This window comes from Capra hircus, chromosome 10 (genome assembly GCF_001704415.2).
Source record: "Capra hircus breed San Clemente chromosome 10, ASM170441v1, whole genome shotgun sequence".
Classification (NCBI taxonomy): Eukaryota; Metazoa; Chordata; class Mammalia; order Artiodactyla; family Bovidae; genus Capra; species Capra hircus.
The window spans coordinates 3365754-3418315 of record NC_030817.1 but is presented as its reverse complement, the minus strand read 5'-3'; the positions used below and the strand labels follow the sequence as shown (position 1 = coordinate 3418315).

Here is a 52562-nt window from a genome sequence, read left to right as displayed (position 1 = left end):
TGTTGAGCCGTAAATGTTGCAATGTGACTATGTATGTGTGTTAGTCATTCATCTGTGTCTGACTCCTTGTGACCCCATGGACTGTAGCCCACCAGGCTCTTCTGTCCATGGGATTCTCCAGACAAGAATACTGGAGTGGGCTGCCATGCCCTCTTCCAGGGGATCTTCCCAACCCAGGGATTGAACCTGGGACGCCTGCGTTGCACGCAGATTCTTTACCATCTGAGCCACCAGGGAAGTTCAGATGTTGCAATGCAACTATTAAATATGTTTAGAGTCTATATACAGAAAATTTGTATTAAGTATCAATCCCATAAGGACAAGTCTCTGTGCCCCCAGTGGATGATGTCTACTGTAAAGAGCCTGCTACCAAGTCCGGCTGATCTCGGTCTCTGCTGGCAGCAGTTCGGGCATTCCAAGCGGCATTAGCAGATGAGTGAGGACCTGTCACGCCTCTGCCGCAGGCCACTCTGTTCTTGGCCCCTTTGTCCAGCACAGTCATCCTTCCCCGCTGGTTGTGGGGAGACCCCCTGCAGCGGACGTTCCCTGATGGTCTGCGGACCTTTGTGCCATTCCTTTGGGCCAGTCTACATACCTCTTCCTCAGACTTTCTTGTCCTTAGTTTTCCAGTCCTGTACCTTCCAGACTCAAGACTAGCCGTCCATACAAAATGGATAGTCAAGTTTGAAGGTGGTGGTTTAGTCACTAAGTCATGTCCAACTCTTTGGACCCCCAGGACTGTAGCCCTCTGTCCATGGGATTCCCCGGGTGAGAATACCGGAGTGGGTTGCCATTTCCTTCTCCAGGGGATCTTCCTGACCCAGGGTTGGATCCCACATCTTCTGCAGATGCTTTACCACTGAGCCACCAGGGAAGCCCAACCAAGTTTACTGCTCATCAATTTATTACTGAATAATTTCCTCTCTCTCCCTTGACTAACGAACAGGTCTACGAAGCAGTTTGTGTGTCTTCTTGGGGGATGGACGCACAGAACAGAGCAATCAGTCACCCCTAGTCACAGCCTGGTTACTAACAGATCCTCATACCAGCTGTGCTTACATCTACCTTCCTCCCTTCCTGATCTCTGGGATTATTTTCAAGCCTTTAAGCTGTGCTTTCAAGGGACCTCCAGCTAAATGACTGGCATCAGAAGTGACCCTAGAAATCAAACCATAAAAGAGCCATATAAATGGAATTTGCAAATCATATTATCAGTTGTAGTTACTACTGCCCTGCGCTGGGTGCATCAGAGCTGGATGAAAATTCAACGCAGGGTGTAAAGTTTTGGCTGTAGCATCACACCAGTGACAACTATAAAGAAATTGCCTTAAGTGTTCTAGATGTATTTCCCCATTCTCACAAGCCAGGAGGGCAAGTGGCAGGAGCAGGGATAAATTCCTGCGCTGACACACTTTTCGGAGCATCTGGAAGGAAAGTCGTATGTGAAGAGCTGTGGGTGATCAGGCGGACCGCTGAAGAAGGGCTGTGGGTGGCCAGGTGGATTAGCTCCTGTAAAATATTTCAGCTGCTCTTCTTTCTGATGATTTGGTTGCTGATGGCGTTTTTCACCTTCATTGATTCCTCGTTTTAAACCAGTGAAACTTGACCCTGATGTGTGCTATTGAACTACCTTGGTGCTTTAAAAACTGATGCAGACATGGACTCCCCCATTTAAGTCAGAATCGCTAAAAGTGGGGCCCAGAGGCCTGTGTCTTACAAGTTCTTCAGATACAGTTTTCCTTCTGTTATAAAGCAACTACCCTCCAATAAAAATTAATCTGAAAAAAAAGAAGCTCCTCACATGGTCAGGACGTGCAGCCAGGGCTGATCACGGCACTCGCGGACCCGCAGAGCAGGGAAAGGGGAAGAGGACTTTGGTTCCCTGAGCCAGCTCTACCATTGGCTTCTTCCCTTTCTACACCTATGTTTCCTCACTCTGGGAAAGTGAACAGAACTCTTCTTGGAGGAACCTTGCATCAGTATGGCAGAAATGCTTGTAAATATTTGATGCTTCAGGTGAGTCCTTCCAAGGGCATGTTCCAAACAAAGCAGTTTCCAAAAATTGCAGGCATGGGACAAGGAGATGAACTGGATGGCCTTTGCAGGACTGGGGAAGCGAATGTGAGGGAGATGGGTGGGGAAGAAGAACGTTCTAAGCAGCCTGCCGTGAGCCTTGAGATCTGCACCCCCAGGGCTCGGGGTCAGGGCAGCCGACTGACACGGCGAGGGCTCAGCTTCCAGCCCAGGGAACACGGTCAGCGTGGTAACAGGAGCTGGATGATCATGAATGCTTCTTCCAAGGTCCAAGTCTCAAGGTAGTAACAGTTATTATTCACCGAGAGTCATTCAGACATTCAAGAGTTGCAGAAAGAAGTGGAAAGATGCTGTCTGTCCTGTTGCGACAGGGGAGAACCTGCCAATGTCAGATCGCCCTGGTGCTGGGCTCACAGCTGGCCCTACATCTGCGAGGCTCCACAGAGAGACGGGGGGCCCAAAAAGGCCCTCTGGGTGGGAAGCTCCCAAGAGTTATCATGAACCAACACCTCCCAAAGGGTGTCCTGGGGAACTCTAGGGATGTTAAAAGAAAAAAAAAAATTACAAGGGTTTCATGGTCAAAGAAATTTGGCAAAAGGGCTACATGAAAAACTTCCAAAGTCTTTCATTTTCTAAAGGAACCTGCTGAGGGTCCAAGAGGGGAAGCAAGACTGCAGCTCTCCTACACATTCTCATGATATATCTCAAAGACCCCAATCGCCCTAGAGTCTTTTGGGCAAACGTTCCTACAGGCCTATGTATAAATGCCTGATGACACATAGATGTTCTTGCAGGAAATGGCCAGAGACACAAATATAAAAGGACACACAAACATTTTAAATTTGCCTTCTTTTTCAATCAAAAACAAAAGTAAGTTGTTTTGCTGTTTTCTAGAAATAAACCTTTTCAAAACAAGCCATTAGCCTGCCCAAGGTATCGTGCACTCCCTGGATGTTTATCCCCTAGTGGTTGCATTTGAGATAATGGCGCTACATGGTTATGTCACGGACTCCTTGAAACTGAAATGCCCTGTTGAGAGTTGGAATCATAGATGTGAGAACAGTAGGGAGCCCGAAGGAAAGTGCACCCTGGTGAATTTCTCCTATTGCACGTCCATATCATGGAGTTCATACTATCAACTCCGTAAGTTGGTCACAAACCAAGCGGCAGTCACATCTCGTTGGGGGAGGTTGGAAGTAGATTGTGCTTCCGGGCCAAGTTCCCTTTCCTGAAGTGGAAAGCGTGTGATGATGTGGCTCTGGACGAGGAGGCAGGACATCTGAGTCATCGTCCCGGTGATACAGACTCCTGCTCTATGACCTGAACCAAGGGCCTGGCTGTCTCCTCTGTAAAATGGGGCTTAGACACTCTTGCAGGTCTCTTCCAGATTGAATCTAGGGGTATCTGGATTGCTGTTGCTGTTTAGTCACTCCGTGTCCAACTCTTTGCAAACCCACCAGGCTTCTCTGACCATGAGATTTTCCAGGCAAGAATCTTGGAGTGGGTTGCCACTTCCTTTTCAAGGGGATCTTCCCCACCCAGGAATTGAACTCGAGTCTCCGGCATTGGCAGGTGGATTCTTTACCACTGAATGGAGAAAACCCTTGAGAACTCAGTGTGCAAAAAGGGCTGTCCTTAGGAAAGACTCCTTAAGAGAGAGCTCTAGAATTTTCACTGCCACAATTATTGGTGGGCCTGGGTGCCGAGGTCTAGCCTCAGAAGAGTCCAGGGATATCTTCAGGATGGACGACGTCAGCGAATGAAGAAAGATAGATAAAGAGATAAAGAAAGAGACACGGGGTGACCAAGCTTCTTCGAGCGAGGCCCATTTACTTTATTCTTCTCGGGGCTTTTATACTCTGAGTTATACATACAGCAAGGTGAAAAATGCAGAGTCAACTCAACATTCCATCAGTAATAACTTTTATCGATATCAGGTTTCTTCCTGCAAAAGTCTTATTTTCTGTACATCATCTTCTATTCCGGAGGCCTGTTGATATTCCATGACCTCCTTTTGATAAAGGTTGGTCAGCCAGAACACCAGAACAATGATTTTTCCTTAAAGTGTTTCTTCTTAAATTCTTAGCCTGTGTCACCCTTAAAGTACAGAGTTACATTCTTATGGAGCAAAGATTCAGCAGGTTACTGCAAAGAAATAACATTAACTCAAAGTCTAACGTTGCTAATGTTAAGGCTATTACTTGCTTCTTCTACATTCTGACTATATGCACTCCCAGGAACACAATGGATAAGGGATGTGAGAACTTGGCAGCAAGCATTGCATAGGCTCAACAATGTTGCAGGAGTCTGGATAAAGCTGCCATGTAAGCTAGAATGCCTACAGGGGGTTTGAAACACTCCTTTCATGCCCAGGAGATTTATCAGCTAGAGCCCTAAGTTAACTCTTTTGGTCAGAGACAGCCCCTTGCTAATGTGAGAAGAGCTGGTGAAAGACATAAAATAGTAAGACAGACAGATTCTGGTTTGGGGGTAGATGCTCAGGCAGGTCCAGGGGGTCCGTTGAGTCCTGAGGCCTTGCTCATCAGGACTCTTCCGCATGACCTTGTCATGGGTCGGATGGCCCAGGGATTCCCTCGAGTCCTGCATGACCTTGTCATGGGTGGGATCTCCCGTGTTGGCTCCCGGCACCTGGGGGTAGAGATAGCAAGATGCTTAGTTTGAGAAAGCTTTAGTGATTTCTCGGGCTCCTTTTCTTACACTGTCGAAGGTTACATGATGCTGGGAAATTGCTGAGGGGTCTAGGCCCTGAGCCCCTATGTGACAATGCTGTCCAGCTCTGGCCCTTTACATGAACTTCCAGTCACGATGCTCCTGCACTCAGCCATGGTAGCCAGGACTGTGGTCGTCCACACCTGCTCAGTCCTCCTCTGCTCCCATGAAACTGCCCCTGACTTGAGGTTTATACCTTCTTTCCTCCTGCCCTTTACTTCCTCGTGGACTACTGGAGATCTGATGATAGAGTAACCATTTTTTCTGAGGCTCGTAAAGAGCTCAGTCTGTGTAAAAGCAGCAAGCTTTGTCCTATCACCAAGAGTGGTCAGCCGAGCTTCTCTTCGAAGTAGTAAGACAACAATAAGACTGAATTTTCACATGCGTGCGTGTGTGCTCAGTTGCTGAGTCATGCCCAGCTCTTCGAGACCCCGTGGAATGCAGCCTGCCAGCCTTCTCTGACCAGGGAGTTTTCCAGCAAGAATGCTGGTGTGGGGAGCCGTTTCCTTCGAAGGGATCTTCCCGACCCAGGGATCGAAGCCACGCCTCCTGCATCCCTCCACTGGCAGGAGGATTCTTTACCACTGTGCAATCTGGGAAGCCCGCGTTTTCATATGCTGTCCTGTTAAATTCCCAGTAAGTCACCTAATTTTGGCCCCTGTTAGAAGCTCCCACATCTCAATTGGAAGGTTGGAGTGGCCAGGATGGATGTAACTTGAACAAAGCTCTCCAAGTGAGTCTAGAGTTCTCTTCATCCCTCCACGCCTCCACCCAAGCGTGAGGCCTCTCTGCTCCCTTGGTCTGTTAGCTCTAAACATAAAGAAATGAGACATTATTGGTGGCTTTAGCAACTTTTAGGGCTTTAGACTTCCTGTGTGAAATTACGGGAAGAACTGTAACAAAACACAATTTTGTTCCTGTGATCATTTCCCATTTTAGGTACATCCTTCTAAACTGTCTCTCTCATAATACCGCAGTCCTCTCCATCACTCAAGACCCTGGACACCCAATAGAGCCTCCAGTGTGGTCTTTCCTCATCTTCCCATCCGTTCTTCACACAGCCGCTTAGAGGGATCTTAGGAAGGTCTGATTAGGACACGTCCCACTGAGAGCCCTCTTGGCTGCTACTGCTCTTAGAATGGATTCTAAAACTCCTAACAAGGCGCACACGAGCTCTGGGGTCTGATACGGTCCTCACGATATTTCAACTCTCAGCTCTGGCCACCTCCTCCTATTCCTTAAGCTTCCATCACACAGGGCTGTGATCCTTTCTGACTCAGGGCAAATACTGGTCCTTCAGCCTGGAACCATCTTTGCCCCACTTCTTCATGTTACCAATTATAAATCATCATGTAGGTGGATAAGTATGCTACTTTCTTAGGTTAGGGAGTCTATGGTTCATACTCAGAACCCTCTCTGAAATTTATTTTAATGAGTGGTGTGTATGTAAAAGTTAAAACATCTTTTTTTTTTTCCCATAGGGGAAGCACATTTTTGACACCATTAATTGAATGACCATCCTTCCTGCACTGTGAAATCCCATTTTTCCATATTTCTTAATTCTGGTATGCAGCTAAGTCTGTATCTACACCCTCTCCTCTTTTCTTGAGGATTTGTGCCTTTTTCTATACCATTACACTTCATCAAGCTTTTTGGACCAATTTAGCAAGTCTCTGAGGACACTCTATTGAATTGTTCATTATAATTGCATTGAATTTTACAGATACATTTTGGGAAATTTTACATATTTATGACTTCCCATCCAGGAAATTAGCATATGTTGCTACTTTTGTTAAATGTTTTTTATGGCCTTCAATAAAGTTTTATAATATCCTCCGTAAAGATCTTAAACAGCTATGTTAGATTTATTGTTAGGTCACTTTGACGCTGCAAATAGCATTTTTAAAAATTCATCCTTTCGTTGATTATGGTTGATGCACAAGAATGAGTTCATTTTTCATAAGATAATCTAGTATCTAGCAACGTTGATGAAGCCTCTTAATAGCTCTAGTTTTGGCCTTTAAATTCCTTTAGTTTTCTATGTAGAAATTAATATTTTGCTTATGAGTAGTGACAATTTGATTTTTCTTTACCTATCCTTTTAAATTTTACTTACTTTCATACATTACTTTGCTAACTAGCTCTTGCAGAATAATGTTGAATAAAATTGTCATAACAGACTTGTCAGATTTCACTATTACGTGTAATATTTGCTTTATGCTTTCTTATGATTTCCTTTTTCAAGTCAAAAAAATGTATTATAAGTTTCTATTGCAGATTAGTATTAGCATTAATAATCTGTATTAGTATTACGAAAGCTTTCTCTGTACTGGAGATGCTGTTCAGTCTCCCAGTCACATCCGGCTGTTCGCAAGCCCATGGACTGCAGCGCGCCAGGCCTCCCCGTCCCTCTCCACCTCCCAGAGTTTACCCAAGTTCATGTTCATTGCTCAGTGCTGCCGTCCAGCCATCTCATCCTCTGACACCCTCTTCTCCTTCTGCCCCCAATCTTTCCCACATCAGAGACTTTCCCAGTGAGTCATTTGTTCGCTTCAGATGACCAAAATACTGGAGCTTCCGCTTCAGCAGCAGTCTTTCCAGCGAGAATTCAGGGCTGGTCTCCCTTGAGGTTGACTGGTTTGATCTCCTTGCTGTCCAAGGAACTTTCAGGAGTCTTCTCCAGCACCACAGTTCGGAGGCATCAGTTCTTTGCTGTTCTGCCTTCTTTACGGTCCAGCTCTTGCAACAGTATGTGACCACTGGGAAGACCTAGTCTTGACTATGTGGACCTCTGTCGGAGGAATAACGTTTCTGTTTTTGAACACGCTGTCCAGGGTTCTCACTGCTTTCCTTCCAAGAAGCGACATCTTCTGAGTTCATGGCTGCAGTCAGCATCTGCAGCGACTGCGGAGCCGAGGAACAGGGAGTCTGTCGCTGCCTCCAGCTTTCCTCCTTCGATATTTGGCAGCAATGGGGCCAAATGCCACGATCTTAGTTTCTTTTAATATTTAGGCCTAAGCCAACTCTCACTCTCCTCCTTCACCCCCATCCAGAGGCTCTTACTTCCTCTTCACTTTCTGCCATTGGAGTGGTCTCCACATAGCTGAGGTTGTTGATGCTTCTCCCATCTGTCTTGATTCTGGCTTGTAGCTCATCCAGCCCGGCATTTCTCATGATGTGCTCAGTGTACAGATTAAACAAACAGGGTGACAGCAGACGGCGCTGTCGAACTCCTTTCTCGACCTTGAACCCATCAGTCGTTGCATACAGGCTTCTACCTGTTGCTTCCTGACCCACACACAGGTTCTCAGGAGACAGGTAAGGTGGTCTGGTATTCCCGTCTCTCGAAGAGCTTTCCGCAGTTTGTCATGATCCACACAGTCAAAGGCTTTAGCGTAGTTGATGAAACAAAGATTACCATATGGCATAAAATGAGATGGAACAATTTCCCTCTTTTTCTATATTCTAGACCGGTTTGTATAAGCTGAGACCGGTTTGTATTTTTTGAAGAATTGTTAGAACTTTGCCTGTAATATCGTCTGGACCTATGGTTGTTTTTTCATTCCTTATTTATTTCTTACTTCTGCAAATTTTCTTTCTATTATGTAATATCTGGAAGCACACTTTAATTTTTTCTGTATATTATATATAGTATTCTGAATTTCTACATGCTATGCAAGTTTTTGTATTAATGTGATCCACTAGCTGCCTAAAATCAGAGGTCTTGGATTATTCCTTTAAAAAAGTTTTTTTGCTTACTATTGTAAAATAAGGTCTCTGTTTTATTAGCTGTCCTTGCCGGAAGCTCCAGTACTTTGGCCACCTAATGTGAAGAGCTGACTCCCTGGAAAAGATCCTGATGCTGGGAGAGACTGAAGGCAAACGGAGAAGGGGGTGACAGAGAATGAGATGGTTAGAGAGCCTCACCGACTCAATGGACATGAATTTGAGCAAACTCCAGGAGATAGTGGAGGACAAAAGAGGCTGGCGTGCTGCAACCCATGGGGTCACAGAGTCAGACGCAACTTAGCCACTAAGCAACAAATAATTCTTGATAAGCAAAGCATTGTTGTTTAATCCGAAATATAATTGAAGGGTATTGTGCACTGTATCCTCCTTTCAGACGCGCCTCCTTGCTGTCATTTTTATTCTTAGTGCCTTTTCAAAGTGAAGGATATCTCAGCTTCTAGAAACGGAAAAGTCAATAATCTTCAAAAGATAGTTTTCTCAACTATTTCTGTTGCTGCAAACCAGATCAAATCAGATGAAGATTTTTCTTTATCAGGCACTGGTTTTAATGAATTCTGTCCATTGATTTTCTTTAATCCCTTAATTTAGCCCTTGGTTCCTTCTATAAACGTTATATATAACCTCCTCTAATTCTTCCCATGATGTCATGACACTTCAAACGCATTCAGATGTTCTGTAGGAAGCACTGGGCTTCCCAGGTGGCACTGGTGGTAAAGAACCCACACGCCAGTGCAGGAGATGCAAGGGACTCAGGTTCAATCCCTGGGTCGGGAAGACCCCCTGGAGGAGGGCACGGCGGCCCACTCCAGTATTCTTGCCTGCAGAAGCCCATGGACAGAGGAGCCCGGCGGGCTGCAGTCTACAAGGCTGCAAAGAGTCAGAGGCAACTGAAGCGGCTGAGCGCACACACGTGGGAAGAACTGGTCCCATTTATTTGTCCTCACTCTTTATTACTGTGTGAGACAGAGACCACCAGCTGACCACCTAAATCCATTCCTCCCTCCTTCCTGGACTGGAGTACATTTCCTGATTTTCCTTTACAGTTGTCCTCTGTGACTAGGTTCTCGCCAGTGGAAGGTGAGCAGAAATCGTGTGCACCCTGCCAGGGCAGGCGCCTTAACCCCCGTCATGCTCCTCCACGTGCTTTCCTTTCCAGTTGCCTGGGGAGGGAACCATAACGAAACCACGTGGGAGACAGCAGACTCACCATCACACTCGGGTCCTTGAGATCCTATGCCCCTGCCACCGCCCTGAGCTCCCTCAGTGAGAGAAGAACACATTTTTCATCTAAGCCACTGGATTTCAGGGGCTTATGTTACCATTCCCAAATCAATTATCTGAAATCATTACCTGAATGTAAATACCATAGCAAACACCTAAAACGTATGGAATTAGTTTAGTGTTCAGAACAAAGGAAGGAAGCAAGCACGTATCAGACTGAAAACCAGAGCTCATGTTATCCGTGGGGGAAAATAACTTAATAAAATTATCACCTCTGATCACTCAGAAGGCAGACCAAGAGCCTATTAAAGTCTGTAGCTCTAGCAGAAGCAATTAGAACAAGCAAGAGTATTAGTGTACATCGGCTGCTGTTTATTGCTTTTAGCAAAGTATTACAAGAAAGAGATGGTCTCAGGCAAAAATGGTCTAGTTTGCCAGCTGAAGTGAAACTAAATAAAAGGACTCTTAGAATTCAGAGTTTCTTAGGGCTGGGAAACCTGGTATTTTCTGTACGTCAGATGCTAGAAGATAAGATTTGTAGGTCATAAGAAAGGACGGAGAGCCAGCCCAGTGGCAAAGATAATATCAAGCACGTGGCCTTGCCACCTAAGACGATCATTTCAGACGTCAGTGCGGATTCCGTGAGGGCCAAGCGGACGGGCTGAGAAAAAAAAAAAAGACTGTAGAACCAACCTAGAAAAGAATTTGGAGCTTATTTACTTCCACACAAAACCGACTGTAACCAAGTAAGTCAGAAACCTCTCATGTTTTTAGGCAAACTGTGCTGCCTGGAAACCACAAGCTTATGTCTATAAAATTGCTCTCATACAGGAGCAGAAAGTGGAATTTGAAAAGTGTGTAACTCCTTATAACATGCTCCCCAATATCCACCCCATACATAACCATGGGAATAACGGATAAGAATTGTGTTGTCCTTCAGCCACCAAGAACAATGGACAAGAAAGCCCCCTGAAAGGACAGACCCAGAATCTGCCAAGACATTTTCTTCAAAGGGTTGAGGTTCCCTAGAATATCCCCCCAAATAGGATTCCATCATTGCTGTGGACTAGGGGCTTCTCTGAGAGTTTTTACCATGAGCATCCTGTCTGCTTTGTATATTAGCTGACCAGAGAGAAGGCAGGTAGCTTGTCTTTTGGTTCAGAGCATGCTGGACCTTGACAAATCAGATCTGGATCCGACGCAGTGGTCTGAGCCTCGCCTGGAGATCCCAGACTTTGAAATAGATACAATCATCAGATGAAACGTGGGGTTTTCTCCCCTAAAGATTATGCATGTTTTGTGTAGGGGAGGTGGTGACCAAAGGGGCTAACTGTGATACAGATTGCTAGATGCCTACCAAAATCTCTTCTCCCCTTTCTTCTGGGCTTGCAGCTGGACTTCACTTCTCAGCACCCCCAGCAGAGACATGGCAAAGTTCTCTTCAGTCAAATATGATTAAAGGGATCCAGGCCACTCCCAAGCATGGCCCATAGAAGCCTCTGCCACTGGTCCCTCCATGCCTGTTCTCCCTGTCGACCGACTGATGCGGGGAGGTTTCGGATGACTCCCAGATGCCATGTGTTGAAGCTGGCAGGGTTCTTCAGTAGCTGTGTGGCACAGAGAGGCCATCAACTCAAATCTTATCATAGTGACTCTTTGCTTTTCAAGCCACTGAAATTTGGATTTTGACTGCAGCTTAGCATTCTCTAACATGTCATGCTAAACAGTAGTAATGTTCGTTTGTGCACAGGTGCTCAACTTTTCTAAGAAAGGCTATAGGTGGTCCGTTGGATCCAAGACCTTCGCACTGCCCCTCATCGCCATCCCTTTCCTTTAGGATGAGGTGAGGGTGCATGGTCTCTTTATGCTTCTCGTGATTCCTTTGGATGAGACTCGTCACCCCTTCTCCCTGTCCCCGCCACTTCTCTCTCTCTCCCCTCCTTTCTTCTTACCCCCTCTCTGCTTCCATCCAACTGCCTGCCCACTCCCACAGTCACAATCTTTAAACCCATGACAGTTGACATAAAATCAGTCCTAGTTCAGTTCAGTTCAGTCGCTCAGTTGTGTCTGACTCTTTGCAACCCCGAGAATCGCAGCAGGCCAGGCCTCCCTGTCCATCACCAACTCCCGGAGTTCACTCAGACTCACGTCCATCGAGTCCGTGATGCCATCCAGCCATCTCATCCTCAGTCGTCCCCTTCTCCTCCTGCCCCCAATCCCTCCCAGCATCAGGGTCTTTTCTAATGAGTCAGCTCTTCGCATGAGGTGGCCAAGGTGCTGGAGCTTCAGCTCCAGCATCTGTCCTAGTGGCGCCCAGCAGTTCATTCCCCCCTTCCCACAGCTCCCTCACTCATCCAGTCTCCTGCAGAACGACTCCATATTTTCTTCTCTCCTCACAGCTCTCTAGCTCCTCTACCCTCCTCCTCACTCTGAGCTGAGGAGCTGGAATTCTATTTCAGTAAGAAAGCAGAAGCAGTCAGGGGAGAACTTCCAGGAGCTCCCACCAGGCCTCTACTGCCTACCTTCATCTGTTCTCATGTAATTTGTCTTCCCTCCTGGGTGAATTGCCTGTGCTCCTTTCTGAAGCCAAAACCTCCATATGTGCACTGGGCATCCTTTCCTCTTCTCTACTCACAGATCTTACTCCAAACAACTCTCTCCTTTCTCTCCTGCACCCTCAAATTTCCCCTACACGCGATCTTTCCCATCAACACACAAAATCTGCTGTAATAGATCTCATTCTAAAAGACAAGAACCTGAACTCCATATCCTCTTTCAACTCCTATCTCATTTCTCTGCTAGTTTTTATATATCCCTGAAAAAAAATTTGTCTATATTCACTCTTTCTCTAATTTCATTCTCTCTTGAACACACTCCAAACAGACTTTCTCCCTCACCATTTCACTGAAGCAGCTGATATCATGATCACTGGTGACCTTCATGCTGCCAAACCCAATGGTCAACTAATAATCTCCGTGTTATTCAACCTGCCGCAGCATTTAATACAGTCTATCACTCCTTTGTGAAATACTTGAGTCTCTTGATATCCAGGGACCTGCCCTCTCAGTTCTTCGCCCTCCTGACTGGATGCTTCTCCATTTCCCCAGCCTCTGATGTTGGGGTGCCTTGGGCCCCATGTCTTATGTTCATTCTTTGCTCACTCAGACAGAGGATGAGATGGCTGGATGGCGTCACCGACTCCATGGACATGAGCTTGAGCAAGCTCTGGGAGATGTGAAGGACAGGGAAGCCTGGTGTGCTGCAGTCCATGGGGTCGCAAAGAGCCAGATATGACTGAGTGACTGAGCTGAACTGATGTATACTCATTCTCTAGACGATCTTGTCAAGTTTTGTAGTTTTTGACACCGTGTCTATGCAGATGGGTTTCTTGTTCTAAGCCAGATGTCTCCCTTTAACCCCAGGGCATATCCAACTGCCTTCCTGACATCCCCACTTGGGTGCCGAAATTAACTCTCCCCAAAATCAAACTCGATTATTCTTGCATGCGTGCTTGATCAATTCAGTCATGTCCAACTCTTTGTGACCTTACGGACTGTAGCCTTCCAGGATCTTCTGTCCATTGAGTTTTCCAGGCAAGAATACTGGAGTGGATTGCCCTGCCTTCCTCCAGGGGATCCTCCTGACCCAGGGATCGACCCCACACCTCCTACATCTCCCACATTGCAGGCAGTCTCTTTACCACTGAACCACCGAGGAAGCCCAAGTAAGTAAGTGAATGTTAGTCACCCAGTCATGCTCAACTCTTTGCGACCCCATGGACTGTAACCTGTCAGGCTCCTCTGTCCATAATTTTCCAGGCAAGAATACTGGAGTGGGTTGCCATTTCTTTCTCCAGGGTGTCTTCCCGACCCAGGGATCAAACCAGGTTTCCTGCACTGCAGGCAGATTCTTTACCGACTGAGCTACAAGGGAAGCCCCCCAAGATTATCCTTAATCCTGTTCAATGTAGTAGCTCCATTTTTGAGTTGCTTAAGCCAAAGCCTCCATCCTCTTTCCATAACCCTCCACAACCAATGTATCAGAATGTCCTCTTTCCTCTACTTCAGACTATATCCAAAATCTGACCACTTTGTACCACCTCCATCACCATCATCTCTCACTGGATTACTATGATTGTGTCCTGGGCTCAAGACTGTTTATTTCTGGGGCTTCCTTGGTGAGCCAACAGCTAAGACTCTGCACTCCCAGTACAGGGGGCCCAGGTTCGACTCCTGGTCAGGAAACTAGATCTCACGTGGCACAACTGAGAGTCTGCGTGCCACAACTGAAGACCCTGCACGCCGTCATGAAAGGCCTGGCACAACCTAAACAAATTTAAAAATAAATTTTAAAAACCTGCTTATTTCCTCCCAATATCTAGATTCCCTCCTTCTACACTGATAGAATTTTTAACAGAATTTAGATTTTTCTAACACTTTTTGCAGCTTGGTGTAGCCAAGGGGATATAAGCGGAAACGTCTGTGTAGCCAAGAGGATATAAGCAGAAATATCTATGGAACTTCTAGGAAGCTTTCTTAAGAGATGGCTGTAAGGTACCTTTTATGGCTTTCTCTTTATCTTTTTCTCATCCTGCTTCCTGCTAAACAGTTGACTCTTTAACCCACAGATAGGCAGCCTTAACTTTGTTCTTTTCTATCTGCATTCGGGCCCTAGATAAGTCCTCAGAGCAAGGACTTGAAAGGTTTTTGATTCCCTGAGGACTTGGCAAACAAAGCTCCCATCAACCTCTAGATTCAGACCTCTGAACTTATGAATGAGAGAGAAACCACCTTTTACTTAGTGTGAGTTGTGACTCTTTGCGACCCCACGGACGTTAACCTGCTAGGCTCCTCTGTCCATGGAGCTCCCCAGGCAAGGATACTGGAGTGGGTAGCCATTCCCTTCTCCAGGGGATCTTCCCAACCGAGGGACTGAATCTGGGTCTCCTGCATTGAAGGCAGATTCTTTACCATCTGAGCCACCAGGGGGTCCCCACCCTTTACTTAAAGCCCCTCTCATTTGGGGGCTTCCCTCATAGCTCAGTTGGTAAAGAATCTGCCTTCAATGCAGGAGACCCCAGTTCAATTCCTGGGTCAGGAAGATCCCCTGGAGAAGAGATAGGCTATCCACTCCAGTATTCTTGGGCTTCCCTTGTGGCTCAGCTGGTAGAGAATCTGCCTGCAATGCACGAGACCTGGGTTTGATCCCTGGATTGGGAAGATCCCCTGGAGAAGGGCCAAAGCTACCCACTCCAGTATTCTGGCCTGGAGAATCCCTTGGACTATACAGTCCATGGGGTCTCAAAGAGGCAGACACGACTGAGTGACTTTCACTTTCACTATCTCTTATTTGGAGAACACTGTCACTGCTGAACTTCTTTCAAGACAATATGCCTTCTCATTTTTCTCCTGATCCTGCTCTCATTCCTTTTTAAAAAATAAACTATTCTCCCCATGACATCAGCCAGAAATGATTCCAGCTTGGCTCAAGTTACTCCTGCGGTCAAAGCCTCCCAGGGGCTGCCTGGTTGGCTCCCATCACAGGCTCATCAAGGCCCTCCCCAGACCTGTCTGGGCTCCCATGTTCCGCCCTCCCTGCTCCTCCTCTGCCGTCCTATCCACCCTCTCTTCTCCCCACTGGTCCTCTTCAGACACAAGGGCGATTCTCTGGCTCACAGGCACACTGTGGCCAAAGGGCTGTGCACTCTTAGCCTCATCCTTTGTTATCTCTCGTGATTCACTCTTTCGCAATTTCCTCAAGACGGTACTCAGATGTCACCTTATTTATCAAGCAGGCCTTTCCTGATACCTAATCTAAACCACCATCGCCACCACCACCAGGACATTTCTCATAAAAATCAAGGTCAAGGCTGCGCCCAATTTTCACAGGGCCGCAATGGATCTGAGCCAGGAATAGCATCCCGGTGGGTCTTCAGAGACCTTTAGTAATTCTTTCCATACAATTTCTGTTTGTGCTCTGTCCCCACGCCTTGACATGAACAAAGGATGTTATGTTTATTTTATGTAAATGACTATGCACACTTAGCTTCAAGCCCCACCACCAGCCGCCCCATCCCATCCCCAGCCCAAGTTGGGTGGTCATCCTTCTAAGTAAAACTCTGAAGTTGCTACTGGGTAGAAATTAGAAGGCCTAAAGCTCAACATTCAGAAAACGAAGATCATGGCATCTGGTCCCATCACTTCATGGGAAATAGATGGGGAAACAGTAGAAACAGTGTCAGACTTTATTTTTTTGGGCTCCAAAATCACTGTAGATGGTGACTGCAGCCATGAAATTAAAAGACGCTTACTCCTTGGAAGAAAAGTTATGACCAACCTAGATAGCATATTCAAAAGCAGAGACATTACTTTGCCGACTAAGGTCCGTCTAGTCAAGGCTACGGTTTTTCCAGTGGTCATGCCTGGATGTGAGAGTTGGACTGTGAAGAAGGCTGAGTGCTGAAGAATTGATGCTTTTGAACTGTGGTGTTGGAGAAGACTCTTGAGAGTCCCTTGGACTGCAAGGAGATCCAACCAGTCCATTCTGAAGGAGATCAACCCTGGGATTTCTTTGGAAGGAATGATGCTAAAGCTGAAACTCCAGTACTTTGGCCACCTCATGAGAAGAGTGACTCATTGGAAAAAACTCTGATGCTGGGAGGGATTGGGGGCAGGAGGAGAAGGGGACAACAGAGGATGAGATGGCTGGATGGCATCACGGACTCAATGGACGTGAGTCTGAGTGAACTCTGGGAGATGGTGATGAACAGGGAGGCCTGGCGTGCTGCGATTCATGGGGTTGCAAAGAGTCGGACACGACTGAGCGAGTGAACTGAACTGAAGCATCTATGCCCCCCGCACCGATTCCCTGTTGTCTTGTATCCTCCTAATTCATGATTTTGACTGGCTGTCCAAGACATGATGGCTTAGAGTATTTAGTTCTCCCAAATTTATAAGGGAAAACTTAAAGATTAAGAAGCTTTTTGACACTCAACGGATTGACTCTTCAGTACAGCAACTCAAGAGACAGTCATTGCATGTGACTTTCAATACCTGATGCTCTTAAGGCTTAGTTCTGTCACCAGATCATTTTATGAGGCCATATGGCTCATTCCTGCAGAGTTGTTTGATTTGGTTCAGAGCCCAATTCTGTTTTCCTTTTAAATGTCAAGACAGACCAACCAGGTTTTAAACATGTGCAGAGCTTGTTGCAAACAGATTAATCTTTCCTAGTAGGAGATTTAGCCTTGTGTGAAATAACTATTTCAAATGACTAAAAGGTGAGTTGTATTATTGAACTGGTGAAAGCTATACTTAGAAGTTACTAAAGACAATTGCTAGTTAAAGTGAAGTTCAAATTCCTTAAAGTGAGTAACATAAGAAGTTTAGGTAGAGCTTGGGAGTGCTCTGTTACATACTTATATCAAGTTTGTATTAAAGAAAAGTGTTGATGTTTCCATGTTAATTTTACCATGTCTTTATAAAAATTTCCAAAATCAAATTCTTGGAAAATGGTAATCAAAACTGAATGAATGAAGCTCTTTTAACAGTTTGTTCAGGATTAGGAATGATAAAATAATTTCATTCATTCATCCAAAGTCAGGCAACAAACGTTTATCCAGCCATGCCAGTAGCTGTTCTGGGCACTAAATGCAGACCAGTGGACAAAAGAGCCAAGCCCAAAGACTCATGGAGATTATAATCTCACAGAGCAGAGAGTCAGTAAGCCAGTGGCGGCGCCAGACGTCAGGTTACAAAGCCGAGTGTGCCCATGAAGCAGGCCGGGCGGGGCTTCCTCCACACTTACATCACCAGCATCTGAAGGGGCTGAAGAGGATGAACGGATTAATGACTTAATTTGATACACTCCTATGAGACAAAGCATTTGCCATGCAGCCATGGAACTCGGGCTCTGAACCAGGCATTGGTTCACCCTCCCACAGACGGAGGCCTTGCGTGCGGCTGCAGGTGGTTCCCACGTGGAAAAGCCTGAAGAAACCAAGCCCTTTATATGGACTCTGAATGCAATCCCTTCCCCTACCCCCTGCCCTGGCCTCCCATACCAAGGTCTAGAAAGACTCATCTCCTCTAAAAAGTGCAGATTCTTGTAAAGTTGAGAACTTCCCAGTTTCTCTAAAGCAAATCAGACCTTCCCTTAGAACAAAGACAGTCTGAATGGGAAAGGTGTCCCCAGTTCAGGTGTTTCCTAAGAAGCTTTGCTTTGTCCTCTCAGTGTCCCTCTTGGGGAGGCAATCCTTACCCAGGCTCCCTGTTCGTCCCCGGGGTGTCTTCACCCATCTGGTCATGAACAGCAGTTGCTAATTGCTTCACCAACAAAGTCAGCACTTCCTATTTCCAGATCCTGCCTGTGCTGTGTTGGCCGTTTGGATGGTCTTTCTCTCTTCAGTTCCAGGAAGATGGTATTTTTGCTTGTAGACTTTGCTTACCCTGAGGGGAAACAGAAATCCGCAAACATGCCCACATGCTGAACCCAATATCTGAGTTAAAAATCATAAAATACAGTTTTGCCCTTGGCCTTGTCAGGAACCTCTAAGACCTTTCCAAACCACAGTCTCTGAGATATCAGAGGATAAGGTTGCCTCCTCATCACATCAACCTAGGAAGCACGCGAGAGCTGAAGCTAGTAGGGGGCCAAAGGCCAAGAGAAAGAAGAAAGGAGGTGACCTGATTCATGACAAGTTAATCTCAGAGGCAAAACTAGACTTCCTGAGGTCAGCAAAGTTGCCAGGGTGCATTGCAATTGCTGTGGGCTGGGGGCCCTTTTCCTATGGGATCTCCTTCCTCTGTTAAATAAAGTCACTGATTATATTTCTTGACTGTGTTGGTATAAAGAAGACTATCATCCAAGCATCATGAGTGTAGATTCATGAGGATTCTAGGCAGATTTGATTCTTCTTCTTAAAAACGAAAGTAAAACAATCTTGTGGGCCCCTACAGTACTGGGGGGTTCTAGACACTGCTTCTGGTGCCTAGTGGAGAATTCAGCCTAAGCTGGCTTATATCCTTTCCTGTTTCTTCCAGGCCAGTATCCTGGGCGTCTAGTACCTTCCTCTGTCCACTTCCTGTCCTGCCCACGGCCCTCACAGGGCATCTTGGCCAGTCGCGGAGTGGGGGAAGATGCCCTAAACCAAGCCACTTCCTGTGTCCACTTTCTGCTACCCCATGAGACCTGAGAGCACTTCCTGCGTCCACTTTCTGCTACCCCATGAGACCTGGCCTCAGCTGTCACTTCTCCACCGAAACTGCCCCTATTGAGGTCATTAGGGGCCTCTAGGTTGTCAGAACCCATGCATGATGGTCAATTCTTACATTAATACTTTAGATCTTTCTAAAACATTTGACACCATTCTCCATTTAATTAGCTTTTATTGAGTGCTCAAATGTTTCAGGTTGTGTTGCAGATTTTGGAGGCATACTTCTCAACTAAACAGAAAAGACTCCAGCTCTCATAGGGCCTTCTGTGTAGCAGGGAATCCAGATAAATAAATAGCAAGTAAAATTCATCTGGGGATGCTCTAGAATACAAAGGCCCCTAACTAGAACTTGAGAAGTCAGGAACTGCTTCCCGAAGCAGAGAAAACTTTACCTAAGACCAGGAAGGTGAATAAAATGTCACGGGAGAAGCGCGTTAAGAAAGTGATTTGGGAGAACTGCGTTCTAGGTGAAAAGAGTAAATTCACACACAGCTGGTGATAAGAGGACCAACTGCACACCCGAGGAACAGAAAGTGATCCCACAGAGCAGGAGTCTAGGTGGCGTCAGTGGTAAGGAATCTGCTTGCCCATACAGGAGACACGGGTTCGATCTCTGGATAGGGAAGATCCCCTGGAGGAGGGCATGGCAACCCACTCCAGGAGTCTTGCCTGGAAAATCCCATGGACAGAAGAGCCTGGTGGGCTACAGTCCATGGGGTTGCAAAGGGTCAGACATGACTGAGCAACTGAGCACTCGGGATTCTGCTCTGGGAGGTGTCATGAGTGTGTTGGCATCGCAGGGAGACGACTCTGGAGTCAGTGAGGAGAATGAATTAGAGCGCGGTGGTCTGGGGGTCAGAGAGCCAACAGGAGGCTGTGGATGGGATCTGGACAAAACATGTAGTTTCCGAACCACGGAAGAAGCAGAGGGAAAGAGAAGTGGACAGATAGATGACTCCATCAACAGGACTGGGTGATAGACTGGATTCGGATGCAGGTGGGGAAGGGTGGTATCCGCCTGGGTTCTTAGTGGCAGAAACTGAATCCTCTTTTCTGGTTAAGCAGAGTGAGTTTTGTTAACATGATATTAGGCTGTAACACAATCTTTTGAGGGCCAGAAAACCCAGGTTAGAAGGCTCACTGCCAGGAGCAGAGCCGTCCAGTCACAGCACAGGGCTGCAGGGACAGGATCACAGCTGCTTCTGGCTTCGTCCTGTAAGACTGGGCATGCGTGCTAAGTCACCTCGGTCATGTCTGACCCTTTGCGACCCCATGGACTGTAGCCCACCAGGCTTCTCTGTCCATGGGATTCCTTAGGCGAAAACACTGGGATGGGTTGCCTTGGCCTCCTCCAAGGGATCTTTTCAACCCAGGGATCGAACCCACATCCCTTCTGTCTTCTGCACTGAGCCAGGCTCTTTACGACCAGCACCACCTGGAACCAGACTCCAGAAACTTTACCCCAGAAGAGTCAGATGTCTCCACACTTAGGATTGCCACAAGAGGCTACTCCCCTCTCCCAGTGGCAAAACCCAGACCTGAACCCAAGTCATAGTCCGTCAACAGAGGAATGGGCCAAGGAGATGTGGTGAATGGGCATACAATGGACACGACTCAGCCTGTAAGAGGGAATGAAATTCTGCCATGTGCAGCCATGTGGATGGACCTAGCGAGCACTGTGCTCAGTGAAATGAGCAAGATCGAGACAAAGACTGTAACACATCACTTATCTGTGGAATCTAAACAAACAAGTAGTGAGCATGGCAAAGCAGAAACAGACCCACAGACGCAAGGAAACAAACTCGTGGTCACCAGTAAGGAGGGGAGGGGGGAGGGGCAAGATCGTGATAAGGGATCAAAGACACAAACTACTTTGCATAATATGGCAACAAGGATATGTTGTGTGGCACAGGGAATTAAAGTCAGTATCTTATCATGACTTTTAGTGGGGTATAATCTGAATCACATTGGAAGGACTGATGCTGAAGCTGAAGCTCCAATGCTTTGGCCACCTGATGGGAAGAGTCAGCTCATTGGAAAAGACTCTGATGCTGGGAAAGATTGAAGGCAAAAGAACAAGGGGTCAGCAGATGAGATGTTTAAATAGCATCACCGACTCACTGGACATGAATTTGAGCAAGCTCTGGGAGATAGCGAAGGACAGGGGAGCCCGACATGCTGCAATCCATTGGGTCACAAAGAATCAGACACAACTTTAGCAACTGGACAACAACACAGTTGAAACTAATATTCTATTGTAAATCAACTGAACTTTCAATTTAAAAAAAATAGAACTCAGGCCTGGCTGACTCTAGAGAGCTTTCTTGTTTCATAGACCACAATCTTCTCATCACTGAGACTGCTCTAGCTGGGACTGTATGTCTGGGAGATTAACATTTCTCAGAATAATTAAACATCATCCTTCACAGGAACTGAAAAGAAGAATGCACTCAACCCAAACAAGCGAAGTTAGCAGGAAATCCAACCTCGAGACAGTAATTTTAGGGAACGAGAAGGCATGAGTCATGATCCAAAATAGAAAGACCAAAGCGTGGGATTCTGCTTATGCCAAAACAGATGCAGGGACTCAGTTTCAACTGTAGCATGTGGCAGGCAGAAGTTCTGCTGGAAGTTAGGCTGTCTGGAGAGAAATGGACATCCTAGACACATTGAAATCATTGTTTTCTAATGCTTCCTCCTTAGAATAAAAGCTATGACAAACCTAGACAATGTATTAAAAAGCAGAGACATCACTTTGCCAACAAAGTTCCATCTAGTCAGATCTATGGTTTTTCCAAGAGTCGTGTATGGATGTGAGAGCTGGACCATGAGCAAGGCTGATCGTCAAAGAACTGATGCTTTCAAACTGTGGTGATGGAGAAGGCTCTTGAGAGTCCCTTGGACTGCAAGATCAAACCAGTCCATCCTAAAGGAAATCAGTCCTGAATATTCATTGGAAGGACTGATGCTAAAGCTGAAACTCCAGTACTTTGGCCACCTGATGGGAAGATCTGACACAGTGGAAAAGACCTTGATGCTGGAAAAGATTGAAGGCGGGAAGAGAAGGGGATGACAGAGGATGAGATGGTTGGATGCCATTGCTGACTCAATGCACATGAGTTTAAGCAAACTTCAAGAGATAGTGAAGGACAGGGAAGCCCAGTGTGCTACAGTCCAGGGGGTTGCAAAAAGTTGGACACGATTTAGCAACTGAACAGCAAAACATTTTCTAATTAATGCCTGAAAGAGATGTATATGTCTATTTAATAAATTCTTGTTATATTCTACCCTTAAAAAGTTGTACTTAGTAATTTATGCCAATATTGGACTCGTTCAGAAAATTAAAATTTGACCTTATTTGGCTTCCTTGGCAGCTCCGTGATAAAGAATCTGCTTGCCAATACAGGAGTCACGGGTTTGATCCCTGGTCCAGGAAGATCTCACATGCCTCAGAGCAATGAAGTCCGTGCACCACAACTATCGAGCCTGTGCCCTGGAGCCCAGGAACTGCAGCGACCGAGCCCACGCACCGCAGCCGCTGACCCAGATGCCCTGAAGCCCGAGCTCCACAACGAGCGGCCACCCCAGTGAGAAGCCACACTCCGCAACTGGAGAGTAGACCCCACTCCCCACAATTAGAGGAAAGCCTGCTCGGCAACAGAGACCCAGCACAGTTCAGCTCAGGCCAGTCACGCAGTCGTGTCCAACTCTTTGCGACCCCATAGACTACAGCACGCCAGGCCTCCCTGCCCATCACCAACTCCTGGAGTTCACTCAGACTCACGTCCATGGAGTCAGCGATGCCATCCAGCCATCTCATCCTTTGTCCTTCTCCTCTCCTCCTGAAACAGAGCAAAACTATGGCTCTTGCCCACCCCTCACCATGTTCTCTGCCTGCCTTCTGCCTGTAGACAACTTTAGTCAAAGAATAAGTTTAATCAGAGAAGAGAAAAATGCTGAAACAAAGGAAAACAGTCTCAGGAGACTAAATAATGATGTGGTCATTAAACACAGTTAAGGACCTCTCGTTCTCAAGGGCTGCAGATACTATTCTGAGCCACACCCTGTGAGCTGCCTTATGGACACCGAAACACCAGGTGGAGAAGGCAACTGCATGATCATCAGACTCTACCCAGGAGCGGCCACAATTCCCAGAACTGACTGCGAAGAAACGGGAACAAGTGCACCCCGGAACTGAAGGTTAACTGTGCCTGAAACCACCAAGATGATGCTAGTCGGACCACTGGTGACCAACTGAAGATGACGGTTAGAGCTGACGGTGCAGTTTCTGCATGTGACCTCCCCCCAGCCCAGCACTCTGGCCATGAATGCGCTCATTCCCTGCTTGTCAGCGGGAGGGTGGGGAGCGGGAATCAGCCTTTGAACAGATGTCTGCCACCCTCCCCACCCCAGTTGCCAGCACCTGAAATAAAGCAAACTTTCCTTTCCACCAACCTGGCCGGTTTATTAGCATTTAAGTGGCGAGCAGCCGGACCTCCCACGCATACCTTTCGATAACACTCCTGCCTTCAGTCTTTCCCAGCATCAGGGTCTTTCCCAACGAGTCCGCTCTTCGCCACATGTGCCCAAGTCCTGGAGGTTCAGCTTCAGCATCAGTCCTTCCAATGAATATTCAGGACTGATCTCCTTTAGAATGGACTGGTTGGATCTCCTTGCAGTCCAAGGGATTTTCAAGAGTCTTCTCCAACACCACAGTTCAAAAGCATCAATTCTTTGGGGCTCGGCTTTCTTGTCAGTCCCCAAATATCTGCAGTCATTATTTGGGCTAACATTTTCCACAGGCAGCTTGTGCATCAGGAACTGAGCTTTGAACTTTACATTATTTCATTTAATTTATATAACAATCCAAAGAGGAAAGTACGATTATTATCCTAATTTTACCAAAAAAAAGGGAATTATAGATTTAGAGAGGTTAAAATCTTGTACAATATAACTCAGCTACTATGTGGGAAATTGAGATTTAAATCTACGAATAATTAATATATTGTAACTGGAAAGGATTAGTCACCAGACCAGTGCCCTTTTCACGTGAACCCAAGCCTCTAAGTTTCAAAGTGGCTGAAATCAAGCTGCACAAAATTGATTCAGTGTATTACTGAGTTCTGGACATGAAGATGAAAGGTCCTTCTAAAAGTGACATCTTAATAAACCGCTCTAAGAATCAGTGTCTCTAGGGGGCACAAGAAGATCTCATTCTTAATCACTGTGATTTACAGATAACTTGCCTCACTGTCAGACTGTGAAAGCCATCACAAGGAACCAAACCAACAGACTCAAAAGAGCATATCTTTCCAAGAACAAAGTCAGAATTCACTCTCACGGTATGGACTTGCAGTTAGCCTGCACCACCTTGTCACCCTGGGCTGGAAAGTAAAGTGGTGAGAGTGCTATAGTCGCTCAGCTGGGTCTGACTCTTTGTGACCCCATGGACTACGGACCACCCGACTCTCCCGTCCATGGGGTTCTCCAGGCAAGACTACTGGAGTGGGTTGCCATTCCCTTCTCCAGGGGATCTTCCTGACCCAGGGGTCGAGCCCGGGCCTCCTGCGTTGCCTGCAGATTCTTTACCATCTGAGCCACCGGAGAAGCCCTGACTTTGCACTGAGCTGCAGGTCAAAGGTGACTGCATTTGTTTGGAACCAAGAAATGGACTTTATCCACCACCATGATTTCCTTAGGCCATCTCACGCCATCTGACACACAGATACCAAAACTTGTTTCCAGCCGGATGGTTGAAAACTGAAACGAACTTTTGAAGAGGTGGAGGGCCAATGTATATCACGGCTGTGTCTTCATAACTAAGATCCTCAGTTCAGCCTGACCTAACGGTAGTGACGTTGTGTTTCACTTTTGGCAGTTAACCTTCCTGGGCCTGTCTGCCCTTAGCACAACAGTAGTCCTGAGACCTTTCACTCCAGGGCTTCTGATGGCTCTTTTTTGGATCATATGGCAGATGACCCCCATTAAAACAGGAGGTCTCTGTTTACTTCAAAAACAACAGCAAAATCCATCTTCAGCCTTGTATGGAGACTTCCCTGGTGGCTCAGTGGAGAAGAATCCACTGCAGTCAATCCAGCCAACGCAGGGAACAGGGGTTCAACCCCTGGGCCGGGAAGATTCTGCATGCCGAGGGCAACTCAGCCCCTGTGCCACAGCTCCTGAGCCCATGCTCTAGAGTCCATGAGCTGCGACTACTGAAGCCCATGCACCTACAGCTTGTGCCCTGCAACAAGAGAAGCCACTGCAAGAAGCCTGTGCCCCCCTACGAAGGGTAGACCCCCCTCACCGCAACTAGAGAAAGCTTGCACACAGCAAGAAAGATGCAGGGCGGTCGAACATGGATAGATGAAGTTTTCTACCAAGACTCCTATGGGGTTGAGGGACGCCTGTTCTCAGGAAAGCAGTGTGTTGCCACCCACAGTGAGTGACAAGATGGTGTGCTCATCTACCCACCAGGAGGGCAAACTCATCTGCCTTCCAGCCCAGTGAAAGGCAGCAAAGTTCTTCATCCTTAATAATCACAGTAATATACTCACCAGGGGATCAGATTTGCCTCCCATAGAGCAGAGGAGGGATTCTCAAGTTACTCCTGGTGGTTTATCTTACAAGGCAGAAGCTGGAATTCAGCAAAGGCTTTCTAACATTGACTCTGTTCCACTGATCGACAGGCTAAGATTCGTGCATGCCAGATTCAATGCTAATATTCTATATTATTCAGACATGGCCCCAAAATAATACCGTGCACTCCCACAGATCCTGCTCTGGTGATTCTCAGACAGAGATGAAGGAGCTCTTGTCTTAGGCTGCCTGGGGGTCCAGGGTCTTCAGTGAGTGGACTGCCTTCTAACACCCCGTAATGTGTCTGCTTCACGGCACTGTTAAAAAGCACCAGGGATCGGTATTTAAGAAGAAATGGTCCAAGGGACATTCTAACCACCTCATTCTCTACAGCAAACAGTTTCAGCCCAGACTCTTCTACCACAATCTAGATTTACATTCCTTACCTTGAGGAGAAAAACAGCTTGAACAATATAAGATATTTAGAGATGCCATTAACCTGTCCTTGGCCATTAGGAAGGCTAATAAAGATCTTGCACTATGATCCCAATTACAAGAGTCAAAATCTTTGGATGGAACCTTCAAGCCTGTAAGAAGTTACCCAGGAACTCCAGAGTGGGGTTTTTCAATTATTTGATTTCTTTTTTATATAATTTATTTATTTTCAATTGGAGGCTAATTGCTTTACAATGTTCTGTTGGTTTCTGCCATACATTAGCATGAATCAGCCATAGGTATGCACACCCCCTCCCTCTGGAACCTCCCTCCCACCTCCCACCCCTCTAGGTTGTCACAGAGCACCAGGCTGAGCTCCTTGAGCTCAACACAGTAGTACTTTAAGAAGGAAAAAGGGAAGGGGGATCCAGAGTGTTTTGTATCCCACATCCCTTTTTCCTTTTTAAATAACTGATTGATAACTTGATTGCATTCATGGATTTAGTGTAGTAGTGCTAGTCGCTTAGTCGTGCCCGACTCTAAGTGATCCTACAGACTATAGCCTGCCTGGCTTCTCTGTGCTTGGGCTTCTCAACAAGAACACTGGAATGAGTTGCCATTCCCTTCTCCAGGGGATCTTCCCAACCCAGGGATCAAACCCGGGTCTCCTGCATTGTGGGCAGGTTCTTTACTGTCTGAGCTACAGGGAAGATCTGTACTGAGCAATATAGTAGTAATTTCAAAAGGAAAAAGGGAGGGGGATATCCAGAGTGTTTTGTATCCCCACATTCCTTTTTCCTTTTTAATAACCGATTAATAACTTGATCCCATTCATGGATTTTCCATATCCCAAAAAACAAACAAGAGAAAACAAGCATTCCTTCATATATGCATAAAATCTTCTCTTGAGAACTATGGGTCTTAAATAGGAAGGCTGTAGAGTAGCAGATGACCCCGCGAGATAGTATTTGTCAGAAATAGGGTTGCTGCCGCTCAGTTGGCTACTATTCAAGCTGTATTCCTTGGCTTACTGCTTCCTCTAAATGCTATCCTGGTATCTTGCTAAATCATCAAAAATGCTTAGGCAACACCAACTTCATTCTGACAGAAATACCTCCTTCGAGTTATGATTTAGTGGGAGGTCCTTGGCCAAAGAGAGATATTTTTTTTTTCTGCAAATTTTATAGACATAAAACTGTGTTGATGACATTTTTGGTGTCTTTCGTCTAAGAATCCATGTTGTAAATTCCTCTTAGGATGTAGGGACACAAAAACTTGTAATACCCACAAATTAGTTTATAATAAAACATCGATGTGTTTCTCTTGTTTTTAGAAAGATGAAAAGGGGATGGAATCATCAACCAGTTTCCTCTTTCTAAAGCAATTATTTTCCCATACTCCTGAATGATCCCAATTGTTTCCTTTCTTTTTATTTAACTGTCTTGTGTGTATTTACGTAAAAAGCATGTTTCGATAACATATGTGTATGTGTTTTGTTATGTCACTATAAACCCTATCTATGAAAGGATCCTATATGCCTACATGTGATAAATGAACACACACCTCAGTGTCACAGATCTGTGGTGTGTGTGTGTGCACGTGTGCTCAGTTCTGTCCGACTCTTTGCAACCCTATGGACAGTAGACTGCCAGGCTCCTCTGTCCATGGAATTTTTTCAGCTAGAATACTGGGGTGGGTTGCCGTTTCCAGCTCCAGGGGACCTTCCTGACCCAGGGATCGAATCTGTCTCTAGCCTCTTCTGCACCTCCTGCACTGACAGGTGGATTCTTTACCACTGGGGAAGTCTGCGCGTGATAAATAAAAGCGTGCGCATACCTAGATGCAATGGAGAGCCCACCAGACGCATTCCAGAAGCAGACTGCAGAGCCCAGCTCTGCCGTCAGCATCAGGGGGGCTTGAGGAGGCGGTGAAGATGTTCTGTGTCCTGGCCTCTTCGACCCCCCTCTGATGATCTATTGCTATGTCTCAAATCACCCCCCAAACAATGGTTTAAAGACAGTAACCGTCAGGTACTTGACTCACGAATCTGGGGCTGATTGAGAACAACCAGCCAGCTCGGGATGGCTTTTCCCAGGGAAGTGTCTGGAGACGGTTTGAGTTGTCAGGACTGGCGAGGCGCTGCTCGCATGTAGCCAGCAGAGCCCAGGGAGGCGCCGGGCGAGCTGCGACACACAGGGCCGCGCCCGCAGGGAGGGCCTGTCTGCCCTGCGGCTGAGAAACCTCCCGCTGGGCGGTTCTCTTTTGAGGTCTCTCGTACAGTTGCGATTAGGTGGCCGTGGGACTGAGGTCATCCTGTGGCTTCTTCACTCTGCATCTGTGCCTGGGCTGGGAAGCCCCAAGCAACGGAGGACTGAAGTAGCTGGTGCGCCTCGGGTCTCTCTCCGTTTCTCTCTCTCTCTGTGGTTATTCGGTGTGGTTTCCCCACAGAGCAGCCTTAGGAAATCGCGCTTCTCACCTGAAGCGTGGCTGAAGGCTTGCAGAGCGAGCACCATCGGGGATTCCTAGGAGCTGGGGGCCTTCTGAGCCCAGCCTTGGAAGCCCTTCACTGTCACTCGTGCAGTGACAGAATAACAAAGATGCCCTCCCCCTTGTTGTCCAAAAAGAAGAAGGGGAGAACCACCCCCGAATCTGGCAGTGACGAAGCACATCGGATCTGGGAAAGCCAGCAAAAACCCAACATTCAAATGAAGATTCACATCCTTTCAACATAAAACCCCAAGGGTCCAGCTTTCAATCAAACATCACTCATACCAAGAACTAGGAAGAGCTCAAACTTAATGAGAAAAGACAATCAACAGATGTCAACACCTTGATGACACAGGTGATAGTAAAGGTTAACTGACAAGGATTATACACCAGTCACCAAAGAAATGCTTTAGTAAGCAATTATGAAAACACGTGAGACAAATGGAAAAGCAGAACATCTTAGCAAAGAAAAAAAAATACAAAGAAGAACAAGATGCAACTGGAGCCTATTACACAGAGTGAAGTAAGCCAGAAAGAAAAACACCAATACAGTATACTAATGCATACATATGGAATTTAGAAAGATGGTAATGATAACCCTGTATGCAAGACAGCAAAAGAGACACAGATGTGTAGAACAGTCTTTTGGACTCTGTGGGAGAGGGAGAGGGGGGGATGATTTGGGAGAATGGCATTGAAACACGTATAATATCATATATGAAATGAATTGCCAGTCCAGGTTCAATGCATGATACAGGATGCTTGGGGCTGGTGCACTGGGACGACCCAGAGGGATGGTACGGGGAGGGAGGACAGAGGGGGGTTCAGGATGGGGAACACGTGTATACCTGTGGCAGATTCATGTTGATGTTTGGCAAAACCAATACAACACTGTAAAGTAATTAACCTCCAATTAAAATAAATAGATTTATATTTTTTAAAAAAGAACAAGATGCATATTTGGGAACTAAAAATTGTAAAAGCCAAAATTAAAATTTGAAAGTCAGTGAAAGGGCTAACTAGAAAAATGGAGGAGACAGCGAAAGAATCAGTGAGAATGAAGAGACCTAATTTGAAAAACAGAGAGAAAGCAGATTGAAAAAAGTGAACAAAACCTGTGAGACATTTGGGACTACAACAATTCCCAGAAGAGACAAGAGAAAAATCAGTCTAACTTGATTCTCAATGTAGGCAGAGGAAATATTTAAGACGAGGGAGAGTAAAAAGTTGGAAGAAAAAAGTACGGTTTTTGCACTTCACTCAAACTGATAATGGAGAAGGCAATGGCACCCCACTCCAGTACTCTTGCCTGGAAAATCTCATGGATGGAGGAGCCTGGTAGGCTGCAGTCCATGAGATCGCTGAGGGTCGGACACGACTGAGTGACTTCACTTTCATTTTTCACTTTCATGCATTGGAGAAGGAAATGGCAACCCACTCCAGTGTTCTTGCCTGGAGAATCCCAGGGACAGGGTAGCCTGGTGGGCTGCTGTCTATGGGATCACACAGAGTCAGACACGACTGAAGTGACTTAGCAGTAGCAAACTGATAAAATGTTGATACCAGTAGACTATGATGAGTTGTGTATCTAATACCTAGACTAACCACAAAAAAAGCTGTACAAAGCTATACGCTCAAAGACGCTATCAATAAAAACAGAATTCCAAAAATGTTCAAGCCAAATGAAGCCAGAAAAAAAAAAAAGTTGAATTTATTGCTCACTTTGCAGTAAGGGAGAGGTGAGCTGGTTTGATACAGTCTCTCTGAGCGGAACAAAATTACTGGCTTTCTACTAGCTCTGGGGAAGCACAGAGTTCATTCACAGATCTGGGAGACTTGAAGAGGGGTAAGAGGCTGACTTCCTCTGTAGAAGCATGGTTACATGCTGATTGCTTAGCAGTCCTGATATGTTTGCCAGGGTTAGTCTGTCGCTGATTGGCTTTTAGAAGTAGAAGACTGACACTGATTGGTTTATTTGCTGAGCACTGACTGCATGTTCACTGAGAGGTGGGTATTGCCTTGATCTACGGGAACAGACTAGAGAGGGTGTGGAGAAAAGGGAACCCTCTCACACTGTTGGTGGGAATGCAAACTGGTACAGCCACTACGGAGAACAGTGTGGAGATTCCTTAAAAAAATGGAAATAGAACTGCCTTATGACCCAGCAATCCCACTGCTGGGCATACACACCGAGGAAACCAGAATTGAAAGAGACACATGTACCCCAATGTTCATCGCAGCACTGTTTACAATAGCCAGGACATGGAAGCAACCTAGATGTCCATCAGCAGATGAATGGATAAGAGAGCTGTGGTACATATACACAATGGAGTATTACTCAGACATTAAAAAGAATGCATTTGAATCAGTTCTAATAAGGTGGATGAAACTGGAGCCTATTATACAGAGTGAAGCAAGTCAGAAAGCAAAACACCAATACAGTATATTAACACATATATATGGAATTTAGAAAGATGGTAATGATGACCCTGTATGTGAGACAGAAAAAGAGACACAGATAACTTTTGGACTCTTCAGAAGATGGGGGTGGGATGATTTGAGAGAACAGCACTGAAACATGTATATTATCATACATGCAATAGATCACCAGTAAGGTTGGATGCATGAGACAGGGCGCTCAGGGCCAGTGCACTGGGACGACCCTGAGGGATGGGATGGTGAGGGAGGTGGAAGGGGGGTTCAGGATGGGGAACACATGTGCACCCATGGCTGATTCATGTCAATGTATGGCAAAACCCACTACAGTATTGCAAAGTAATTAGCCTTCTATTAAAATTAATTGATTAATTTTAAAAAACTGATGCCAGAAGCCACTTGCTATCATGGCTATTAAAAAAAAAAATCCATCTTTTCTTAAGTTTGTAGGCACTTTTTTTATTCTCACTATCATTTGAAAGTATGCATTTTAAACCTTATTTCTAAATTTGCAAGTCTTTTTACCCAGTAAAAGCATATTTGCTTTTATCAAAGTAGGGTAGGAAATGTTTATAAAAAGGGAATAGGGTATATTCTCCCTTTTTCCCTGCTCACGACCAGTTGTCCTGCTTCTTCTGATGGCAGCATTGATTCCTCCACACGCATCATCCATCATATCTTTAGAGATATTTTTTGCTTTCCTACAACACACCTGCGATTCTGATGAGAGCTGTCAGTCTCCTGGCCAGAGTGACGGACATGTGATCCAGGCATAGCCAATCAGAACACCACACTTCCTTGCTCAGAGTCATGTCCACAAATGAACTTGAGCTGGGCCCATCAGAGCCCTTCCTCAGCCATCGCACCCCTGGACCTTCATTACATGGGTGTTGCTGTGAGCTCCTGAAGGCACCAGCTGTGTCTGATTCACTGACGTATACCCAGCAGAGACCATAACGCAGGCATCTATTAGGTGCTTGGCAAACGCTTCTTGAATGAATGAGTAAATGCATGAATGGGTCATGGGTCAACAAGTGAGTATTCAGCTGCTGTTTTTCAAATAAATGTAGAAAACTCTTAGGAAGAGTTTAGGGAAGTCTCCCCACCTCCCCAGCTTTCCCCAAGAACCCCCTTCCTGTACAGTTGCTGGAGTGGCAAGTCCTGGAGTGCTGAGTCCTGGAGGGTCGAGTCCTGGAGTGCTGAGTCCTGGCATGCTGAGTCCTGGAGTGGCGAGTCCTGGAGTGCTGAGTCCTGGAGTGGCGAGTCCTGGAGTGCTGAGCCCTGGAGTGCTGAGTCCTGGAGTGCTGAGTCCTGGAGTGGCGAGTCCTGGAGTGCTAAGTCCTGGAGTGCTGAGTCCTGGAGGGTCGAGTCCTGGAGTGCTGAGTCCTGGCATGCTGAGTCCTGGAGTGGCGAGTCCTGGAGTGATGAGTCCTGGAGGGACGAGTCCTGGAGTGCTGAGTCCTGGAGAGGCGAGTCCTGGAGTGGCGAGTCCTGGAGTGCTGAGTCCTGGCATGCTGAGTCCTGGAGTGCTGAGTCCTGGCATGCTGAGTCCTGGAGTGCTGAGTCCTGGCATGCTGAGTCCTGGAGTGATGAGTCCTGGAGGGGCGAGTCCTGGAGTAGTGAGTCCTGGAGTGGCGAGTCCTGGAGTGGCGAGTCCTGGAGTGCTGAGTCCTGGAGAGCTGAGTCCTGGAGGGGCGAGTCCTGGCATGCTGAGTCCTGGAGTGGCAAGTCCTGGAATGCTGAGTCCTGGAGGGACAAGTCCTGGAGTGCTGAGTCCTGGAGTGGCGAGTCCTGGAGTGCTGAGTCCTGGCATGCTGAGTCCTGGAGTGCTGAGTCCTGGCATGCTGAGTCCTGGAGTGCTGAGTCCTGGAGTGGCGAGTCCTGGCATGCTGAGTCCTGGAGTGGCAAGTCCTGGAGTGCTGAGTCCTGGAGGGGCGAGTCCTGGAGTGCTGAGTCCTGGCATGCTGAGTCCTGGAGTGGCGAGTCCTGGAGTGCTGAGTCCTGGCATGCTGAGTCCTGGAGTGGTGAGTCCTGGAGGGGCAAGTCCTGGAGTGCTGAGTCCTGGAGTGCTGAGTCCTGGAGTGGCGAGTCCTGGAGTGGCGAGTCCTGGAGTGGCGAGCTCAAGGAGGGAAGTCCTTGACCCTGGGGGACAGCCAGGTGTGTTGTCCAAAGCAGCTCTATAGCTTCTGCAGACACGATGGCTGGTGCCCAGACTAGCCCCATATTTGTATCCATCGGTCATTCTGAGCATGGGTACAGCTGCTCCTCTAAGAACTCTCAAGCAAGTAAAGCAGTGGTAACATCTGTGGTCAGCGGGATAGACCTCAGGTGTCAGGGAATCTCCGGGACTGATGGCAGCCCAGGCAACCTTAGCTGTGCCCCAGGCAGGCTGGAGACAAAGGGACCTGGAATGACCTGTATCTTCCTAGGACCCTGGAAAAAAAGTGAAAGTGCCAGTCACTGAGTCATGTCCGACTCTTTGCAACCCCACGAACTCTGCCAGGCTCTTCGGTCCACGGGAGTCTCCAGGCCAGAACACTGGAGTGGGTTGCCATGCCCTCCTCCAGGGGATCCTCCTGACCCATGGATCAAAGCCAGGTCCCCTGCATCAAGGAAGGCTTCTTCCTTCAGAGGTAAAGAATCTGCCTGCAAGCAGGAGATACAGGAGATGGAGTTTGATTCCTGGGCCAGGAAGATCTTTGGAAGAGGAAATGGCAACCCACTCCAGCATTCTTGCCCTGGTAATCCCAAGGGACAGAGGAGCCTGGCAGGCTACAGTCCAAAGAGTCACAAAGGGTCGGACAGGACTAATCGACTGAGCACAGCACAAGTGCTGGAAAGCATCAATCCAACAGGAGTCGAGTAACTTGGTTTCTGGTACTGACTTTGTTACTTCCTCATCCTATAATCTTGAGCTAAAAATCCAGAGTGGGACTGCTTCTAGATGTCAAGACTGAAACATTCCTGCAGTCTCCAAGACTAATGCTTTGGCCAGAAACCACCCTGTGTGAGAGTGGTGGGGTTCCTCTCCTCCAGTCGTTTGTCTCCTCCCCCAGTGAGTGAAAGCCTTCAACCTCTCAGAGCCTGTTCCCTTTAGAAAGCATCAACTTCAAGGTTATCACCTGGTGAGAGATGCTACTTTAGCATTGATTGGGTACCTCAGTGACTGCCTGGCTGCAACAGTAAATGGCTCTGCACTTAGGATCTTTCCTTCAGATCATTTTGCATGAACTTTTCTGAAGCTGATATATAGAATATGTATCCTTTTTGAATTTTCATAAAATTTTCTGAATGTGATATACATAGCAGTATTATTGGCAGGGTAATTATGGAGGATTGGGACAGTCTTTCATGATGTATTTCAATGAATAATGATGATAGATAATAAGAGTATTCACATTTTATGATCTTGTTTCCAGATGTAACTATAATTAGGAACTAACGATGCTGACAGAAATGTATTTAAAAGTCAGTGAAGAAAAATGGAGTCCACAGACTCCAGCCCCACTCTCAGTTCAGTTCAGTTCAGTCGCTCAGTCATGTCCAACTCTTTGCGACCCCATGAATCGCAGCACGCCAGGCCTCCCTGTCCATCACCTACTCCCGCAGTTCACTCAGACTCACGTCCATCGAGTCCATGATGCCATCCAGCCATCTCATCCTCGGTCGTCCCCTTCTCCTCCTGCCTGCAATCCCTCCCAGCATCAGAGTCTTTTCCAATGAGTCAACTCTTCACATGAGGTGGCCAAAGTACTGGAGTTTTAGCTTTAGCATCATTCCTTCCAAAGAAATCCCAGGGCTGATCTCCTTCAGAATGGACTGGTTGGATCTCCTTGCAGTCCAAGGGACTCTCAAGAGTCTTCTCCAACACCACAGTTCAAAAGCATCAATTCTTTGGTGTTCAGCTTTCTTCACAGTCCAACTCTCACATCCATACATGACCACAGGAAAAATCATAGCCTTGACTAGACGGACCTTTGTTCGCAAAGTAATGTCTCTGCTTTTGAATATGCTGTCTAGGTTGGTCATAACTTTTCTTCCAAGGAGAAAGTGTCTTTTAATTTCATGGCTGCAATCACCATCTGCAGTGATTTTGGAGCCCCAAAAAATAAAGTCTGACACTGTTTCCCCATCTATTTCCCATGAAGTAATGGGACCGGATGCCATGATCTTCGTTTTCTGAATGTTGAGCTTTAAGCCAACCTTTTCACTCTCCTGTTTCTCTTTAATCAAGAGGTTTTTTTAGTTCCTCTTCACTTTCTGCCATAAGGGTGGTGTCATCTGCATAGATATTATTAAAATAGTTTTTCACAGAAGGGGCTGAGTTAAAAGCCTTATCATCTTTACTTCTTTCAGATACATATGAAATATACAGCAAAATTTTTTTTAAATTTCTGAACAAATGAGTCACTCATTGGAAGAAGAGTTTGATGTCGTTGTTCAGTCATTAAGTCATGTCGCACTCTTTGTGACCCCATGGACTACAGCACACTAGGCTTCCCTGTCCTTCACCACTTCCCGGAGTTTGCTCAAACTCAGGTCCATCGAGTCAGTGATGCCATCCAACCATCTCATCCTCTGTCATCCCCTTCTCCTCCTGCCTTCAATCTTTCCCAGCATCAGGGTCTTTTCCAGTGAGTCAACTCTTCACATCAGGTGGCCAAAGTATTGGAGCTTCAGCATCAGTCCTTATAAAGAATATTCAGGGTTCATTCCCTTTAGGATTGACTGGTTTGATCTTCTTGTTGTCCAAGGGAGTCTCAGGAGACTTCTCCAACACCATAGTTCAAAAGCATCCGTTTTTCGGCACTCAGCCTTCTTTATGGTCCAGCTCTCACATCTGCACATGACTACTAGAAAAACCATAGCTTTGACTATACAGACCTTTCTCAGCAAAGTGATGTCTCTACTGTTAATATGCTGTCTATGTTTGTTATAACTTTCCTTCCAAGGGGCAAGCACCCTATAACTTCCCGGCTGTGGTCACCACCTGTGGTGATTTTGGAGCCCAAGAAAAGAAAATGTGTCACTGCTCCCACTTTTCCCCGTCTACTTGCCATGAAGTGATGGGACTGGATGCCATGATCTTAGTTTTTTGAATGTTGAGTTTTAAGTTTAAGCCAGATTTTTCACTCTCCTCTTTCACCCCCATCCCTTTAGTTCCTCTCCGCTTTCTGCCATTAGAGTGGTATCATCTGCATATCTGAGGCTGTTGTGACAAAAGTGAGAACTACAGTTCCACAGCCTCCAGAACAAAAACCACAATCACATCAAGGAGAAGGTGTGGTGTCACACATTTTTAGAGAAAAAAATAATTTTCAGCATAAACAAAATCAATTCTTAGTTTTGCAAATGAGAAGACTGGAGGTCCATATGGATGAGGTCCATATGTAAGTTGCTCAGAATCAGAAAGTTAATCAGTGGCTGTCAGATTACACATGAATCTCCATATATGATGTCTCTCCATCTCTGTGTATCTAGAGCTAGATTCTTAATGTCTATCCTGATACCTGATAGATACCTAGTAGATATGCCTATCTCCTCCTCTACTATTTCCCAAATTTCAGGAGTTCACAATTCCCAACCTGTGCCATACATACCTGCCAACTTACTATTGTGTGCTTTCTTTAAATCAGCTCACATTTTCACTTAAATTTCTTTAAAAGCACCATATCACTAATGTAAATGAAAAATCGGTATCACTTGCCATAAACGGGTGATTAAAAAAACTCTTTTGTATCTGAGTGCAGGTAGACATTTACTTTCCAAACTTTGTGAAACTCTTCCAATATCACAATCCTTAAAGATCTGGAATCACTGGTCTAAGATAAAAGTCATTATAAGATACATGTGCAGCCTTTAAAAAGTTGTGACCTGTTGAAATACGAAAAAAATGCTTTTAATTACAATATCTTCCTTTTTCAGCTCAGACAATTGGCTGTTGGCTTGTAAAAGTGACAGCCCTTGAAATCCTCCATTATATGAGGCAGGGAAAATAAGTCTTGGGAATAAGCTGTTGCATAAATAGAACCCAAAGTGAGGGAAGCATTTCTGGCTGGCACAATTCCAACTCTACCTCTTGCTAGCTGTGCAATACTGGCCTAGCTTTTTTAGAATTATTTTTTATTTGAGTATGGCCACTTTACATTGTTGTGTTAGTTTCCACTGTACAGCAAAGTGAATCAGCCATACGCACAGATACATGTCCTCGTCTCTGGATTTCCTTCCCATCTAGATCGCCACGGAGCTCTGCGTAGTTCCCTGAGCCATGCAGGAGGTTCTCATTAGTCACCGATAGCAGTGGACACGCATCAATCCCAGTCTCCGAATTCAGCCCACCCACCCCTTCCTCCTCTGGGGGTCCATGTGTTTGTTCTCTACATCTGTGTCTCCATTTCTGTTTTGCAAATAAGATCATCTATACCAGTTTTCTAGACTCCACATATATGCATGAATACACAATATTTACTTTTCTCTTTTGGCTTATTTCACTCTGTGTGACAGTCCATGTCTCTACAAATGACTCAATTTTGTTCTTTTTCATGGCTGAGTAATAGGGGCTTTCCTGGCGGCTCAGACAGCAAAGAATCCGCCAGCAATGTGGGAGACGTGGATTCGACCCCTGCGTTGGGAAGATCCCCTGGAGGAGGGCATGGCAACCCACTCCAGTATTGTTGCCTGGAGAATCCCATGGACAGAGGAGCCTGGCGGGCTGCAGTCCACAGGGTCACAAAGAGTCGGACACGACTGAGTGACTGAGCACGCAGCCCAGCAGTCCGTATTATATATGGACACACCTTCCTTATCCATCCCTCTGTGGATGACACTTAGGTTGCTTCCTTTACTGTCTCGTGAAACATTTAAAAAGAGAGGTTTTTCTCAGTTTTAAAAATGGGGACCATCAGCGCCTTTCAGGGCTATTGTGAAGATTAAGGAGGAAATATGCATATAGCAATTAGCATGGCACGAAGAACACAGTGGAGTCTCAATATATCGGACTAAATGGTAAACCGGGTTTTTGTTGTTTTCCCATTTCTGGAATCTGATGTCTTCAAGGTCTTTGTAATGTTCCAATATGAAAAGCAGTGGGAGTTTCTTTCAGTGTTAGGAATTGCAGTCAGTTTTTTATCCCATATTTTAAGACAGGGAAACTGAGCCATAGGATGGGTCTGCTATGTGGTCCTAAGTGAAGGCAACACGCTGTGTGTCCTGAGAGCTTAAGCTCCTGATGCTCTCCTCTGCGCCACTCACCAGGGCAGCTGAAGAGGCTGCAAACGTTTTGACACTCACCCTTTCTAATAAGAAGTGGGTTCCCTGCCCCCTCCTCTTGGAGCTGGCTTGCCTCTGAGGTTATCTAATGGAAGCTGGAGTGAGTGAGGCTCTGCCAGTTTCCTGGCCCAAATCTTCAGAGACTGGTAGCTTCTGTTTCCTGTTTCTGCAATTACTCATTCTGAGAGCAGAGTCTGCCTGTGAGAAATCAGACGGCCCTGATGGACAGGCCACGTGCAGAGTCTTGAGATTCCATGGAGGGGAAGAATGGCCCAATGGAGTTTCCACTTCTAGCCATCCCCCCCAAGGCCCCAGATGTGTGAGGAAGGACTTTTTGAACCCTCCGGAGAAAGCCAGCCACTACCCAAATACCAGCACAGTTTAGTTCAGTTCAGTTGCTCGGTCCTGTCCGACTCTTTGCGACCCCCTGGACCGCAGCACACCAGGCCTCCCTGTCCATCACCAATTCCCTGAGTTTACGAAAATCACTGTCAATGCCAGAGGAGCAGAATAACCACCAAACACAGCCTGACCCAAATTCCCAACCCAGGGATTGGGAGTTGTGTTTTTTTTTTTTTAATTTACTTTTATTGGGAGCTTCCCAGGTGGTTCAGTGGTAAGAATCCAGCTACCAACTCAGGAGACACAGGAGACATGGGCTCAATCACTGAAGATCTCCTGGAGGAGGAAATGGCAACCCACGATGGTACTCTTGCCTTGAAAATCCCATGGACAGAGGAGCCGGGGGGGCTGCAGTTCATGAGGTCGCAAAGAGTGGAGCATAGTTGCTTTACAATGTTGTGTTAGTGTCCACTGTAGAGCAAAATAAATCAGCCACATGTATACATCTATTCCCTCCCTTCTCGACGTCCTTCCCAACACTATTTACAATAGCCAGGACATAGAACAACCTAATGGAACATATATACAGTGGAACATTACTCAAACATAAAAGGAACAAAACTGGGTCATTTGTAGAGACCTGGATGGACGTAGAGACTGTCACACAGTGTGAGTGGTTTTAAGCAACTACAATGGCTAAGCTTTGTTACCCCAGAAACTGGAACACACTTACCATCTCACATGATTAGCATACAACCCTCCGAAGTAGGTAGCGCGTTTCCATTTTACAGAAAAGGACACCATAGAATATTAAAGTGGCTTCCCTGAGATTCCATGGTACACAGTGGCAAAGCCACACTGCAGCTCCATCTCTTGACTCAGCCCATGCTTGTACCGCTGGATGCCACTTTTGTGCGCTGAAGAGAAAGGATCTTCAGTGTTGCCACGGCAACCCTGCCTCCCTACTGGTGTCCAAAGGAGAATGGTACTCGGGGGGCTCCAGCTGGCTCCAGCTTCTCTCTGCCTCATTTCTCATCTTCACAGCCATGCCAGCCCCATCACGCTGGACAAGCTCATCTTTTCCTGTAGTAGCTGTGTGTTACTGAAGTTACTGAATGTTCTGGAACAAAGAAATACTTTAAATGTATCAGCTGTTAGGGAACAAATGTATGGATACCAAGGGGGAAAGGGAGGGGTGGGATGAATTGGGATAATGAGATTGATTTCTACACAGTGTTGAGACTATGCATAAAATCATAACTAATGGGAAGCTACAGTTCAGCACAGGGAACTCGACTCCATGTTTTGAGGTGATCTACATGGGAAGGAAGTCTAAAAAGGAGGGGATTGCATGTATATGTTTAACCGATTCACTTTGCTACACAGCAGAAACAAACACAACATCGTAAAGCAACTAACCTACAATATAGATTGAAAACTAAAATGATTTTTTAACTGAAAAAAAAAATTAGCTTTCTCATGATTCTGAATTCCAAAATTCTTCTCACAGTCAAAAACATCATGAGGAATAAGAGCCCTTAGACCTAGAGGCTTTGGGGTCGACCATAAATTCTCCAAGCGAATGTAAACACTGTATGTGACCAGAGGCCCTCCAGTCAGTCCACACATGTAATGTGTGACCCACCTTTGCTGGTGTGCACACACTCGGTGTGGTGTTTCGGATGTATGCTCAGGACCCTGTGCTGTGCCTCCACCAGTTTATCTATTGATAACGTGTCAGGATCTGTGCTAAACTCTTTACTCGGGTTATCTCATTTACTCTCCACAAGAACACCATGAAAAGTATTTTTAGTGAATTCACATATGATTTTATGATTCCACCATCTCATAAATCACTCCAGGTGCCAAAGTCATCTAGAGCAAAAGACCAAGATGACTCAATGCTTCTCTTTGGATGAAGCTATTTTATAACAAAGAATCGGGCACAGAGAATAGTTAGAAACAGAAGAGGGCAAGAAAAAAAATACGATTTTTCTTCTCATCGTTCCCCCAAAGATAGTGGAGACTATTTCCTGAAGACTCGAAATAAAACTCTTTTAAACTCATGTTCCCTTTTACTTCCTGAATAAATTCATCGAGTATCTCCTGTGTGCCAATGTGTTTTTTTGGTCCTGCAAGAAGCAGGCATCAAGACAGGATGAAACATGCAAGAAGTGTATAAGGGGGAACATGTAAGGCTTCAGGAAAGGCTGAGCGAGCCCTCGGACCATGGTGCAGGTCTGACTCTGAGTGAAGGAGACACGGAAGGAAAGAAGGAAGCAGGTGTGGGTGGACGTTTCCTACGTAGCCATGCGGTTCAAGGAAAGTTGGGCAAAGCCAAGGGGCAGTCTCAGAGCCCAAGGTGCCCATCAGAGGAGTCTCAGGGATGGGCCTGCTTCAAGTCTTGGCCCTGCACAGCCAGTGCCTGGGAGCAGCCCATGGCGAACATGGTGCAATTACGATAATAATGTCCAGAGCCAGGCACCTGGAGCCATCAGTCCCTACAACTGGAAATCCAAGGGTCACATCCTCATGGAATCACAGACAAGAAATTTCTCATCCACCAGAAAAGGGAAGGACTGTCACCCAGCCTGCTCCTCGCCCACTCCCAGTGCCCCAGAATCCATTCTGCTGAGCCAGCAAAAGCCTGACTTTTCTCACCGATCCTCCCAAACCTGGAGACACGCAAACAGAATGAAAAAATGTTTCCTTTTGGCCACACCGAGAGGCGTCCGGGATCCTAGTGGGCAGACCAGGGATCAAACCCACACTCCCCGCCTTGGGGAACTTAACCACTGGACCACCCGGGAAGTTCTCCCAAGAGAATTTTTTTTTTAACCTTTATTCAACTCGTTTGTTGATATATTCCTGGCTGGTTTGTACACCCTTACTCGCATTTGGTAAAGAACCGCCTGACAATGCAGGAGACACAGGAGAGGTGGGTTCAATCCCTGGGTCAGGAAGATACCCTGGAAGAGGAAAAGGCACCCCACTCCAGTATTCTAGCCTAGGAAATCCCATAAACAGAGGAGACTGGTGGGCTACAATCCATGGGGTCTCAAAGAGCTGGACACGACTGAGAGAGCATGCACCCACACACTCTCATTAACCAGGTATTAGGTCAGGAAGCAACATTTAGAACTGGACATGGAACAACAGACTGGTTCCAAATAGGAAAAGGAGTACGTCAAGGCTGTATATGGTCACTCTGCTTATTTAACTTCTATGCAGAGTACATCATGAGAAACGCTGGACTGGAAGAAACACAAGCTGGAATCAAGATTGCCAGGAGAAATATCAGTAACCTCAGACATGCAGATGACACCACCCTTATGGCAGAAAGTGAAGAGGAACTAAAGAGCCTCTTGATGAAAGTGAAAGAGGAGAGTGAAAAACTTGGCTTAAAGCTCAACATTCAGAAAACTAGGATCATGGCATCCGGTCCCATCACTTCATGGGAAATAGATGGGGAAACAGTGGAAACAGTGTCAGACTTTATTTTTCTGGGCTCCAAAATCACTGCAGATGGTGATTGCAGCCATGAAATTAAAAAACACTGACTCCTTGGAAGGAAAGTTATAACCAACCTAGACAGCATATTCAAAAGCAGAGCCATTACTTTGCCGACTAAGGTCCATCTAGTCAAGGCTATGGCTTTTCCTGTGGTCATGTATATAGATGTGAGAGGTGGACTGTGAAGAAGGCTGAGCGCCGAGGAATTGATGTTTTTGAACTGTGGTGTTGGAGAAGAGTCTTGAGAGTCCCTTGGACTGCAAGGAGATCCAACCAGTCCATTCTGAAGGAGATCAGCCCTGGGTGTTCTTTGGAAGGACTGATGCTGAAGCTGAAACTCCAGTACTTTGGCCACCTCATGCAAAGAGTTGACTCATTGGAAAAGACTTTGATGCTGGGAGGGATTGCGGGCAGGAGGAGAAGGGGACGACAGAGGATGAGATGGCTGGATGGTATCACTGACTCGATGGACATGAGTCTGAGTGAACTCCGGGAGATGGTGATGGACAGGGAGGCCTGGCGTGCTGCGATTCATGGGGTCGCAAAGAGTCAGACACGACTGAGCAACTGAACTGAACTGAGAGAAGATAAATTATGTGAATTCAATTCACCATCGTAATTCATTTGTTTTTTACAATCACATCAGCTACTGTGTGAGGAGTGGATCAAGAAAGGCAAAATAAAAGCAGAGACCACTTAGCACCCAGACTAAAGAGGTCAGAATGGAGGTGGAGAAGAGAGGCCTGACTGAAGGTCTATTTGGCCGACATAACCAACAGGCCCACTGGTGACCAGACGTCCCTGCCTTCAGCTATGGCACAGTTGAACACATTATGGAAGTGGAGGTTGTGAAGAGGCCACCACAAGGGTAAACTAATACACACTGTCACCCTTAGCCTCTCCCATGACCCTCCTATGGAGTGGCCATCTCGAAAGATGCTTTTAACTCCATCTGATGATGTACCGTCCTGCTGTGATTGCCACAGAAAGGCCCATCACTGTCATTTTTATGACTAATATTGGGGTTTTTTTTTAAATTTTATTTTCCAAATGAACTCATCTATTAAGGGCAAATGAGAATTCAAACCATTTTATAATACTATCTGGAAAATAATGTTAGAGCTAAGCAATTTTCAATTAAGTGGAGATAATATCTAAAATAGGAAATTCACCTGAAGGTTGGAAAGAAGTTACAAAAGCACTTATAAGTTATCAACGTTATAAAAGCTCACATCTTGAGACTTTCATGTCTAACAGCCTAGACCCCTCCAACTGAATTTTTCAATGAGAATCCAAAATTACCTTAAAAAATTGGATTTCCTTGCTGGGCACAATACCTGCCTCATTTAACCTACATGGAAGCTCATTCTGTGAGACTGAGATCAACCTACAAACTTACCTTCAGACTTCATTCCTGGAAAAAGTCTAGGGTGAGTGTGCAACAGGGTCTGCCCCCTCCCGTGCACACCCACCTTGATGCCATGCCCTTCCTGTGGGGGATCACTGAAATGTCCTCAGGGAGGGCAGTGCACGTTCACATCCAGGGGAAAGAGCTTGAGCTCCACGCAGGGGGGGAAGGACCTCCAGTGCTGCATGGTTGGAAAGTGAAAGTCGCTCAGTTGTGTCTGACTCTTTGCGACCCCATGGACTGTAGAGTCCATGGGATTCTCCAGACCAGAATACTGGGGTGGGTAGCCTTTCCCTTCTTCAGAGGATCTTCCCAACCCAGGGATTGAACCCAGGTCTTCCACATTGCAGGCAGATTCTTTACCAGGTGAGCCACAAGGGAAGCCCAAGAACACTGGAGTGGGTAGCCTATCTCTTCTCCAGCAGATCTTCCCAACCCAGGAATTGAACCAGGGTCTCCCGCATTGCAGGCAGATTCTTTACTGATTGACCTATCAGGGAAGCACGATTAGAGGAGATCCAGAAAGGAAAGTCACACCTCAGGAGGATGTTTGGGGAGATCTGCTAACCCTAACTCCAGACTGGATGGTGGATGGCGCTGTCCTCTGTCTCACCTGTGAATTCCTCCGTGATGCCTATATTGCACATGGAAGCAATTCAATGAATGGACTGAACTCAGTGAGGATACAAACACGAACAGATTTATTTTTCTCCTTCCACGGCTTCCAGCATGTTCTGACGGATCTCCTTCCTTCCCCTTTTACGGGCATCCCAGACAGATCTTGTGACCTTCTTTGGTTTCATGAACAATCTCCCTCTAGTGATAAAGATTCATTTTCACATTCTCTAAAGTCCTGTCCAATCTAAAACAAAACTTGAACCTCCTATTTAATCCTAAGCTCTACCAGCCTCCTAAGTGTTAGTCACTCATTCTTGTCCTGCTCTGTGCGACCCCATGGACTGTGGCCCACCAGGGGTTCTCCAGGCACTCGTGTGCATAGCCATCTCCTTCTCCAGGGAGTCTTCCCACCCCAGGGGCTGAACTCTTTGCAGGCAGATTCTTCACCATCTGAGCTTCTGTCCCTTCCCTATCTCCACACCACCTGCCTCCACCGTCCACTCCTTTCCACTCAGGCCTGACCCTTGACCTTGTGTAGGGGACTTGCAGTGGAAACTGAACGTGGCTTTTGCCTCCACCTTCTGCCATCTCTTCTGCACTTTCAAGGTCAGTACATGGAAAAGATAGGTGAGGGGAAGAGTCAGAAGTCCTTTTATCCCTCTGGTCACTCATACGTTCTCCTTTGACTCCAAGGCCACCACTTCTGTGTTGAGTGAGTGAGTGATGGTTGCTCAATCGTGTCCGACTCTTTGCGGCCCCGTCGACCGTGGCCTGCCAGGCTTCTCTGTCCATGGCGTTCTCCAGGCAAGAGTCCTGGAGTGGGTTGCCATCTACTGTTGCCCCTCCTTCAAAAGCTGACTTTATGTGGGACACATGGAGTGTTCTTCCGAGTCACCGTAGGAGCTGCTGTGTTGCTCTGTTCCCGAGGGAGCCTTTTGCTCCTGGGTTGCTCTTGCTGGACTACCTCTGAGTTCCTGCCTCCCACGGGACTCCCCACGGTGCAGTGAGCATCCTGCGCACACTGCCCTCTAAACGGCTGTCAGACTGTATATTTGTGTTCCTCCAAAATTCATATACTGAAGCCCCAGTGCCCAGTGCGTTGGTATTTGGAGATGGGGCCTTTGGGAGGTGATTAGGTCATGAGGGTGGAGCCTCTGTAATAGGATTAGTGCCCTTATGAGAGACAGTAGAGCTTGCTGCTCTCTAGTCCCTGCCATGTGAGGCATGGTGAGAAGACGGCTATTTGCAAGTCAGAACCTGACCACGGTGGCACCCTGATCTTGGACTTCTTAGCCTCCAGAACTGTGGGAAATAAATTCATGTGGGGTAAGCCACCCCATCTATGGTGTTCTGTTATAGTCAGTCCAAGCTGACCAGGACAGTGGCTTACGCCTGACCACCACCTTCTGTGGGTGAGAGACACGCAGGCCAAACCCCGAGCCTCTCTTCCTTTCTCTCCGTCCAGCCATCGCAGGCTGCACCATCCACCCTTCGCAGGCTGCACCATCCACCCTCAGACCTCCAGAATGCTCCGGGTTGTAGTGAAGCCTCCTTGTCCGTATTCAGGAAGCAGCCTAAACGCCAACATCGAGGAGTCGAGCCCTCAAGAGCGCTCTCCTCTGCCACCTGGTGGCAGGCTGCAAATGCTGCCACGCTTCTGAGCTCAGCCTGCAGGCAGCCAGGGAGTGAGATGCCAGCCTCCCTTTCCAGAAGCATCCACCCCAAAACCCTGTGACAGTTCCCCAGGAATCTTGTCACTTGAATCTGGAGATGAGAACGCCGCAGTAGTCCCCATGTGGCCAAAACTCTTCACGTCAATGAACCCAGGCTGAGCTGCCTTCAGAAGTCACATGCCTGCTTCACACAGGATGTTTGGGGTGGGGGAGGGGGAAGCAGGCAGTGATAGTAACGTGATCAATAGATCACCTCTGAAAGCCATAAAGGGCACGTCTGCGAGCTCCCTGTCACTCTCTTGAGAACACTGGGGAGCTTGTCTGCTCTCAGCTTTGGAGCTTTACGAGAAACTCTGAGGAAACAGAGTCTCACACATCAACAGGTTGTGGACCCCGACTGAACTGGCGTCCATGGATCGTTCCCTGGACATATAAAGAGATGAGGAGGCTGTGTGTCAAGGTTGCGGTTAGCTGCCTGGGTCACGGGGCGTGCACAGTGAATACACAAACGGAGGTCGCTGTGCTGAGTGGGCAAGAGCACACCAGAGACACAAAATGAGGGCATCTCCAGTCAGCCAGCAAACACTAGCAAGAACCTGGATGGGTCTGCAAATGAGACCTGTCCCCGCTCCATGACCAGGCACCGTGACTGGTGCTGGAGGAGTATTAATAGAACTGATCAGGACCTAAGGGTAGTGGAGGGGGGGCCAGGTCTCGTTTGCCCAACCATTCAGGTACCCATAGGGTAAATGAAAACGAACCAAATCCCAGATCACACACCTTCCTAAATGGATTTGCAATTGCATTCACTGGGAGCAGATTGCAATATCAATATACTACAGTATAATGAACTGACTTGCTATTCAATCTTCATGGGGAAGCTTGCAGCTTTTCCACTAAACCATGAATCGTATTTATTTGAAGATCAATCCCTCCCCACCCCCAGTATTCACAGGAAGACGTGCACTCATGGAAGAGACACAATTAGCCCCCCAGTTCCCCAGCCTCAGACTCAGGAGAGCGCTAAGCCTCTTACATCATTGCCTCTGAACTGTTGCTAATTTCTCAGTGTTTTATGCACACTGAATGTTCCTAAACATTCCATAAATGGTTATCTTTAAAGATGCATCAAATTGGGAGGGGGAGGGGATGAATAATATCCTGGACATAGGATCCATCAATCCAATCAGGGAGCATTTCCTTCCACTGACTGGCTCTTCCATCACCAGGACTACCCACTTCCCATAGGTAATGACGCGGCTCCATTTACTTGCATAAGAAAAAGTGTTTTAAAATTTTTTCCCCATGTATTAACATCCTACTAAGTGCTTGGAACTCTATATAGATTTTCTCTTAAAACAACCATAGAGGGCTTTCTTGGTGTTAGATGGATAGGAATCTGGCTGCCAATGCAGGGGGACACGGGTTCAGCCCCTTGTCTGGGAAGATCCCACGTGCTGCAGGGCAACCAAGTCTATGAGCCACAACTATTGACCCTGTGCTCTGGGACCCGAGAGCCACAGCTCCGAGGCTGGTGCTCCCTAGAGCCCGTCTCTGCAGAGAAGTCCCTGCAGGGAGAAGCGCGAGGGCCGCAACCAGAGAGCTGCCCCGCAGGCGGAAACCAGAGGAAGCCCACCAGCAGCAGCGGAGACCCAGCACAGCCAGAAAAAAAAAGCAAACAATGTGCTTCCCATTTAATAGGTGAATAAATGAGGCTCGCAGATATTAGGTAATTTACCGACACTCATGGAATTAGCAAGTGTGGCAGAGAATTTCTAGCTAGGTCTCTCTAACCCAGAACCTACACCCTTCTCACCCACCACCTCTTTAAAGAAGATTAAAGAGAAATATTCTGAGAAACGTAGCCAAGTTGTGGGGAAAGAAAGCTCACCCACTTCTACTAAATAGATCCGTAGCAGCTACACCCACATTAGATATATTGTGGGCCAAATACTTGAGAGTTCTCTAAAAATCCCCAAGATGGATAACATAATTATGAAGTTTCTTTACCTTAATGGTGTTACACCAAAATAAGAATATCAGTTTCTCAGTCCTGCTCCATTTACGAGTCACCAAAGTCAGGGAATCTCAGAGTAAGGTTTCTGCATCATCTGGTCCCACAGTTCCTTCTAGACTCCCCATATCTCCTCCCACAGGTCCTCCAGCCCTTGCTCAGGCAGAGTCGAGAATGAGAACTCATTGACTCCCCAGGCAGCCCCTCCCATCTTTGCAAAGCTCTGGTAAAAAGCACTTCCTCATTCTGAGCACGAGTCTCATGCCCTATAGTCTCCATCCACGGGTCTTCCTTCAGGGACACAGGAAAATTTGCATCCATCTTTTACATGGTAGCCCCATCTCATATTGAAGCATCCACACCTCTCCTAGCTTTCTAAAATACAAACAAGACATGATTTTTAAACCCCTTCATTATTCTAGTCACTCATTTCCGGTCTCTGCTGTTACCCTTTCCTCTGAGCCTGGCCAATTACAGAAGCTTCTTGACTGGTCTTCCTGAAAGTGAAAGTATTAAAGAGTTAGCTGCTCAGCTGTGTCTGACTCTTTGTGACCCCACAGACTCTACAGTCCATGGGATTCTCCAGGCCAGAATACTGGAGTGGGTTGCCATGCAACCACTTCCCAACCCAGAGATCAAGCCCATGTCCCTACATTGTAGGCAGATTCTTTACCATCTGAGCCACCAGGGAAGCCCGCTTCACTTCTAAACTCCTGGAGTCCAAACAAACTCTGCTCAGAAACTGGAATGTTTCTTTAAAATGTAAAAATGATTGATTGTGTCTCTCCCCCACCCCAAACCTTCAAAACAACTCACATGCAGAACAAAATTCATTCTTCTTTCACTGCTGTATCAGAAGCTCTTTCTTGTTCTCAGAGTGTGACGGACAGCCAAGATGAAACAAGAAAAGTTGTGCATTGCTGGGTGATTTTGCAATTGCTCTGTATTTGATTTCTTAATACATTGTGTGGACTATGAACAGAGAAGCTCAAAGGTGAGTTTGGTTTGTGTAATCTGAACCACAAGCAGGTCTAAAAGTGGAAACCTTTCACCTCTGGTTCTGACCTTGGAAATATTTCACAAACTTTTCAACTCCTTGTAGATTCCAGCTCTTCTGACAAAAACCCTGGCTTTCCAATGTTATGAACATCTAATATGAAGCAAGTTTGTTTTTAATTTTTTTTCTTTTTTTAAAATTAATTTAATAGGAGGCTAATTACTTAACAATATTATAGTGGTTTTTTCATTAAAGAAGGACATTCCCCAGTCATTCTTAATAAGCCCCAAATAATATAGCTGAAAATATTATTGGGGCATATTTCATGCTACAGCCTCTAAACCAGGAGTGTTCGGTGTAGAATCCATGGGCCCTGGAACGGCATATGACACCCCCTGTGTGTGCGGTGGGGCGAGAGGTTAGGAAGGCGAGGGAAGGAAGTGCATGTAATCGACCTGGCAACCTGCACTCTCTACGTGGACTGTACAAGGGTGTCTACTTGTCTGACTTCCCCAGAAACTGATTCTGTGGAGGCAGAGTTCAATTCTGCCCTCTTATCCTCAGTTTTACCCCACGGTCTAGTGTGGGGACTGGGACCTGCTGGGCATTCAGCCAACACAAGTTTAAAACATCATAAATTCACGGAAGGGTGACCGGACGCCCCTTAATGAAAACCCCCGAGTGAACCACTGAAGCCACATGGGAGAATCAGATGTGTTCACCTCTCATCCATGCCTTCATCCTTAACAAACGTCTCCTGAGTTTTTTACTGAGAGCCAGCACCGTGCCAAGCAGAGGCAGTCGATGGAGAGACTGCAGACAGGCCTGCCTGCCGTGCGGAGTCTTCAGCCCCGTCTTGGACTGAAATTCACGTTAAATCGGTAATCATAGGAATGTGCAGTTACAGACTATGAAATTCTAGGAAAAGCACAGAAGAACCTAATTTAGTGACGAGGGCTTAGAAATCATCCTGGGAGAGTGATGTTTCAGCTAAGAGCTAAAGGATGAAAAGTATTATAAGTAACTAGGCAAAGATCTCTGCCAGGCTCAGCACAAAAAGCTCTCTGCTTCTCAATGGCGAGGTTTCCTGGGAGACATTCCAAGAGATGGGACTCGCTTCATGTTGTAACTTGTCTCCAGAGATGATGCCCTCTGTAGCTCCCTGCTTTGTACCCATATGCCACTCCATTGTCTTGAATTTGAATTGGCCTTTCATGGCTTTGGCCAATAGAACGTGGCAGAAGGGATGCTATGCTAGGGCACCTTCCTCCCTCTTGGAGCCCTGAGCCACCGTGTCCAGCTGCTCAGCTGCAGCGGGAGGTCAGGGAGGAGCACTGGGGCCCAGAATCCTGGTGGAGGAGGCCCTGCTGGACGTCCAGCCCACACTAGACCATGGGGTACAACTGAGGATAAGAGGGCAGAATTGAACTCTGCCTTCAAAGAATTCAGTTTCTGGGGAAGTCAAATGGCAGCTGACCATCCAGGCATGAGAGCCTCCAAACCAGGGAGTTCAAGCTGCGCCTTCTCTACTCACAGAACCATGACAGATAATAATAAATTGTTGTTTTAAGCCTGTAAATTTTGGAGTGGTTCATCACACAGCAGAAGATAAGCACTGACCTTGTTGAGACTCATTTGGGGACTTAATCTAAGAGACCTAGGTTTCTATCAGCTGACAAGTCCTCCTGAGAATAACACGTTACAGGCATTCTTACTTGCAAGACAGGAAAGAAGAGTTTGATCTTCTCAATGGATCCAACCTCTATCTGCCCATCTGTTAAGCTTTTCATTTTTCTGGACTAGAGAGGAGTGGCCTTCGACAAGGCCCTACCCTGACCTTTGACCTCCGTCTCTTTTAGAGACTCTACCAGTTTCTGGCAGCTAATTACACTTCTGTGATTTCCAAACCTTCCCTAAAAGTCCAGCCTCAAGGCAGACAAAGGTGGTGCTTGACTTGCAGTTCCCGGGGCCCATGGATTCTACACTGGCATTTCCCTGTTGATTTCATCTCTTGCTTTACAGGACCCAGTAGCTGGTGGAAGCCACTTACTTTCTGCTACTATCCTGTCCTTCAGGTAAGTCTGGGAGGGAGAGCAGGGCCGAGGAGGAATCATGCTTTGAAACCGGTTAGTGTTTTTGTTTGCACAGCTTGTGTTATTAATACTCCTGTTTGGCATAATTAGCTACCTTCCCCGTTTACATACAACCTGCGGTGTTTATGCCTCTGTTTGAGAGCTGAACCATCAGCAAAAGAGTCTAGTTCCCTGAAGGCTGAATGCAGGTGGTTCTGAATCCTGCAGGATGCCAGTTGTTCAGAAAAGCCAGAGACACAAGCTTTAATTGTGGCTAAAAATACACTCACTAGAAGAATCAGTCTCCTTAGGACTGTTTGGAGTGGATAAAAGCATACATGGATTCAGCAGTCTTCAGAAAGCCCTGCAGAACAAAGAAAAAAGTGGGCAAGTGGAAACAAATGAACTTTATTAATGGGTGGGAGGTGAAGATTGCTAATACAGGACAATATGACTTCTCTTTATTTGAATAACTGGCAGTCCATTTTACTTAGCCAGTGACCATTACCTCGGAATGTGATTTCAGATTCAACAAAGCAGTGTAATTTAAGTTCCGTCATGACTTGTCAAACTTCAGGCAGGCTGCAATAAATAATTCAGCATCCTTTATAGAATCACAGCCTATTAAGGCTGGCGGAGAGCTTAGAGATAGAATTATGCATCATGTGATACATTATTATTACATGATGTATTATTATTATATAATTATATGTACATTTCCATGTATATTAACTGAGTTAATATTTTTCCATCAGCCACTAATTCACTACTCAAGAAAAAAAGTTATCTGTGAAGGAAAAAAAAATAACTCATCTTGACTGGTCAGAACGAGTCGAGATAAACTGATACACGCGTATGAGCATAGGTAAAAGTGACACTCTCAAAAGCTGATTTGCAGAACACCACCCTAACATCCAGCAGGACCCAGAGACCCTGGTCAAACAACACTACCACGGTGTCCATCATGTGCTGGACACTATCCTCAGTGTTATCTATATTTAATTCATTTAATCTTTTCAAAATCCCTGTGAGGTAAATCGTAAGAGCGAGCCGTTTTCAAATTAAGAATAAGAATATGTCGTGAGCCAAGGAGTGTAATGAACTCATTTCCCTTTTGTTGTTCAGTCACTCAGTTGTGTCTGACTCTCTGCGACCCCATGGACTGTAGCGCATCAGGCCTCCCTGTCCTTCATCATCTCCTGGAGCTTGCTCACACTCACGTCCACTGAGCCAGTGACGCCATCCAACCATCTCTTCCTCTGTCATCACCTTGTTATCCTGCCTTCAATCTTCCCCAGCATTGTGGTCTTTTCTGATGAGCCAACTCTTCGCATCAGGTGGCCAAAGTACTGGAGTTTCAGCTTCAGCATCAGTCCTTCCAATGAACACCCAGGACTGATCTCCTTTAGGATGGACTGGTTGGATCTCCTTGCAGTCCAAGGGACTCTCAAGAGTCTCCTCCAACACCACAGTTCAAAAGCAGCAATTCTTTGGCGCTCAGCCTTCTTTATGGTCCAACTCTCACATCCATACACCACTACTGGAAAAACCATAGTTTTGACTAATGGCTTACATCGGCCTTTGTTGGCAAAAGGTCTCTTCTTTTTAATATGATGTCTAAGTTGGTCATAACTTTTCTTCCAAGGAGTAAGCGTCTTTTAACTTCAAGGCAGCAGTGATTTTGGAGCCCATTTCTGTATACCTGCAACAAAAATGGAAGAGGAGGAGGAAAGGAAAGAAAGGACAGGGGTCCAGAACTCGCTCTCTTCC

General features: G+C 46.5%; 1 long non-coding RNA gene across 1 annotated transcript; it reads right to left on the bottom strand.

The window, feature by feature from the left end:
• Positions 17334–47874, bottom strand: LOC102182599. The gene is made up of 3 exons (XR_310352.3): positions 47720–47874; positions 17995–18182; positions 17334–17561 (listed from the first exon to the last, which is right to left on the bottom strand). It is a non-coding gene; the product is annotated as an uncharacterized LOC102182599 (long non-coding RNA).